Here is a 60,948-nt window from a genome sequence, read left to right on the forward strand (position 1 = left end):
ATGTACTATTTCAACTTCATTGCGTTGTTTTGATCAAATAGATCGCGTATAGACTGTATAATATTAGTATAGAAAACAATAGAAAAATTGCCGTTAATATTAGCGAAGTGATTCTCTCATGATCTATCTCCGCGTCAACTCTGGCCTGTGATTGGCCCGTTAAATGACTCTAACTTTATAAAGGTGAATTTGGAATAGTAAGATGGTAAATTTTGTAATTAGGTGTACTTATGTGTTTTACAATGTATCTGTGTATTAAAATTAAAAGGTCGCTTACTCTGCATATATGCGTTTTTATAAATATTCGAACTTTCTTTCCTATTAATCCTTATTTTCTACGAAACTTGCTCTTCGGCTTATGAATGTATTATAAAACAAACTAAAAACATAAAAAGTTATATTTGGTTGTATTAAAATTAAAAAATAAGTAAAATAAGGTTTCGCACGGGCCTATGCCTCCGTGCTTCCCGATTGGTCGTTTTGGGTCGCTGACTCCGGCCTTGTCTCCACCTGCGATCGGTCGATCGGCTCGTCGTCGTCGCCGTCGGGTGTCGCACCGCGTCCAGCGGGCTGTGTCGCCTCGCCGCCGGCTATGGCCTGAGCCACTCCCTCGGGAATCTGCTGCAGTAGCTCGCCGATCTCGACGCTCTCGAAGCTGGCGTCTTTGATTTCCTCGTTGGCTGCTACATTGTCTACTCGCGTCGTCTCCGTCATGTCCGTGTCCTTCTCGTCTGCTGGGCACTCGTCGATTGGTCGCTGGATGATTTCCGCGCTACGACCTGGACACGACGTTAAAACGATTGATTTGACATTCGATTTCAAGGTTAAGACCAGTTAAGGCATAAGTTCGTGCATACGACGATACGACCCATTCATGCCCCACCATGTTCCTAATCACTCCAACGCACTCCAAGAACTTATCTGCCATTTTATTATTCAGCTTAAAGGCCATTGCACGTTGGAATCGGATGTTAGATCATCCTTTCCATCGTCAAACCTGGACAACACCAGCGGCGGTTTCTGCCAATTAATCGGCGAGCCAGAGACGCGACTCGTGAGAAGAGGTATGGAGGACTCGACAACAGAGACAACCGTCGAGCAGGCCAATAAGGAGACGGTCGAACTAGACGACTGCAGCTTCGAAAGCCTGGAGAGTAACCAAATACTCGAATCGATTCCGGAAGCAGTGGCGCAAGCCATCATCTTGACAGAAAGACTGACACAGCCCGCTGGAGGAAGCAAGGCACGAGAGGACGACGTCGACCAATCGCGAGAGGCCGAACGAGCCATGGAGGAGACGCCGATTCCCAGCAGCCAATCGCGTGCGGCGGAACTATAGACATATCCGTGTGGCGCGTATTGAGATAATTATACGTTTATTTTCTTTTTATTTTACTTTAACAGGTTTTACACTAAAGATATAATAGAGTTTCAAGTTTTATGCAGCGAATGCAATTGAGTCGGAGAAATCTATTTTAGTTTATATAGAGTCATTATTATTTTGACAAAAACGACACGAAAGTCGAAACAAACGCGAGAGTAACGCGATAGCATGTAAGGCATGATAGCACTAACATATTTCGTTAAAAAAGACACTCAGTCAAAAACAAGGCTTGATAAATCCCAAACAACATATCCCAACAATCCTACACATCTCAAGGAATAGAGACTTTGATTTACTTAGAATATTTAGTAGAGTCAACAAAAGAGCCAATCAGAGGCCACTATTTCAATTATTAATTTCTAGCCATGGATTCGGATAAGTTCCGTATTCTTGTATTATCTTTTATCTTTATACTATTTGCCATATCAATTATTTGCATTTTGCTATTAGCGTATTCCAACGTGGCGGGAGCCAATCCCTATTACCTACCATAAAAAAGATCAAATATCATAAAATGAAGCTTAAGGAATACCTGGTATTCACCCTAATCATATTTGTTCCGATAATAATCAATTTCCCAGATGTACAAACCGTCACCATGATTTATATCCTTTACACACTCTACATTCTATTATTAAACCTCGAGATCGATCCGCGATTGGTTCCCGAGGAGCCTTGAGTCATTATGCATGCGTTGCGACAAAAAGTGCTCACGAGCACGAGCGAGGGCCAATGGCGTCCCGACATTATTATCTTACATTCATTTTATCGTTTATAACAAGTTTGACAGTTAAAGCGAAATGCCGAGTCACAGCGACCAATGGAGAGAGACCTGGTAAATGTTATCCAAGTTTGTATTAATTTTCATTCATTTGAGCGTTTCTAAGATTCTCAGCAGCATAAGAGCCAATAGGATTGATTCCTGGCAATTTAACATTATTTTACACAGTTTAAGATTTATTCTTCATTTCGAGAGGCCTTAAGTCAATCAGAGCGCAAAGCGCAACTTAGTATCGCAAAAACGTCTAAACGACCAATAAGAAACAAGCATGGCTCGTATAAGCGAGATTCGTTCGATAACGCGATTTTTGGATTATATTCATTAATTTTATGTTTTTCCCTGTCGAAACAATTTATATTATATTATTTTAGCACGTACGATGCTTAATTATATACTTACCGTTTGGATACTTACCGACGATGATTACCAATCTGTTGATTGGGCGAGACGATCCCGCGAAGAAACGGTACCTGAAAGAAAAGGGAGAATTAATAAAATGATTCTAGTCCAAAAATTACTTACCTGGTTGCAAAAGGGGAACGTCACAGAAACCATTTTCGCCGAGCCCTTGTCCGCCGTCCGCCGTCCAATCCCGTTTCAGTATCTCAGTCAGAATTGAGCTGAGCCAATGAGATCGGCTCAGCGCACGGGTGAGAATAACACGGATCGTGTCGCTCGTCACCAAGCGATGCGATTGGCCAATAGGAGAAAGGCGCGCGATTACATCATGTTCGCGCGTAAAAGCGAGGCACTACGTCTGCGCAAGCATCAAGAAGGGGGAACTCGACCCGTTCCTCCAAGACAGTCTACCGTAGAATTCCGAAACGTCAACACGTTGCGCGACAAAACTTGGTATAGTACGACTTATCCTGTAACCGCCTACGATAAGTGCGAGTAATTAGTGCGAGTGATTAACAAGCATTATATTGGAAATTCTACGGTTGAATTTCGAGGCGTGAGCCCATACGGCACAGACGTATTGCAGCAATGTTGCAGAAATATTTCTTTGCAAGATTGCAACATTGCAGAAATGTTGCAAAATGTTGCTGCAACGTTGCTGCAGTAATGCAGCAACGGTAAAATGTCTGCTTGTAAAAATATTGCAGTACAATATTGCAGCAATTTTGTAACAAAATTGTAACAATATCGAAATGTAATGTTGTGCGCGAATGGGCTTGGGATTTAGAGTTCAAAAGTCAATAAAGTTTATCCTTTTATAACAACGTCTATAATAGTCAATAATTACAAACTATATTTACAGCTATTTTACAATAGAGATTCGATATTCTTGCGGGCGAATGCGCGAAGCGTAAGCTGTCACTCGAAGCACGAGCTGATTCCCGAGAGCAGCGAAAAGGCGCTTTGAGACCGATCGAAGTTGAAAACGAGACGCGGAATCGCAATAGCTCGCTAATTCGGTATCGTCGTCGATAGCAATTCTCACTTTTCTCTCGATATGACTCGGAAAACGAATGTCCCTTTGCGCGCGGAGGGCCGGAGCTTTTATCAGCTCGCACTCCGCCTCCCCGTTCGCGCTCCGAAATTTCGCTGGACCAATCGGCAATCGACCCCTCGAGACGTACGTCACTCGACAATTTCAGCAGTCCTTGGGGCCGACGACCGATCAGCTGTTTTGGTATTTGTCTCTCCCTGTGTCCCGAGCGTTTACCTCTCGCTTAGAGGTTCTCGAGACAAAGGGAGCGTATCGGTACACGCGGAAACAGCGTGACACTGTTTATGATCTCTCGCAACTTCTCGGAGACACGGCACTTATTCTTCGAAACGAGAATACATTTAGCTTGAAATATTCGAAATAATCCGATTACGTTGCTCGAGAAATTCTGCTATTATTTTGGCAGCAGTTCGATTTCAAACATTCCGCCCGCCTCGTCTGGTGCAACCAACGAATTTACATTAGGCGGAACTTCTCACACGGATTTGACCAGCTGCGATAGGATATTCTACAACGCGTTTAGAGCTTCGCAACCGCGGCTAAAGGCGAGCGGAAACTATTGAAGGGTACCCGGGACGGTTAAAGGATTCGATTCGACCATTCTATAAATTGGCGCCTTAAACAATCGTGACCGCGTCTTAGATTATTGTTTAAGTCTTCCGCGGCGATTGATTCTCTCGACGAATATTCCTTATAGTTCGCTTGGACACGAGCTCCGATTAATTCGTACTTTAAGCGGCGAATTCCGCGGTGAATGTTACGCGCGCAGACAATTTAGTTCGACGCGCGCAAATCAGTTTTTTTTTTCTCCGAAGTTTCGAAATTTTTACATTTCATACACTTTTTGACAATTAATACGATACGTGTTACGCGTCGTCCTCGGACGCAGCGCTGTCGGGCAGGAGAATCAATTTGTTCACCGGCCGGGTAAACTTTGAGCTGGCGGTGCGGACCTCGACTACCCTTGTATGCCCGTCTCCTCCGGGATGCAACTTCTCGATCCTTGCGAGCGGCCACTTGGTAGGCGGCGTTGTCTCGCTTCGGATTAAACAGAGTCAAGTACTCTTTAGACCACCGATTCCAGAAATGATCTTTCATGCGCTGTAGCAACTGCCACCGGGAGAGGCGCGTGGTCGGCCCCTCAGCGAGAGACGGTTCGGGCACAGCGGTCAGAGCCGTGCCAATGAGAAAGTGGCCAGGGGTCAAGGCCGCCAAGTCTTCCGGATCGTCGGACATTGCCTGAATAGGACGCGAATTGAGACACGCCTCGACCTGTGTCAGAAAGGTGGCCATTTCCTCATAGGTCAGTTTAGCATCGCCCAGCACTCGACGCAAATGGTATTTTGTCGATTTCACGGCGGCCTCCCAGATTCCGCCAAAATTAGGGGCAGCCGGAGGATTGAAGCGCCAGTGGATTCGCTCCTCGGCAAGGCGCTTGACAATGCGTTGGCCTTCCTGGCCGCTCGCGGAGAAGAGATCTCGAAGTTGTTTGTCAGCACCGACGAAGTTAGTTCCGCAGTCGCTGTATAAGTTCTGACACAGGCCGCGACGGGAAACGAACCTGCGGAGTGCGGCCAGGAACGCGTCAGCGGTGTAGTCAGAGGCAACATCGAGATGGACAGCCCTAGAACTCAAACAGACAAACACAGTTATGAACGCCTTGCAGGCGCGATGGCCTTGGCCTCTCGTCGTCCTCAGCCACACTGGTCCGGCGTAATCGACCCCGGTATTCAAGAACGGCCGAGCTGGAATTACCCTCGACGGTGGCAGGTCTCCCATGATCGGCTGAGGTGTGGCCGCCCGCCATCGCAAACAAGTTACGCAGCGGTGTATTCGGCTTTTGACTAGCGCGCGACCTTTCGGCAGCCAATACTCTTGGCGGAGTGATCCTAGAGTCATCTGAACGCCGCCGTGTAGAGTCCTTCTGTGGTGCGCGTCAATGACCAGGCCCGTGAAGTGCGACCCGCTCGGCAGAATTACAGGGTGCTTCGCATCCAACGCGAGCAGGGAGTTTCTCAGGCGGCCACCGACACGCAGGAGGCCGTGTTCGTCCTGAAAAGGACTTAATTTGGCCAGGCAGCTCCGAGATGGCAGCGGTTCTCCTCTCCGTATGGTCGCGAGCTCCTCTTGAAAGTGAGTCGCCTGTACGACTCGCAGCCAACACCGGCGAGCTTCTTCGAGGTCCCCGGCTCTGAGTGTTAGCGGAATCGAAGCCTCTCGCCTCCTCACTCGACCAGTGCGAGCCAGCCAGCGACGGCACCAAGCGGTGACCCTCAGCAGGCGTAGGAGTGACGAGTGCGCCGTAAGAAGCGGAGACTCGTCGATCGCCTTGGCGGAAGTCGCAGCAGCGTGAGCCAACGTTCGGCGCTCCGGGAGGTCATCCTGCAGCTCGGTCATCGATGAAGGAGTTCCCCACGGTCCGGACTCCGTTCGAAGCCATGGGGGCCCTTGCCACCAGAGTAGGTGGTCAAGCAGCTCTTGTGGCGAAAGTCCTCGCGAGGCACAATCCGCCGGATTATCTCGTCCTGAAACGTGGTGCCACTGTGCGTTAGGTAGCGAGGTTTGGATCTCGCTCACTCGATTAGCCACGTACGTCTTCCAATTGGCGGGGTGGCCGCGGATCCAGCCCAACACCACCTTGGCATCGGTCCAGCAATGAAGCGGTGCTTCCCTCGCCTCGAGAGTGAGCTGAACGGGAGCTGCCAGCTGAACTAGGAGCTTGGCAGCGCTTAACTCGAGCCTCGGTAGCGTCACCTGCTTCAAAAGAGCGACTTTGGTTTTGGCGGCTACCATTCTTACCTCGACTCTCCCGCTCTCGTCTTCGGTCCGCACGTAAATAACGGCGGCGTAAGCTCGTTCAGAGGCGTCCGAAAAGCCGTGGATTTCAATTCGGCGTCCCTCGGGTCCGCACGTCAGCCATCGCGGGATGCGTATGGCCTCGAGGAGGGGCAGCTCGTCCTGCAACGCGTGCCATCGTCGAGAGTCGTCGTCGGGCAACGGCGTATCCCAGTCTATGCCAAGCAGCCACGTCGACTGGATCATAATCTTGGCGCGTACTGTGACCGAGGCGAGCCAGCCCAGCGGGTCAAACAGCCGCGCCGTAAGCGAGAGTGCCGCTCGCCTCGAGAACGTCTCGACTCGAGGTAGCAGAGTAGCAAAGGCGAAGCAGTCGTCCCGAGGATGCCAGCGCAGGCCCAGGGTGAGGTGGCTTTCGCCGGGTTGCCAGCCCCGGGGTTCCTGCTGTAATCGGTCTTCCACGGGTAGATCCTCGAGCAGCGCGTCATCGTTCGCAGACCATTTTTTGAGCGGGAAGCCGCCCGCCGTACAGATCTGCACGAGTTGTCGTTGGATGGCCTTGGCTGCCGGAATAGTAGCCGCTCCCGACAAGACGTCGTCCATGTACGTCTCGTCCTCCAAGACGGCCGCGCCGAGCGGCCACTTCTCTCGCTCGTCGGCTGCTAGCTGCCGCAGCGATTGAATGGCTAAGAAAGGAGAGCACGTCAGGCCGTAAGTGATCGTATTTAGCCAGTGATCCTGGATCTCCTCGCTAGGATCGTTCCGCCACACGATGACCTGCATGTCCCTGTCCTCAGGATCCACCACGACTTGTCGGTACATTTTCTCAATGTCGGTAGCGAAGACAAACCGATGTCGACGCCATTTTATGATAAGAATTATTAGCGGCGGCAACAGATTAGGACCGACCATTAAATGCTGGTTGAGGGACTCTCCGGAGGGAACGGTGGTCGACCCGTTGAAGACGACCCTCAATTTCGTTGTGGTGCTCGATTCTCGCATCACGCCGTGGTGCGGAAGGTAGCAACGCGGTTTGCTGTTCCCTTTCGCGTTCGGAGGAATCGGCGTCATGTGCCCCAGCTTGGCATACTGACGCATGAAATCGCGGTATAACGCATGGAAGGAAACGTCCCGCGCGAATCTTCCCTCCATGTGCTTTAACACCCGCACCGCTACGCGACGCGTGTCCGAGAGATCCGGCAACGGACTTTTTACGGGAAGACGCACGACGTACCGACCGGAGGCGTTGCGTCTATGCGTGCGAGCGAAATGCTCCGCGCACTCCCGATCTTCTTGGCTGAGGATCACGCTCGTAGACGGAATTTCGTCCTGCTCCCAGAAACGGCGAACCATGTCTGCTAGATCCTCCTCGACCCGGCATTGGAAGGCCTGTGCCGAATGGCCAGCGCTCGATTCCCCGACGGAGCCCGAGATTATCCAGCCCAGCGTCGTATTCTGGGCGACTGGTTCGCCATCGCCACCCCGACGGAGCCCTTGTCGGAGGATGGCGGCGTAGACGTCGGCTCCGAGTAGCACGTCTATAGAATCGGGCGCGGAGTAGTCCGGGTCTGCCAGACTCAAGCCACGAATGTGCGCCCAGGACATCGCGACGGCTGAGGTTCCACTCGCGTAAGCAGAGAGACGAGGGAGAATAATGGCCGAAATCGCCATGGCTGCTCCACCCGACCGCGGCGACACTGACAGCGAGACACGGCCTCGCGCCGTGCAAGTCTTTTGGCCGCCGATCCCGAAGACCGAAATCGACACGGGCGATCGCGGAAGTTTCAACTGCTGCGCGAGTCTTTCGGAAATCATCGAAATCTCTGATCCCTGGTCAACCAAAGCGCGCGCGGAATGCCAGGCGCCGAAGTGATCGGCGACGCGAACGCGAGCGGTGGCGAGGAGCACGGCCACCGGCTTAACAGGAGCTCCGCGTACCACATGCGACGTCTTCGCGACTTCGGTTTCGCGGCACGCGTCGTGGATCGAAGAATGGTGACGGGCATCGCACGCCGAGCAATTTTTCTTCACGACGCACTCGCTCACCTTGTGTCGACCGAGACAATTGAAACATAGGCTCTTTTCTTCGACAAACTGCCGTCGCTCTTGAGCCGTCTTCCTTTTATATTCGTCGCAGAACATTAAAATGTGCTCCTTAGTACAGAGCGGGCAGCGGCCACGCTTGCCCTCGGACTTACCCCCCTGTTTAGTCGCGAGATGACTCCGAGCCGATTTCGCCGTTCCGTTTCCCGACTTATTCGCGGCACTGTCCACTCTAACGGGTAGCATCGATTCCAACGCGTGCAAGCGGCGGTCGAGAAATTGTTCCAGTTCGAAATACGTCGGCGGCTCGTTGGTCTCACTAATTAAGGTTTCCCACTCGCGACGCGAACGCGGATCGAGGAGTTCGACGGCGAGGTACACGAACAAATCCTCGGAGCGACTCACGGGTCGGCCGATCCCGTCCAGCGAACTGACGGTTGCCTTCACGCCGTGGAATATCTTGCGCAATTCGACCGCGGACTCACTCTTCATTTTCGGTAAAGAGACGAAATTCGCGAGATATGCGCGCACTAGCAAGCGTTTATTCTCGTAATACGAACTAAGCAGGTTCCACGCGCGCTCGTAATTCTCACCGGTCGTCGTCACGTTCCGAATAAGCAATTCAGCCTCACCTTTTTAATAATGTAGTTTTTCTACTTGCGTCGCCGCCGTGTCTTTGCCGACGATGGACAGGAACAGGTCCCGGAACGCTGGCCAGTCCTCGTACTTCCCGGTAAACTCCGGCAGCTGAATGCGAGGCAGCGCTGTGCGAGAAGTCACCGTCGCTGTCTCCTGACCGGCCGTCGAGGCTGCGGCGTCTTCCTTCGCCTTCAATGACCGTATGAGGTCCAGGAAGATGCCCTTCTGTTGTAGATAAGCTTCCTCGGCGAGAGCGAACACGCTTTGCTTGACGTAGTCGAGCTCCTTAATTCTTTCCCAGGGCGAGGCGAATATCGACTCATGCTGGGCTTCGAATTTAGCCCAGTTTGACTCCAGTCCTTGGAGACGAGCCTCAGCCACTCCCAGGGTGACCTTGGTAGTTCCTGACTTTTTCAAGTTCTCATAAGCACGCGAAATGCGGCCGTGCAGCTCGGTTTGCGAGCGACTCAGAGTTTCGGCGTCGATAGGCATTGTTCTTCGGCGGTCACTCGAAGCACGAGAAGCTCACCGGAATTCCCACTCACACACTTCGCGGATACCGGTCACGGAAATCCGGCTCAAAGGACCAAAAAATGTGCGCGAATGGGCTTGGGATTTAGAGTTCAAAAGTCAATAAAGTTTATCCTTTTATAACAACGTCTATAATAGTCAATAATTACAAACTATATTTACAGCTATTTTACAATAGAGATTCGATATTCTTGCGGGCGAATGCGCGAAGCGTGAGCTGTCACTCGAAGCACGAGCTGAATCCCGAGAGCAGCGAAAAGGCGCTTTGAGACCGATCGAAGTTGAAAACGAGACGCGGAATCGCAATAGCTCGCTAATTCGGTATCGTCGTCGATAGCAATTCTCACTTTTCTCTCGATATGACTCGGAAAACGAATGTCCCTTTGCGCGCTGAGGGCCGGAGCTTTTATCAGCTCGCACTCCGCTTCCCCGTTCGCGCTCCGAAATTTCGCTGGACCAATCGGCAATCGACCCCTCGAGACGTACGTCACTCGACAATTTCAGCAGTCCTTGGGGCCGACGACCGATCAGCTGTTTTGGTATTTGTCTCTCCCTGTGTCCCGAGCGTTTACCTCTCGCTTAGAGGTTCTCGAGACAAAGGGAGCGTATCGGTACACGCGGAAACAGCGTGACACTGTTTATGATCTCTCGCAGCTTCTCGGAGACACGGCACTTATTCTTCGAAACGAGAATACATTTAGCTTAAAATATTCGAAATAATCCGATTACGTTGCTCGAGAAATTCTGCTATCATTTTGGCAGCAGTTCGATTTCGAACAAATGTACATATTCTAATGCTTTATAATGACATAATAATAATTGATATTTTACATCTGGCCATAGATTTCCGGCAATTACACAAAATAGATGTGATATCACGCATAACAGGGAACTTTCCTCTACAAATTTTTTGAAAATTAATTTCACATGCAGTATAAAAGAGATCTATTTCAGAAAAAATAACAGGATAATTATATATATATATTATATACATATATTTATATTTATTTATATATGTAAGTTACATATGAGATAAAAAATATGCAACATATATTTATATTAATATATTGCAATAAAAAAAACAAAGAAAATTACATAAAAACTGTATATACGAAATTTATATACGTTTTAATATATATAACGCATTAGTATATTTTATATATATTAAGCCTACTAGAGCACACGATGCTTTTTTAGCTGCTGGATTGTTGGCTCGTACCTGTGCTACGCGTCCTGATTGGTTTTTATTGGTTTTTACAATCATAAGAGCCAATCAGGACGCGTAGCACAAGCGCGAGCAAGCAATCCAGCAGGTAAAAAAGCATCGTGTGCTCTAGACTTTAATCTGTGTATATTATATATATTGTTGCGCCCGTGCCGAGACGCCCGGTAGAAGCCCGAAAAGCAGTCGCGAAGCGCTGCGTGACGTCGAGCCTTGACGACCAGCTGTTGCGTTTGTTTGTTTACTTCTGCCGTCTGTCAGATTCTCCGCCGGGCCTTCGAACCGTTCAGACGTGTTCATGAGCCATTGTTCTATTACATTACTGCATTAAACGAGTTCCTTTCTATTTGTGAGTGTTTATTCCCGGTAACGACATTGCGCGCCGCGTTCGCGAGTGAGTGCGTGAAGATGTGTGCTCCGAACGCGCGGTCGAGGGCAACCTTTTGGGGGCTCGTCCGGGATCGAACGGATCGATTGGACGAGCGAGGACTAGACGAGCGACGAGCGACGAGCGACGAGCTACGATTTCCTCATGGCTGAATGAAAACGACTCCGCAACAATATACATATATATACGTGTTACACATATGTAATCACTTTTTTATAAACCTAATGAAAACAAAAGTTCACTTAAATTGCACTTATATACTTTCAAAATACATGTGAGAACAAAAAATACATTTGAAAACGTAACTTTTTTCTATATTAACTTTCTTCTATAATCTATATATATGATGTGTAATAAAATATTTGTATTATTTTTTGGTAATGTCGTCCGCTTTTAATGCTTTTCCTTTTTCTTCCTGATTATGTTTAAAACATTAATAGAAAACTTAAAATTATAAATTTGATTTCAAATCATATCAATAATTATATTATATTTTAATTTAAGATATATATGTTTTATGTTTTTTTTGTCAAAGTATGAGAAATTATAACTAAATTCTAAAAATTTTATAAGAAAATATTCAGACAATATACAAAATTTTTCAGCATATTAAACAGAAAAAGTAACATCCGTTTGTTCAGGCTTAGTGTCGATGACAGTCCAATTAAGTATAATCTAATTTAATTAATATCAAATCAAGTAATCTGATTAATTATTTGCAAGCAATCATGACGTTCCTAACAAAGAAAATCAAAATTTACCTCTGCGAGAAAGAGAGAGAGAGAGAGAGAGAGAGAGAGAGAGATCGTTAGACGTGGCGGAATCGTTATTACATCGATTCCCCGCAGTCGAAATCGATGTGCGGACTTGATCACGTATCGCCGTGTGCGGCAAAACGTACGATTGACGTCATATTTTATGGCACGCGCGATAGACGATAGACCGGGTCTTCTAGCTGCTACTACTGCTGCTACCGCTGCTGCTGCTGTCTATCTGGAATAGCAAGCAGTCAATTAGCGTTAATTTCAAGCAGCGAGATGCTGCGGATCGCGAAAAGATTGGCGATGACTTTCTGAGTATGCCGGTCGTTAGAATAAAAGACCGTTTTAGTTCGATGACCTTATTCTTCTCACTAAGATCTTCAATTCAAGGTTATATATAGGTTAGGTTGTAACCGAACGGAGGAGTGATATTCCCCCCAATTTAGATTTAGGTGTCACCGACACGGTCGCCACTCGATTTTAACCCCCAAAACGAGAAAGGATAACGCTAGATATTAGGATTTTCCCAACCTTTCGACGCCTCGTTGATTCCTCTTTCCTTGTTTCTGTTTCAGGTCGCCCCGTTGCCGCTGGATCTTGGATCGTCGATGGACCAAGCACCTCGGACCTCTTCTGGACTGCAGCTGTGCACCGCTGACTGTGTCTCTGGATCTGCGCTGGACCGACTTAGGATCTCCCCGAACGGACTTGGGATCGCCCACAGGTAAGTATCAGGATCAGGTAAGTATGTCTTTTAGGTAGGTTACCCGCACACGAATAAATTTGAGTACTCTGATTTCTTTTAGCAAATAAAATATCATCTATTTTATTTTAATTCAGGTTGTACAAATTTCGCGTGACCGACTTAAGATTTAACGCGTCTACCGCGGGATATGTTACGCAGAGTCTAAGTGTTGATCGTAAGGTTCTCAAGACCGAATCGACTGTACTTGTTGAAGCTCTAGCGCGGAATCCTCGATGCTTGGGCTTCGCTTGGGCTCCCGACTTTGGAGCTGCCTCCCCACTTCGGCGTGGCTCCGCCTCTTCACATCTGTTGCACACCTGTTCGCCTTACAATGCCAGGTGCCACACATCGCTTCCGCGTTCCTTTGAGGCAGATGTTGCCTCGAACAAAAGGCCTATTGTGTCTTATTATTCGCCTTCCTATTATTCGGGATAATGGCTCTCGCAATAACAAGTTTTTCATCTTTCTCGAACATTCCTTCAAGAATCTACCCGGTGTCCCATTTCCATTAATTCGTAATTAATTATTTGTTCATCTGGATTTTATCCTTAATTTTCGCGGTAGAGATGGGACCTCGCGTTTACAATGGATTACTTATAGCTAACGCTTCGCTCGCTGTTTCGTGAAGCCTCGTGGTATGACCACTGGTCACTTGTCGCATACATTGGTCTATCGTTCTGTGTGGGCTCGTTTACTTAGCCCGCGACGGTTGTATTCTCGTTTCGATTTTACCGCTCCGGCTTTTCCTCCGTGAAATCCGTTTACCATTTTCCTTGGTAACTCGATTTCGCGAGTTCCATATTATTCCTATCGGTTGCCGATGTCCACGGTGTTTTCGCGGCCTACTTATCCCTATGTCGTTCTTAATTTGTCCTGCGACCTCGTGGTTCGCGTGGTTCTCTTACCATCCCGTATGGTAATGCGATCTCGATACCTATTATTTCGCTATGTTACCTATTCGCGGTAATCCTCTTTTCGAGGTGTTCTAATTACCCTCGCGTCATACCTTTATTGCTCGCGTCGTTTATTTACCCGATGTGCTTACCATCGCCCGTGGTAAGCCGATTTTCGTTTTCGCATACTTTGTCGGACTTTTGTTGGTGGCTTTACGTTATTATTCATCTCCGTGATTCGCTCGCGTTAATTTTATCCCGATTCGCTCGGTGGTTCTGCTTCTTTAGTTACCCCCTAGTACGTGTGAACGCACCTTTACCGCGCGTCAGTGGCTCTCCTTCCCTTCAGGGGTTATCTAGGTGAGTCTCCCCACGCTTTTTAATCTTTGTTCTTAACTTATTGTTTTAGTGTTCGCTGGGTACTCGGGATAAATTATATTTCGCATTTTATTCTATCAAGTCACACTCAATTCTTTTATTTGGTTCAAATAAACATTTTCCTCGTTCGGACGGGTTTCCATAAACTTAAACCATAATTGTTATAACGAAATTGTCGAACCGAAATTAACCAAATGCAAATTTGACGTACGTACAAAACGAAACATAACCTTTTATGCTTGGTTGTTCCATATGTTTTTCCTTAATTTTACTTTATTATTTTAACTGAACATATTCTATTAATATTATTCTTAATCTACTTAATCTAATCTGTACATTCGTTCACTCATGGCGTCTTAAATCGTCGCCCCGCGTCGCATGGCGCTCAGCCGCTCTGCCACTGTCGCCGCGTCTATCTTGGCCGCTCGTACTCGGCGCCATTGGGCCTTTACTGTTTCTGGGCTGGCCCGTTCATTATCGCTCCCCTCGGTGGCCTCGTCCCGTTCCGGCTTCCTTTTCATGGCAGGTGACACGACTGCAGCCGACGGCTGCAAGGTTAGGTTGTGACCGGAACAACGAATAATGTTATTAATATTGAATTATAGCCACTTACTACTTGGCTGTATTATACGGTCGCCATTGTATTTTAAAGCTCAAATACAGAAACCTTGCGTTGTTGCTGTGTCCCTTCCTTCCTTCCAGCTCGATGGCCGCCGTCTTCTACGCCGCGGACGTGTTCAAGGCCGTCAGCCACGCCCTGTTTATGCGTCGCGCAATATACGGATTTTTGGATAGAAACACTTCTTGGTATCGAGATATAATCACTCTCGTTTTATTATAAACAAATAATAATTTATTATTCTTTCACTTCTACAAACATCTCCCTGAACCGGGCTTGATCGTCCGTTCACGTGTGTATTCTTCTAAACGTCGACTTACACGAATGGATCGTTATCCCGTATCGCGTATCGAGTCGTTACTAATCACACTGTTCTTACAAAACACACTAATTACGCTAGCGGTCAACGGGATAAGCTACGCCGGCTTCGAATTGTTGCGCGATCACCGTAACGTGTTACCGCTTCGAAGTTTCACGACGAACTGTTGTAACCGAACGATGCTATATCTGGTCACCAGAGACGCTTATTTGTCCTAAAAGTCATCGGTCGCCACTTGGTTTTACCTATTTCTACCGAGAAGGTAAGTATGCTGACTGTGAACTATGATATGGTTCCTCGATTTGTCGTGTTCAAATTTCAATTCAAATTTCAGAATCTCGCCAGGTGGTCCTCTTCACCATCGCCGGTTATCAGGGATTGGATAGTGATCGCCTCCCGATATCGTCCCGGTTAAGAGAGTGGACGTCACCCGCTCACGCAGGTAAGTACGAGCACGATAATTCTCTAACTCTCCCTAAATCTTAATTTCCTGCCAGGTGGTCTCCATCTGGGGCGTCTCCTCTCGGATCTGTGCCGTCAGTCGCCAGGCTGGGTCAACGTGGGGCCAAGATGGCGCGACACCCGCTCAATCGGCTAACATAAGTCCCAACACCGAGGGTTCATTAACTAACTAATTCTCTTTTATTTCTAGGTTTTCTCGACACGGTCCTCATCCCCGTCACCGGCGCAATGGATCAACGTGATTTCCGATGTCCAAGATCACCGCGTATAGGAGATACCGCGTCACCCCGAGAACTGTCGCACGAACCCCCACTAATGATAAAAACTTTTAGTTTTTCGCGGTGCGGTCCTCATCAGTAGCATCCCCGGAAGTAGACCCGACGATTATTCACGATCCGGATGGACTCCTTCGCAAGATGGCGCGACACTCCGCTTGGTCAAGTGAGTAGGAAGTGAGCAATCGTTAAATTCGTATTTATGTTCGCAAATAATTCTTCCATTTATTTATCATTGTTGCTTCACACAGTTGGTTGTTAACAATTTTTGATTTCGCACAAAATGGCGGTCGCACGTCTCGTAAAGTGCGAAGTGTTCGTTTTACGGTACGTCCAAACCTTCCGCCTTTCGTATCGGCGGCTGTAACGCGTTTCGCGGGCGTTGCCGGTTGTTATGAGCGCTGAGGTTAATAATAATCGTAACCCGGTTCGTAATCGCGATTGTTATAACGATACTCCGTGATATACGCGCGAGACAATCGTGTTGTACCTACAAGCGTTCCCGACAGACTGCCACGAGCGGTCCGGCTCTCTCGGGCTCTCTACCTACGGCAAGTTTCCCCCACCATGGGATATCGGCCGCTTTCTCTTCGCAGTACTTTTCTACTCGCCGCGTTAACAATGGTTATTTACGAGTTTCGCACTGCCAAGTGTGCGCCAGATGTTCGTCGCTGCGCAGTTACAATAATTGTTATTCACACCTGGCTATGCCCTATGCTCGCGGTGGAAATTTCCACTCGGAGTACCACGTACTCGATACCCTGAGGCGGACCCCGGGTAGGGGTTTTCCATCTCCCGTAAATTTCATGCTAGGACGACGCCGACCCGCGCGCACGTCCTTTCCCAACATGTATAACGCGACACCGGGTCAATTCCCTGGAGAAGATCCCCGCGTCTCGCTCGCGACCTCCGCCGTTGACGGCGACCCCCTGGTCTCCCTTCCTCGGACCTTCCCGACCCTATTCCGGCCTGAGACCCCGTAGCTGACGTCCGGTTTAGGAGTTCCGGCGACATGTCGCCGGATCTTCCGTCCGGGTCGTCGGATTTCGGCGCCGACCCCCTCCCTGGGTGTACCAGGTCGGGTTTATCGAGATCCGCTGGTCTTTCCTCGTAGATGACGCTTGGTTCGTCATCTCGCTTCCTGGTGGTCGTATCGCACCCGGACTTGGCCGGTCATACTTCGCTCGGTCATGTCGTTCGCGTTTCGTCGCGACGCCCATCGCCATGTCCCCGCTCCTTTCACCCGCGCACCCTGTCGCGCTAACTCGCGACCCAGTGTGCGAATCACGTCGGAATTTCGTAAGCCACCCTATTTCCGCTCCGTTATACGGACCGTGCATTAACCGTTCGCGCGTCGCAACTCTTTTCGTGATTTTTCTGCCCTGTCGCGCTAACTTGCGACCCAGTGTGCGAATCACGTCTGATTTTTACGAGCCGTCCTATCTTTGCCCCGTTATATGGACCGCGTATCAATCGTTCGCGCGGCGTACCCTGTTTCTGGGCTTCGGTGCCCTGTCGCGCTAACTCGCGACCCTGTGTACGGATCGCGTCGGTTTTTCCACGATACCTTTTCTCGGCCCTCCGTCGTGCGAACCACGTCGAAAATTGTGTGTGGCTTGACCGCCGTATATGTTTTCGCGCGTCATCGCGATCCGTGCACGAAAATAAACTTAATTCCTCAGCGGCCGGGCCGTGTGCCTTTCGGCTAATAATGCAACAAAAATGATAAATTCGGATCGGAGAACTTAACTTATCTTATCCTACTTATTATCTACGTGGAGCCGCTGCTCCGCGACCATTGTCGCACGCTTAAACCTATTCGCGCCGGACGGACCTTGAAAATAAAATAAAATCAATCCACTTAAATTCTCTTACCCCCCTTTTCCCCGCGAATCTATCGGGTAACATTAGATCCTACCGGGTCAGGGTTCCCTACCGCGGTCCGTCCTCGGAACGCCATGGGGGGCTGGCCTTAGGCCGGGGCAGCGCTGTTCCTCTCCTCTTCTTCCCCGGATGAGCCGCTCCCGAACTCCTCGTCCACGGTTGCCGACGCCGCCTGTCGTGGCGCCATTGTCATCGTCATCGTTTCATGGACGGTGGTCCTCGCGAAGCGCATCTCGAAAGCGCATCCGAACGCTTCGGCCGCCCGCCGTATCTCCTCCATCACCGGGGAATCCATTCTTGGCGTGGGATACGCCATTGACCGCACCGCCACGCTCCCGTCTCTCGTCGAGGCGATGTTTCGCCCTGCTTGCTCGACAACCCCGATCTCCACTGGCATAGGTTCTCGCCCCTCGCGCCACATTTCCCGCTGGGGAAGCCGCTCTAACATTACTCGCGGCTGCGCGAGAAGCTGCGCCCGCATGGTCTTAGCGGACGGCTTCACTGTCCAGGAGGAACGGGTCGAGTCTCCCCACTTTGAGGCAACGCATGCGCTGGAATGCTTATTGAGGCGCGAAGTCCTCCTATTGGTTAGTCGTACCTACGGGTGTAACGCGGTACGATTCCTTTGACACTTTGAGTGTAACCGGCGCGTAGAGTCGGTTTTTCTGTCCTCGACATCTACACCCTCGGGAGGAACTCTCCTCCTAAAGTGCAACGTCGCGAATGGCTATCGCCGTAACGTGAACCGATTTGCGTCGCTGCACCGCGACGATTCGCACGAGCGAATCAAGAGTCACTCGAACGGTATCGAGTGACTCGGTAAAAGTCACATGAACGAATCCTATGGAAGCCAGGTAAGTACTAACGGTCGTTAGATCCGTCATTAATTATATTTTTCTTTTACAGGTACCCAGGTTTATCGAAGGAATCGTCCCAACGAAATGCATCGGCGATGCTCAAGCTTGCACCTTTCGGTGTAAATACGGTAAGTATATAAAGTAAATATCGCGTCGACTTAATTCTATCGCGCGCACACATAAGAATAATGGTAATCAAACTTAAAATTGACAGGGAATATCAAATTAATAATGAAATCATGCAAATAAAGCTAATTTGGCTCTAAGCCTGACAAAAGTGTAGAGAGAACACTAAAGTATAGAAAAGTGTAAGTTAATACATACGAAAATAACATTAAGTGTAATAAGTAATAAATTTTAGCCTGGAATATCTCCATTTTGGCCGTTCTCTCTCTGATTTACTGAAATTAATAAAGTTATGCTAAAATGTAAAGGTTCCACCTTGAAGTGTATAAAAATGTATCAAAAGTGTACTAAAAGTGTAGAGCTCACGCTGGCTCGTTCCGCAGACCTATAACTAAGTCGTTTGTACGGAAAGTATAGTAAAGTGTAAAAAGTGTAATAAAAGTGTAGAGCTCGCGCTGGCTCGTTCCGCAGACCTATAACTAAGTCGTTTGTACGGAAAGTAGTAAAGTGTAAAAAGTGTAGCACCCTTTTGTCGTAAGTAAGTTTGTCGGGTGTTTTAGTTCAAAAGTGTAAAAAGTGTAACGTTTCGAGTGTAGGTGCTTCAATTCCCTTCGGGATCCTCCGGATTGTTCAAGATTACAATGTAAAGTGTAAAAAAGATAAATAGTGTACATACTAAGTCCGGATCGGGGAAATTGAACATCGTAGGTAAAAATATTATTATGGAAACTATCGCGTATGTTGTAAACTTCATTGTGTACGTCTTATCTATTCTATGGCGTGTAATATGGTTCCGTAATTAATTTTTGTGAATAAACCAGTAACAATATGCAAATCAAAGATATGGCAAAAACTACAAATATAAATGCTAAAACTATTATGCAAAACTTGCCCGAATCCATCTTAGATCGATAAATCTTGTAATCGGGTAAGTCTGAAATGTCTTTTATTGAAAATTCCCTTTATTATTTGATGTTCTGTGTTTTTGTGTGTATTTAGTGTAAAAATTGTGCGTGTACTTATGTTATCCGGGGTGTAACGCATAGGCACTTTGCCTCGCCGCTATCCATTTATGGATACGTATTATAACCTTTGACAAGGTGTTGCACTTCGTGTGCCAAAACGCTAATAACTACTTTGAAATAAGGGATACATAATATAATTAACTTGCGGTCTATGCTCAAATGTACTTAAAATAAAATAAACTTAAAATCACTGACAATATAAAAAATAAAATATCTAATAGAATATATCAAGTATAAATCTCTTTCAAACGCGCACACATGCTATTGTAATACAGTGTAAGTTTGCGAGCACTGCACGTCATCGGTGTCTGCCATCTGGTTCTCGTCCACGGGCTCGGTCTCCTGTTGCACCTGCTGATGTCGTCTCTCGAATGGGCGTTATGCCCCCGGTCAGTAGTCTCGCTACCTCCTCGTCTGCCAAATGGTCGTAATTCGGTGGCACCCACTCTGCTCCCTGTGCTCTTTTTCGGCTCGTACGGGTTAGGTTACATGGGACATGGTGTTGTTCTCCACGGAAGATTCCCGACTCGCCTGGGGAACGGGCACTTTAGTGTACGGTCCCAAGGTTAGATTAAATTTATATCGTTACAGTTATGCCATAACCTAATTTTGTTAAAAATGTAATAATGCCATTTTATTCTTTTCCTTGTTTCTTATTACACTCTTTATATATACTTTCCTCTATTTTCCCAAAAATGTACAGCTACTGACACGTGTGCGCAATAGAGGTTCAAAGGCAACAGGCCGGCGCAAGGTTGCGCTTTCGTCTCACAGGACTCACACGTACGCGGACACACTCACGATACACTCATATACGTATACACGCGCGTACACGTCCTCAGCCTGCAATCTCTCCTCCCGTGCTCTCCTCCTCCTCAAGCCATCGGGTATCTTTGTGATTGCAATGCCATCTATAGGTATCTACAGGTACCATTACCAGCCCTCGGTTTTTGTCGCATGTCCGATACATACAGTTCGGCCTCCTTGGGCCGATATCACAGTCTCCGATTAACGTGATTTTCCTGATTAAACTCACTCTTTGTCTCTTTCTAGGGAGACAGTTAGAAAGAGATATGCAGAGAAGACATATTATATATATATAAAAATATAATAATTAATTAAATTAATAATTTGGAATTATATTATAATTAATAATTATTAATATTAATAAAATTTATAGCACTATATATATTATTAATAAAACTTATTGTAAAAATATATTAAGGTAAGGGGCGGGGTGAGTCCCGTTGGAGTACACGTGCTTGCAATCTAACGAACTATATTTATTGCGTATATTTCGCTGTACAAATACAAATACATACGTGTACATATATCTCGATATATATACCGCGAGGTACAACTTACAATCACTTCTATCGGTTCTCGCACGCGCGCAGCTGCATTGCTCAGTCACACATCACTCACACAGGATTCGATGTGCACACCGCGACGGTCGGTCGGGAAAAGGGAAGAGAGTTCTCTCCTTCCTGAGAAGAGGCCCTGCCACACGCACCGCAAAGAGAAAGCGACAGTGCAGCCAACCAGTACATAAATTAACTACCTAATCAGCAGATCCTATTTTCAACACTTATTCGTGTTTCATAATATAATAATTAAAATTTTAAGCTTGATAAATCATAATAAAAAATATCCAAATGCGTACACAAATTAATATTTTTACATATTTGGCAGTTTATTTTTACAATTTTGCTAAAATATTGCATTGCAATATGCAAGATTGCATTGTTGCTGCAATGTTGCTGCAAAGTCTTATGCCGTATGGGAGCAAGTCCCGCGATAAAATTCGATTCCGTATTCTTATCCCGTGGCCATATACGATAGTTACGTAAACAACAACCACGCGATAACGGTTATTAACCGCATAAAGCTCTTGACGACGGTACGTAAGAGTTCGTTAACAATTGACGCAGGTCAGTGCGCGATAGAACCTGTCCGTTCGTGTACGGAGATACTGTAACTTTGAAATTATTAAATTGTTATTCGTTTATAATAAACAAAAACTTATTATTTGCGACCCCAGTGTACATCCTCTCCGGATATCCGTATATTACGTGCGCTAAACCAGGGCGTGGCCGACGGCCTTGAACACGTCCGCGTCGTAAGAAACGGCAGGTATTACGCTGAAAGGAAGGACGGGGCAACGCACATCATCCAGGTTTCTGTATTCACCCAGGAAAATACAGTGGCGACCGTAATTACAGCCCAAGTAGTAAGTGGCTATTATTTAAATATTAACAACATTAATCGTTGATCCGGTCATTACGTAACAAAGTTTTAGTCATAATCGTAAGGCTGTAAGAAAATAGACCAATCACACTTGACTATTCTTCAAGCGCGAGGAGAATAATTGACTATGAATAATCTATTTTCTTACAGCCTTACGATTATGACTAAAACTTCGTTACGTGCAATGGCCTTAAGGCCATCGCACACAAAATGCATAGCTTAGCATAAGCGTATAAGCGTAAGACCGCTAAACCAATGAGCATCCAGCATAAAGTCGCCATATTAATTTACATAAGATGCTCATTGGTCCAGCGGTCTTATGCTATGCTTATGCAATCAATGGAATTTTGTGTGCGATGGCCATTATAAGCGGAGAGCACATACTTCTGCACAACGGATGATGCGTAAGCATAATAAAATTGATTAGTCTATTTTCTTATGCACATGTGTATGGACCAATCAATTTTCTTATTCTTACGCATTATGCGTTGTGCAGAAGTGTGTGCTTCCCGTTTTATTCTGCATTTTTGCTTGCTTTGCACGTCATTGTTGTGACAAATTGCCTAACCTCTCGTAAAATTATTGTGTTGTAAATACTGTGATATTACTTATATCTCAGTGGTTGTATGTACATGCATAATAATGTATATCCTTCCTCTCGCAGGATTTGGACAAAATCAATTATGGCCAGACTCTGTATAAAGGGTCATTATTGTAAACATGTTAAATTGACGGAATAAAATCATTGCATCGCAGTCGTTGTGACAATTTAATTAAACGCCCGTCACGCCGTAACGAAGCGTCGTTTACCCATGGTTCCTATACTTAAAGTTGGTGTATTTATTCCTTCCTTCATTACACAAATTTACAAAATTTAGTTTTTTTGCACTCTGTATATATATATCTCAGGAACTGCTTAATATTGTAACTCGGGCTCAATCGTGGTCAATCGGGACCGTGGTCAATCGAGACGGTGGTTAATCGAGACCGTGGCCAATCGGGACGGTGGTCAATCGGGATTGTAGTCAATCGAGACGGTGGTCAATCGGGACCGTGGTCAATCATGACGGTGGTCAATCGGGACGGTGGTCAATCGGTGCGACCGTGCGCAAGCGCGGTCCGCGTCGCGGAAATCCCCGAGTCTAAGGTGGTGCTACGGCGCCTTTCAGGGGAGGCAGTGCGGCTGTTGGCGAAGCGGACGGGCCCTGAAGACGTGGCCGTGCCGGTAGGGGAGACCCGGGAGCGGGTCCTAAGCCCGACAGACGAGTTCGGGGTGCCGAACGATATGAGCAGGCTTCTGAAGATCGTCGAGATGCTCGAGGCTGAGCTGCCCGAGATACTTGGGTCGGAGACGCAGGGGACCGTGGCGCCGGGAGAAGAAGAGACGACCGGGGGCGATCCCGCCATGGGCCACCACGAGCCCGTGGGGTTAGTTAGGAGCCCGCAGGGGAGCGGCGGCTCCAACATCGACGAGGCGGAGTCCCTTCGAGAGTAGCTATAAGATTTGCGATCGCGTTCCGAGGATGGGAACACGATGATCCAACGCTCTTAATGTTTCCTCGTCGTATACGGCGGGGTACAACGCTTTTGTTTATTTTCCATAGGATCACATTGCGAACAGTGGTCCCATCCGGCGCATTATTAATTATAAGTTTATTTTACCGCGCCAATAGCTTTCGTTTAATTTATCTTTCACGTTCAGTTTCGGTTGTTTTGGAAACGATGTAGATACGCGAGATTATTTTGTTCCCGTCGGCGCGGGTACGGGAAGTCACGCGGCGGCGTGACAGGGCGAAGGCCCAACCACACTTTCCAGAAACCGGTTCCCGTGCGGATAGCCGGGAGGTTGCCGTACACTGAGGAAGACAAGAGCGCGCGGATGCGGTATGGCGAACCGTCCGGGAACTTGCACTAGGTGCGTCATCCACGGGAATCGGTCACTCCCGACGTCTGGGGGCACGTCGCCGAGCCCACGAAACCGAATTCCGTCGAGATCGGTCGGCCGGGTGACGGAATGGCGGACCGTCCGGGAACTCGCACTAGGTGCGTCATCCACGGGAATTGGTCACTCCCGACGTCTAGGGGCACGTCGCCGAGCCCACGAAACCGGATTCCGTCGAGATCGGTCGGCCGGGTAACGGAATGGCGGACCGTCCGGGAACTCGCACTAGGTGCGTCATCCACGGGAATTGGTCACTCCCGACGTCTAGGGGCACGTCGCCGAGCCCACAAAACCAACTCCCGTCGAGATCCGTCAACCGGGTAGAAAATTAGCGGACCGTCCGGGAACTCGCACTAGGTGCGTCATCTACGGGAGGTAGACACTCCCGATGTCTAGGGGCACTTCGCCGAGGCCACGGAACCAAGTCCCGTCGAAATCCGTCAGCCGGTTGGCAAAATAGCGGACCGTCCGGGAACTCGCACTAGGTGCGTCATCTACGGGAGGTAGACACTCCCGACGTCTAGGGGCACTTCGCCGAGCCCGCGAAACCGGATCCCGTCCAGATCTGTCAGCCGGGTAGCAAAATGGCGGACCGTCCGGGAACTCGCACCAGGTGCGTCATCCACGAGAAAAGGACGTCCACGATTGTTGGGGACGTCCGTACGAACGTCCGAATCCGATCGCCGGCGAAATCCGACGATCGGGGACAAAGTTAGAAAACCGTCCGCCATCTCGCGACCTGGACATCGGCTGCGGGGAGAAACCGCGGGAAGCGTAATACCAGGTCCGGAATAAGCCCCGAGGGGGGTCGGCGTCGTCGGCGAACCTGTTGCTCTGCACCCGGACGTCTTCTTCAGGGAAGTCGTCCGGATGGGGATACTAGAGGGAGTAATAGACCTGGCGCACGGGTCGGCGTCAACGGCCGAGCGAAAGAAGAAATCTTGGAAAACGACTATCCTGTTGCCAGGACGGAGCGACCGCGAGAACGCGACGAGCATGGAAATTTCCACGGGGATCGGCGCAATCGGCGTAAACACCCGCGTGGAAAATTACCGGCGGCCGACGCGTAGACAACGGCGAGAGAAAGCGGGAGATCCGCCTAAGTGGGGGTATACGGTGCCAATAGTGGGGAGCCCAAGCGAGACGGGCAACTCGAGGCAGTCTCTCGGGGATGTTCGCGCGTATAACACGTAATAAGATTCGCTCCGTGTCGTCGCGCTAAGTCACCGCGATCGTCATACGAGTTCGAGAATTACGGCTCGCCAACATTCGTAACAACCGGGAACGCCCGCGGAACGCGTTAATTGTCGTCTTTACACTGACGAACGGCCTTTTTAGACCGAAATAACTTCGTGCGTCGTAGATAAACGGGGCGTGTGTGCCTACGTATACGAGCGTCCGACATTTTTTGTGACTTCAACTTCTGTGAACAACCAACACTCTGAAAATCAATAATATTGAATAAATTAAACAATATTTTCATAAAACATATCGAGAATTTATTAAATTGGACTTACCTTCTAACGGCCTGATCCATTGTCGTCGATCACTCGAAGTCCCTCGTTGATCCTGGATTACGGTGGCAGCGACGATCCTGATCGATGGCGGCGATGATCCGGCGGTGGCGGGAACCTGAAAAGAGAAGAGAATTAGTCTGATTAATTGTTCGAGATATCGTTCGTTACATACCTTCTCGGTGGTTCAAAGGTCAAACCGAGTGGCGACCGTTGATTTCAAGGGACACGTAGCGTTGATTCGTGCCTCCAATAGTACCGTCCGGTTACATCGGGACGGTGGTCAATCGGGACGGTGGTCAATCGGAACGGTGGTCAATCGGGACGGTGGTCAATCGAGACCGTGGTCAATCACAACGTGGTCAATCGCAACGTGGTCAATTGCAACGTGTTCAATATCAACGTGGTTAATCTAGACCGTGGTAAATATTAACGTGGTCAAACGGGACGCTCCCTAACTAAACTGATTTCATTTATAATTTTATGGTTTACATTTTTTTGCCATATTTATTACATGTATATGTTTAATTAATGTTCCACCACATTTACGTATTGTTTAACAGCCATTGTGGCATTTGCTCATTTGTATTACAAAATAAATTGAACGTTTAAAACACTTTGTAGACATTCGAACAGCCGTCTTTTTCTTGGACCTCGTGCTGATTACGACTTATTCAAGACGTGTACACACTCATTTTTTATCTCACACACACGCACATTTTGTTTTTTTATCTACTCACCGGCTTGTCCGCAGGTGCTTGCACAATATTTTTTGCACTAATGTTCATCATCATCACAATATTTCACCTTAAATTACAACACCACTTAATTCTACTGATGAAAAAATGGAAAGAATGGAATCACGCGACCAGCGACTGTTGCTCAAACCCGCGCGGTCTGCACGTCCGTAATTGGTGTGTTTCCGAGCAGTTCCAAATGCACACAATGTGTTCCGAACGCACACGACACATGCGCTCCTTTATTAGTTTATTACCATCCTTTCAGGAGCCCGCGCGTTCTCGTCAATTCAATTCTCGTTTGTTTTTAACACAAGGCTATAATTGACGCCGGCGACCCGACGCTCAATTCAAATTGTCGCGGACGTGCGTTGTCAGTAAAGCTCGGCGGCGGCAGGTAACGTTTGCGGTAGTAGAACTCGTACGACGGCGACGGCTGCGCTGCACGTTCTTCCTCATCATCGTCGCGGCAACACTCCATCTCGGAAATCCTGGATAACCAGGTACTTTGGGCGCACCAGCTCGGGGTGTTAGGAGCGGGATTGACGACCCCAGCGCAAAATGACCCGTCGATAGACGTCTAACCAACGTCTAATTGATGTCAATTAGTTGGTTAGACGTCTATAAACGGGTCATTTTTCGCTGGGTTCGTCAATCCCGCATGTCACAAACGAGGAAGCTTACGCTCGGGCACGTAGTTTGACCTCCGCAACGCGTATCATCAACTGGCGAGGTTATCTCGGCGAGAGAGAGAGGGGGAGAGGCGTCGCGTTGTTCGCGAGGCCTGGCAGCCGAGCGTGCCGCATCGAGACGCGACGCAATAGCGCTGATAGCGCACTTCCCGAACGCCTATGTTAATATGTTTATGTTTTTAATATAATGTTCTGTGGTTCTCGTGTTCTATCAACATCTACATAACTTTCGTATATTTTGATACTTTTTAAGGTGCAAAATTTGTGTAAAAAAGCTGGACCCCAGTTGATGGAGACACAGTGATAGAAATATGGGTGTGAGAAAAGTCTAGAAACGGTCAAATATCTTGAAAACGAAACGTTTCTGAGAAAAATGTTTCGAACCAAAGTTGTAGAACTTTTAAAATTTCTATTCAATGATCATATCCGTTTGACCTTGAGTGGAGGCGTCAAGGCAAGGTCAAGGCCAATATGATTTTTTTAAGTAGAACCCCATTTTTTATGATACAGTATTAAAAACGTAATTCACGCAATACTCACAAATACCTGCGATACAAAAAACTTAATAATATTTTAGACGTAATGCTCACGATTCTAAATAACTCGTCGACTTGACGATACGCAAACGAGCGTCCCCATTTCAGACGAGCGTCCTCGCTTCACATTACCCGAATCTAGGCGGTTGGCCTCGCCATGCCGAATCGTCGGCCGACGATTGTCTTCGCCCCGACACCAAACGACCTGAGTCGCATACGATTCCGCGACTTGCCGCGCGAATTCCGAAGTTTTCCGTTTTACTCGCTCCCGACTCATAACGAAACCCGGTGATTTCACGGCCCCGCGCCAATCCTACGGCTTGACGGTCTTACCCCAGGGTATTCTACAGAACGCAATATCCGACATTTATACAACATCCGCGACACGAAATTATCACGCATACCCCCACGAAAGACACAACATAACTCCCACACGAATCCGCGACCATTCACTCACGATTACACGAATACGACGCGTGACTGTCGGCCGCGACGGCACTCTCGGGGAGGGCTCAAGTGAATCTTACATGAAGATTTGCTCTCGGCGGGGCCCTTTTGAGATTTCCGATCCCGTCTTCGACCAGGCAGAGCGCCCGGTAATATATCGCAAGAAATCGTCGGACGGTATAAAAAAAGGTACCTTACTACGGGAGAGGGGCTGTCGCCTCGAGCAAACCCTCAATACCGCGGGAACGTCAGAGTGGTAACCTTACAAATTGTCGGTACTTTTCAGTTTAGCGGCTCGTTAGTCGAGCGATGCCTCCTCGTTCCTCGCCGGCACGACAGTGTCGGGACTATGGTCCGCCGGGATTGTGCCGGTTCCCCGCGCCTGCGTTTAGCGTGCAGCTCGACCGGATTGCCGATTCTAGTGCTCCCGGCGCCTAGGCTGCTTGTGCGCCACTCCTTCCGATGGCGCCACTCCGACTCTAGGGAGTTCTCATCGGCGCCTCGGCTTCTCACGCGCCTCTCCTTCCGGCGGCGCCACTCTAACTACCTCCGACTCGACGCGGGTTTTTTAAATCAATCGACTGTCTGGGCCGCGAAGATTGAGCCGGCGTTCGGGGTCAAGCTGGCCGGGCCTCGGCCCCGTCCGCCGGCAGCCTCTCGATTCCTTTCCTGCCGCTGTTGTGACCGAGTGTGGAGTGGCCTTCGGCCGGCGGCACTCAAATGCGCCTGCGGGGAGGTCCGGGCGACCCGACTGCCGACCATGTCCCCCGGCTGCTTCCTTAGCCCTGACAGCTCTTTCCCGTTGCGGCTCGCGGCCGTTACAGGCTGACTCCGGTCACCACCGGCGATCCCTTAAAACTTAAACGCTAATTAGACCAATTAATAGTACGCAACCGCCCCCCCTCGCTCCGACGAGAAAGCACCCCCGAATTCCTCTCGGCCGAGCCCGTCCGGGAAGTAGACGCGACTTGTCACGTCACAACACATAAGCGGGGGAGGGGCTACCGCACCTCCCACAGAGGCACACATAAGAGGCAGTCAAGCAAAATGCACATGCAATGGCAAGCAGAGCGAGGCACGGCGCGCGATGTTCGGTGAATCTGTTCCAGCAGCGAGTCGATCACTTCCAGAGTGTGTTAACACGACGACTTCCGGAGCGAGAGTGTAGGCTCGCGTCGCGCTCCTGTTGAAAACCGGCGCGAGCGAGTATTTGCTCCAATAATTGGGAATGCCACCCACGGGCGGGCAGCACGAGTCGGGTGAGTCGCGCGAATATTGACTTAGATCGCGATCCGCCAACGTTTTGCGCGAGTCCCCACGGGGGATCTAGTTATCGACGGCTCGACTTTACCGTCAAATCACGAACACGACAAGTTACCGTAACGCGAATGATTGCTAATACTATTGCGGACGAATTAACAAATTAACACTAATATGTACAGCTATGTACAGGGGCGAGCGCCAAACATACCCGCCCACCAAATTACGCGGTATTTTCTTTAAACCGGGCAATCGCCGGCGAAGCCGGGCCCATTGGCAAAAGGCACAACTTCACCTAGGGACGCACCAAGGAACCATCCGCTACCCGTATACGTCCGCGCCTCCAACGTAAGGGCGACAAGTTGGCGTCCTTGATAAGGACCAGCGAGCCAACAACGTTCGGATTAACCGAGGTCCACCACTTGGGACGCTGTTGTAAAGTAGAGAGATGCTTTTGGTGCCAGCGTTTCCAGAAGTCTTGGTAGATTCGTTGAACGAGCTGCCATCGACTCAAGCGTAATCGGCTGCGAAGTCACGTCGTGCGCGAGAACGGAGACCAGGGGGCTCCATCGCGAAAAAATGTCCCGGGGATAGGACTTCGAGATCCGAAGTGTTGGTGCTCACAGGGCAGAGGGGTCGAGAATTCAAACCGCTTTGATTTGGTCGGGAGCTCCGCGAGCCTATGTTTATTGGGTAATAGTGCGGGGTGTTTGTTCTCGAATGACAGTGCGGATTGCACGAGCCTACCGTCCACCCTGAGGACGCCCGAGGGATCGAGTAAGGGGGCGAGTTCGAGCGGCTTAGGGATCCCCTTTCCGATTCTAAGTCGGTCTATTTCTTCTCGAAATGTATCCGCTTGCACGACTTTCACTATGACTAGTAGTGCGGAATGCAACTCGAGTGGATCAATGGCCAAATCCCGTGAGTGGACTTGGCGCGGAATCTATTTACAAACTTAAGGCTATAAGCGATTATTCTATAAAATTTATCCAACGACGAAATTTTATCTAACAACGAATGTACCGCGTTGGGCGTGTCGAGCGCGACAAGAGATGTGACTCGTTCTTCCTCGATAGGAAGGACGTCTAGCCGAGGTGGGGGTTCGACCCGAGGTTCAAAGTGCATGAGCCACTCGGGGCCCGTCCACCACATCGAACTGGTCACCAGATCGCGGGGATAAAGTCCGCGGGAGCAATGATCCGCCGGATTGGTCTCCGTATCGACGTGGCCCCAGGATGAGACCTGCGAACAAACGTATAACGTATTCCACCTATGTGGAGACGAGCGAATCCAGGCAAGGGCCACCTCGGAATCCGACCACGCATACTCGGCGTCGATTCCGAGGTGTTCTTGCAGGACTTGACAAACGTAAGCGATACTCATTGGACCTCCGAATAAGGTCCGGCTGTTTGGCGACACCCGAATGGCGATACGCCAAGACGGCGGTAGTTTGTGACCTCCGAATGAAGTCCGGCCGTTTGGCGACGCCCAAAGCCCTCCGTGATAGCGGGAGGAACAATAGCGAGACGCCAAGACGACGTAGCATGTGACCTCCGAATGAGGTTCGGCCGTTTGGCGGCATCCGAAGCCCTCCGTGATAGCGGAAGGAACAATGGTGACACGCCACAATGGCGGTAGCCCAAGACACCGTGAGTGGGAGATGACTCGACGGCGCACGATAACGGGGTGAGTGGGTAGTAAACCGACCTCGTCCAAGCGAAACTATAATTACACGAATCTCTTCGCCGCGAACGTGTGTCGTAACCCGACCAGCCTTGGGAATAAGAACATGCTTAATAATCAATACGTGATCAAAATAAAAAATATTAATATAAGATGAGACAATTAAAATTATTAAATTAATAAAAAGGAACGTGACGAGAAGAAAGCGAGTCACAGTTCTGTTCCCAGAATGCTGAGACAACGACAGAGTCACACGAAACAGCGTACGTGCTCCGATCGAGGTCACCCTTCCTTCCGCCTTAACATAATTAATATATAAGTCAATCGCGACAGGAGCAGACAGATCGCTTCTAAGAGTAACCGCGCATCCTAAGTAACGCGTATCGAAATAAGTACTGTAAAGTGAGAAGCAAATATATCCTCTTTTACTGTAAAGTACGGAGTGTCGTTCATTAGTGCGTGGATCCTAATCCTTTGGGCGCCTACATCCCGACAAAAGTCCCTCCTTCACGGGTTCGGACACAACATTAATTGGTGGCAGCGGTGGGATACGCCAGCACTAGTGAGGCAGAAGAGTGAAAGAAAACGCTAATCACTATTCAAGAGAAAAACGTGGAAAGAATAAACCACGACGAAAGATAACGAAAAACGGCAGGCGACTAAACTGTCAGTAAACTAAATCGCAACCAAGGGGAAAAGACGTCAACGCAAGGACCGACGAGACATTCGGTACAGCCAGACGAAAGGACCGACGAGACATTCGGTACAGCCAGACGAAAGGATCGACGAGACATTCGGCACAACGAGACGGCGACGATAGTGCAGCTCGGGAAGACCTGAACCTACCTCAACGCACGAGACAACATCCGCAGTCAACGACCGACACCATTCAACGAGAACTACAACGTCAGCAACCGACATCGACATCACACTGCGAGGCGAACAGCGAGACGCGATGCAGATTCTCATCGTAATGTAAGTCGCAAGAAATATTGTAAAAACCGCGTGAATGTCGCTAGGTCGAAGTGCGAGTGCACAAAACGTTGCGAATGCGTCTTGGCTACATAGCAATTCAGCAAATCGAGACATACGCAATAGCCGTGTAAACCCCGCGATAATAGTTACCGAAGCGATCTCCGACATACGCGAAAACGTACGTCGTAACTTAGAAAATTACTATTCGAGCGAAAGTTCACCCGAACCGAGCGAGCGTGAAATAATAATTCTCGGCGAGACAACCGATGAATTAACCGTGAATAACGAGGAACAAATCCCCGACGCGGAATCCGATATAAGCACGCCTAGCAGAGTATCACATCGCCGCGAATACTCTTTGACATCCTACGATTCGAGCATTTTTGATCCCCAAGAATACTATACGAGCATGAGTCACTTAAGAGTAAACGAACAGCGAAATGTTCCCGCCGACGAAGTCGACAGAGAAATCGACCGTCTACGCGATGAATCCAGCCGGATAAACGCGAGCATGCAAGTACGAGGAAATGCAGCAAGCTCCCCAGCCCAACAACCTGACGATATTAGAGCAATGATACACGAAATGATGGACTTAATGCACGGTATGAGGTTAGAGATAGATAGCTTGCGCGAAAGGAGACAACCGTCAAGCCCACGAGACGACGAGCAAAACCGACGCGATGACAGATACGAGAGACACAACATTGCGTACGGGCGCACCTCAAATGATATCCGAAATCAAGCCGAACATGCGATAGGGTACTTGAAATTAAAAGAAGCTCGGGACATGATCCCAGAATTTGACGGAAATTCCAGTAAACTCCAAGAATTCTTAAGCGCACTATCATACGCGATAAAGAATATTAACCCTCTAGAGGAAGGAACATTATTAGAATCGGTTTTATGCACGAAACTGAAAGGAAGAGCGATGACAGACTTTCAAACGCGAGAAATTCAGGATTTCCAGCAATTAAAGAACGAATTAGAAATTTCTTATCTAAGTAGAAAAAGTACCACTCATCTCCAGTTAGAATTTAACACGTTGAAACAAAAACAAGGAGAGAGCGCGCGATCGTTCGGACTCAGAACAGACAAGTTAGCCATGGAATTGTACGAATCAATGATAGAAGGAAAAAATCATGCTCCTGAAGGAAAACGGATCATATTAGAAACCATACAGCAACAAGCATTGCAAAACTTTCAATTAGGGCTACGAGAAGATATCAAAATACTCGTACGATCCCAACATTACGCTACGCTGCAAGAGGCAATTGCAGGGGCAAACGCAGAAGAAAAAGTTAGCGGACCGAGCGGAAGTTTCCCGCGTCCCAAAAATAATTATACGCATTCCCCACAGGCACGAGATAATAAACCGATGGTACAGTGCCAGAAATGTGGAAAAAACGGACATTACGGTCGCGATTGCAGAACAAGTCGATACGCGAACCGATTCTCGTTACCAAAACCAGACAAATATTCCCGCGTGAATACAATTGAAAAATATTGTAAACATTGCAAAAAGGCAGGACACGTACACGAGGAATGTTGGTTATTACATGGACGACCTGGCAAGGAACAGGTACATCAAGCCAAGCAAAATAAAGGGCCACAAAAGGGCAATTACAAAGCCATGGATCCAAAAAAGAGGAATCCTAACCCCACGCAAAATAGCGATGAAGAGGACGAAGCGAAACAGCGACGACTAGCGATCGAATACCAAGTTTCACACTTGAACGGTACGACGCAGCGATCGCATACAGGGCTAGATATCGTTACGTTACCAATGAAAGAAGCTAAACAAGGTAAGGTAAATCTATTGTTTGATACCGGAGCGGCTATATCACTAGTTAAGGTGAAACACCTAAAAGGAGAAACGCCCATTGACACAGAAGAAATAACGCTCACCGGAGTAACCGGACACCAGGTACAGACTATTGGAAAGATCGAGGCAACCATTAAACTCAAGGATCACCAAATCCGACACGTAATGTACGTAGCTAACGATAATTTCCCAATAGAATATGACGGAATCTTGGGAGTAGACTTCTTAAAGAAGCAACAAGCCACTTGCAATTACAAGAATAAACAGTTGCAGATTGGACAGAATATATTAAAACTGTACCCTTACAGAAAACTAGTACTAAAACCTCGTAGCGAAACAATTATACAAGTTGTCACCGATAAAAATAAGAGAGGTATAATACAAGCGGAAGAAATCCTTCCCGGAGTAATAATAGGAAATGGCTTGGTAGAGCCTGAAAACTTCTTATGCAAGGCAAGTATTTTAAATACGACCGACAGCCCGGTCGAGATAGCAACACCGCATGTAACCATAGAGGAAATAGAACAGTGCGAAACAGAACAGATATATATTACTCAATTAAGTAGTACGGGAGAGAAAATCCCGCGGAGCGAACAGGTACTACGCCTACTACGTACCGACCATTTAAATACAGAGGAAAGAAAGGCCATCATGGAAATATGTAGAGACTTTAGTGATGTACTACATTTAGAAGGAGAACCACTGACGTGTACGGACACCATCTCACACGAAATTGCTACGCAATCAGATAGTGCACCGGTCAACGTACGACCGTATCGTTTGCCAGAGAAGCACAAGGCTGAGGTAAACCGACAAGTCGAAGAAATGCTAAAAAACGGAATTATTAGACCTAGCACGAGCCAGTGGAATGCACCATTATTAGTAGTTCCTAAAAAGGCCGATGCATCAGGAAAACCAAAATTTCGAGTAGTCGTAGATTTTAGAAAACTAAATGACTTAACTATAGGCGACTCGTTTCCTCTACCAAATATAACAGACATACTTGATCAATTGGGAAACGCTAAATATTTCACTACACTGGATTTAGCCTCTGGATACCACCAGATTCCAATGAAAGAAAGTGATAAATGTAAAACTGCTTTTTCAACACCGTATGGGCACTACGAGTACAATAGAATGCCTTTCGGATTGAAAAATGCACCTGCCACATTTCAACGCCTAATGAATTCAATACTTACTGGATTGCAAGGACTCAAATGCCTAGTGTATTTAGACGATATAGTAATATACGGAGCGAGCCTGCAAGAGCATAATCGGAGACTCATAGAAGTTTTACGGAGGTTACGAAAAAATAATCTCAAGTTACAACCAGATAAGTGTGAATTTCTGCGAAAAGAGGTAACATATCTCGGGCATGTAATTTCGGAAAATGGAATTTCGCCAGATCCAGCTAAGCTAGAAGCTGTAAAAAATTTTCCGACGCCTACAAAAGTAAAGGACGTACAGGCATTTATAGGACTGGCCGGATACTATAGACGGTTTATCGAGGGATTTTCGAAAATCGCAAAACCACTGACTAAGCTAACAAAGAAAGAAAATAAATTTGAATGGACACAAGAGCAACAACATGCTTTTAATATTCTAAAAGAAAAATTGACGACTGCTCCTGTACTGAAGTATCCCGATTTTACACAAGAATTTATTGTAACGACCGATGCTTCCGACTACGCAATCGGAGCAATACTATCGCAGGGAAAGATAGGTCAGGATCAACCGATAGCTTATGCTAGTCGCATACTATCGCGAGCAGAACAAAATTATAACACCACCGAGAAAGAATTATTAGCCATAGTATGGGCAGTTAAATATTTTCGACCATATTTATATGGAACCAAGTTTACTATCGTAACTGATCACAAATCTCTCGTATGGTTATTTAACGTATCCGATCCTGGATCACGCCTAATGCGATGGAGACTGAAACTTGAGGAATATGATTATGTAATTATACATAAAGCCGGACAAGCTAACAGAAACGCTGACGCATTAAGTCGGCACGTGGCTAATATAACTACGGACAAGGAAGATGAGACCAACGACACCGAACGAAAATATAGCGAGGAAGAAAAACAACGCATACTATATGAGTATCATGATGCACCCTTAGGAGGACACCAAGGGGTAGAACGAACAATAAATCGAATTCGATTAACACACAACTGGCGAGGTATAACTAAAGATGTAGAAGAATATATAGCAAAATGCGAATTATGTCAAAAAAATAAATTAACGCGAAGAAATAAAGCGCCTTTGGTAGTAACGGATACCGCGACTAAGCCATTCGAGAAGTGTGCATTAGATATCGTAGGGCCACTGACAATTACTAATAGCGGAAACAGGTATATATTAACATTTCAAGATAATCTGACAAAGTTTAGCAAAGCAATTCCGATCCCGAATCAAGAAGCTGCAACCATTGCAAAAGAATTTGTTACAAAAATAATATTTGAACACGGAATACCGGAAAAAGTTCTAACCGACCAAGGAACTAATTTTTTGAGCGAGTTATTTAAGAATACCTGCAAATTATTAAAAATCGCGAAAATACAGACAACGGCCTATCATCCAGAAAGTAATGGCGCACTAGAAAGATCTCATCGTACATTAGCAGAATATCTTCGCCATTATATTAATGCAGAACAAACAGATTGGGACGAGTGGATTCCCTATGCAATGTTCACATATAATACCACCCCCCACACGGCAACAGGATTTACACCGTTCGAGCTAATATACGGGCATCGGGCGACACTGCCTACAGCCCTAGCACAACCTCCAAGACCTACGTACACATACGATGATTACGCACAGGAATTAAGGGAAAGACTACGCGCCACTCAGCATATTGCAAGAGAGCACCTCAAAGAAGAAAAATTGAAGGCGAAGGACAACTACGACAAGAAGACGAGAAACAGCACATTTAAAGTAGGAGATAAAGTCCTTTTATACGACGAGACTGTCCGTCGGGGACGTTCGAAAAAACTAGACTCACTGTGGGTAGGACCCTACGCAATTATTGAAAAAAATTCAGATGTCAATTATACCATTAAGATGGGGAGAAAAACTCTACGCGTTCACATGAACCGATTAAAAGCGTTTGTAGAAAATTAAACCGCAGAAGGAAAGAACGGTAGCGGACAAAAGTAGGAAAATACGAAAAGGCGAAAAGGAATCGCAGAGAGCTCAGTTGCGTTCATCGAAAAATATGAATATAGCAACACAAAAGAAGCCGAAATAAAATACTAGGAAATGCTTTGTATTGCAGGATGCTAATGGCATGGAGCACCTGTACGAAGACCGAACCTGATACCCGAGAACCGTTTGAAGTGAAAAAATTCACACACGAGCCGGGCATATACTTTGAAAAAATTGGAGTAATGAACCAGGTCGAGTCAGCATGGAAAATGGTAATCAAACTGGACATCATAGCTATGGACCATCGATACCAACAATTACAAAACTACATGGCACAAACCAAAGCGCTGTGCTATGATAAACCATTAGAGGAAGAAATGAAACAAACCTGCCAAACTTTGCTGCAAATAATAGAAAAAGATAACGAGCAAGTAACAACAATATTAAGACGATTGAAAATCGCGTACCAAAATCCAAGGAAAACACGACGAGGATTAATCAATGGTTTAGGAACAATAGCCAAAACATTATTTGGAACAATGGATGCTGATGATGAAATAATTATAAAGGAACAACTAAAGCTGATGCAAGGAAACCAGCAAACAATACAACACGCCGTGAAACATCAAATAAAAATATTAAATGCAACTATTGCGCACGTGGATGATATGGAAAAGGTTCTACACAGAGAGAAATGTTTCTTTAGATTTAATAAATTTTCTTAAATCTAAAGAAATTTATGCATTGGAATAGTCCAACCGAATCAGTGTTTAAACTACACATTGCAATTGTTTGACTTTTCAAATAAAATGTATCTTTACCTTAAAATAAATCATCTCTCAAAAAGAGTTGAATATTTTTTTAACTTAAACAATTTTATTATTTTGGCTAAAGTATTGCACTATTGTACTTAAATTACATTTATGTTGAATGAAATAATTTCATTATTTCGACTAAAGTAATATACTATTTCACTTAAATTATAATTTTGTTGAATGAAACAATTTTATTGTTTCAGTTAAAGTATTGTACTATTTCACTTAAATTATAATTTTGTTGAATGAAACAATTTTATTGTTTCAGTTAAAGTATTGTACTATTTCACTTAAATCGTATTTTTGTTGCATTAAGGGCCGATATCACAGTCTTCGATTAACGTGATCCTCCGATTAAACTCACTCTTCGTCTCTTTCTAGGGGGACAGTTAGAAAGAGATGCAGAGTGAGTTTAATCGATGGATTACGTTAATCGGAGACTGTGATATCGGCCCTAAGGAACTCTCTTACAACTGCTAAAAAAAATAAATTTATTATATTGATTAAATAATTTAATTATTTTTCAATAAAAAATTCGTTCTTTTAATTAAATAATTAAATAATCTAATTCAGTAACAGAGAGAATTTCAGGGATTTATTTGAGAACTTATTTTATTTAAATACTTTCTAAGGTTGAGATAGCAGAGAATAAGACGTTAGGCGTTTACATCTATTGTAGTGGAAAGTAAGGCAGAGAAAAACGTAAGTTGTAACAGGCTGTTGTATACAATAGCCTCTTGTTCTCTGCCATCAGCCTTACTGTGTTAATTAATTTAATTGCAAATAAAACATTGATGCAGTTTGATAGATATGGCACAAATTGAAAAACAAATATATTGTTATTAGAAAAGTGTTGCTCTTAAAAAGTAATGTAAAAAAATATATAAACAAGACAAAATAAAGAGACAAAATATATTAAAATATAAATATTTTATTATACGAAAATATTTTTCAGTGTTTTTCAACTACTTTCAATATTGTATAAGATATTTAAATATCTTCAAATTAAAATATAAATTATATGTTGATATAAAAGTAACTGTGGCCATTTTTGTTATTTCAACATAATTACAATAAATGGTAATTTTTAGACTTTTACACATTATAACATAAATAAATGGCATTGGACAATGTTTTTAGAGATCTCACAACTGACAAATAAATGAACGAGAATATATGGTAAATCAAAAACATACTTTAAACATTTTGCAAAATGTTAGTCGCCAATGTTTCCTAAGATCTTCCAACTTACAAATTAATAAATGAGAACATATGGTAAACTAAATACATATACTTGAAGCATTTTAATCGTATAAGTATCAAACTTTAATCGTATAAGTATGTAATGGCTAGCGCGAAGGAAATATCCGTGAGAGTGCGATCGCACAGAAACGTCGGTCAGCCCCGTCAGAAACTCTCGATTCTTCTCAAACAATTTTCACGATCGCTTCTTTGTTTAACGGCACACGGCACACGGCACATGGCACACGTTTGGACACGTTCGCACACGTTTGCACCAGAGATGTTATGTTTGCGACGTTGCGTTTCTGTACGCTACTACAGCGCGTGGTGGGGGCTACGTGGGGGTAACGCACACGACTCGGCCTGCTCAGCCAGCTTCGGGCTGGTATAGAACTGTAGAACAGCTATCAGCCGGTAACCAGTAACGCGTGGTAACATGTATGCTATACTTACAGCACGGGAAAGAAAGAGACAGCAGATCATATGTCTGCGCTCTTCTATACGCAAACCTGGCTGAGTTTTCATCTTACATTCTTTGCCATTACTTCTGGATTTTTAATCAGATTTAACGGTTATTCCAAACAGAACATTAATTGTAAATAGTAACACTCTTATTTCGATCAAACATATTTTATATTATTTTTATGTAAAGAAATGTTTTATTTCATTGAGTAATATTTAGTGTAACCAAAGAAAATGTTTTTTCATCGAAACATATTCTTTCAAACAATCGTGTTTTTTCTATTAAACAAATGGTTTAATGTAATAAAATTACAAAATTTCTATTCAACAAAATAATGTTTTACTAAAAATAAATTTGTTTCTCTGAAATAAATATAATCCAAACAAATCGAAATCACGAATGTAAAGAAATATTTCTCTCTGTGTACAAGAAAACGAAGACCGATTCCTGAATATCACAGAAAAGATGAGAGAAACCTGGTTACGCGAAAAAGCCGGGTATGGACATCGAGAAGAACTCGACGAGCATTTTCTAATACTGAATGCAATTGTGAACGATTTAGCAAGAGATATGACAGACATTATAGAACATTTAACTAGCGCGAAAAATGGAATACTAAACATAAGGTTAGTCCCGATTGAGGATATAATAAATAATTTAAGAGAAATAACTTCACAGATACCTCAGGGAACACACTTTCCGTTTCAAATAACACCAGAAAACTGGGCAACGATAGAAAAATTCGCGAAAATTAGCGCCTACTGCGACGGCACAAATATATATACCATTATACAATTCCCACTGATCACATATCCAACGTATGAAATAATAAGACCGATATCTTTACCTATACATAAAAGCGAAGATATATTTATATTTGTAGAAATAAATCAACAAATTATAGCGATAGATACCGATACCCGAACATATTGTACAATTGCGGAAAACGAATTAAATAAATGTATTAAGGAAGGTAATTCATACGTATGCGAGCGGAACCGCCCCGTCTACCACGTAGACAACCGTGCGTTATGCGAAGTACAAGCGTACGCAGCTATAGATACACATTTAAACTATTGTAGTACTCGAAGTATACACGCCAACACAACAATATGGATAGCATTAAGTAATTCGAACTCATGGCTATATTCCACTCGAACTAAACAAGCCATAGAAATAACGTGCAGAAACAAAGCGATGCAAAAGATAGAAATCGAACGGACAGGTCAAATAACGTTAAAAGACAAATGTAAGATAATAACGCCTGACATGACGGCAAGAACAAACACATACGAAAGAACGACGTACGTGCAGACATACCTGCCCGACTATAACATAACATTCAAACATACACCACAGACGAACCGACAACTGAACACTGTCAAAACGTCAAAATTCCGGAAAATTATACAAAAACCCTCAGAACTTATGGAATTAAGCAAACAACTGACAGAAATCGACGGCAATTTAGATAAAAGCGAAATGGATATACATAAATACACTACATACCCGATACTTTCGAGTTTTACGGGAACTGTACTCATAATCATAGCAATAGCAATAATATATATAATAAAAAGGAATAAAAATAAACCAAACACATCAATGAATCTAAATTTAAATCCGATGAGCAAACCACGAATTATTCAAGAACATATATATCATACGGCAAGCGGCCGGGAAATATCTGACAATAACACAATACCCAAAAAAGAAGACGACACCGCAATATTGTATTAAATAATAAAGTTAAGAAACTCATGTAAAGTATGTAAGACGAAAACTCATGTAAATTATTCGTTTTCTTTTTTCAAAGGGGGAGGAATGTCGTAACCCGACCAGCCTTGGGAATAAGAACATGCTTAATAATCAATACGTGATCAAAATAAAAAATATTAATATAAGATGAGACAATTAAAATTATTAAATTAATAAAAAGGAACGTGACGAGAAGAAAGCGAGTCACAGTTCTGTTCCCAGAATGCTGAGACAACGACGGAGTCACACGAAACAGCGTACGTGCTCCGATCGAGGTCACCCTTCCTTCCGCCTTAACATAATTAATATATAAGTCAATCGCGACAGGAGCAGACAGATCGCTTCTAAGAGTAACCGCGCATCCTAAGTAACGCGTATCGAAATAAGTACTGTAAAGTGAGAAGCAAATATATCCTCTTTTACTGTAAAGTACGGAGTGTCGTTCATTAGTGCGTGGATCCTAATCCTTTGGGCGCCTACATCCCGACAAAAGTCCCTCCTTCACGGGTTCGGACACAACAACATTAAATAAAATAATAAGCTTCCTGTAATAATGAGGAAGCAATGTGCAAGTTTGTAATTTGCAACCTTTTTTATTATTAATCTCAGAATAATGCTTAAGTCTTTGTAGTCTTATAATTATCGAATTGTTTGCGTATGTTACACGTGCCGATATAAGTAATACTCGGTTTCCCAATCGCGATGTCGTGCATAATAAATGACAGTCTCCGTGCGGAGACGGTGACCTTCGTTATCCGGCGTAATTAATAAAACGACTAAACGGAGCAGCACTCCAGCGCCATTAATCACAGCGACGAGAGCTATTAGTAATGCCTTTTCGAGCCGGAAGTTGAGCGAATGCGCACTCTGCACTCGTGACGTTCTCTTTCATGAAAAGGGGGAAGGATGTGCAAGGATCGTGCGATTTCCCTCGGCTTGCCACATTAAATTTCCTGTCGTTTCCGTCTCAGGCTAACGCGGATGTAATGTCCTTAAGTTATTTTCGCAAATGTGCCGTGAAATATTTAAAGATTATTTTCAAGACGCGCCACGAATCAGTCCTCTAATTTTTCAAATTTTATTCACGTTCACTTGATAAAATTTCTTTCTACCATAAATTAGTAATGTGACAAAAAATTGTACAATCAAAAGTTACGTCGATTATATAGATATTTTTAAAAATCGCTCGAAGCTTATATGAATCCCAACGAACTTGGAAAGCGAGACACTTTATCTTCCGCGCGAGACGAACAAATCATTTCCCGCGAGCCGTACTTTTTCGTCTAAAAGAATGGAGAAGGCATTTTTTTTGGGCCGGCGACTCGTGAATCACGAAGCGACCGGAGGGGGGGGGGAGGAATCTTTGTTCCAAAGTATTCTGTGAGAGAGTTGAAACAAATTCCGCGAACTTGGTGGATTCGATTATTAGTTCGCGCCTTGAAAACTCGCCCGTCGTCCTCTTCCTCTTCTTCCGCTTCTTCCGCCATACGTTCGATACTGGGCTTTACCTATCGTCGACGGAATTGTGAGTGCAGGCGGCCGTGTAATTGCGAGTCTTCCCAAGGAAAACGGAAACTTTCTCCCCCTCCCCCCCCAAGTCAGAGGAGAAGGAAGAAGTGCCGACAACGTGCATTAACCGGATCCAAACTTTCGATAGAAATTTCCATTACGTAAGAATCTGGGAGACAATACCGCACCCCGAAGGAAACGTATCCCTCTCAGGATTGTCTGAAAATCACACTTTTCGGGACTCGATTGCGAGAATGCGACTCGAGATTTTAAGTTACTATTCTGCAAGCTGTTATCAAGTCTGCTGTTAATTTAACTATAAATTGCAGTAAATGTAGAGATGTGTAAATCAAGATTTTTTTTATAAATCGAATATAATCAAAGCAAATTGGTAAAATATAATTTTTAATTAACAATTTAATTATTGTTAGATTAAATTTTAACACGTTAATAATAAAAAAATATTTTGATATATAAAAATATAATATTAATTATATAATATAATTTTTCAAAGGGGCAAAAACATTTAAATATTTAATATAAAACTATAAAAATGTATTTTATTTTTAATGTCGTAATAACTGAAACAATTAGGCGAAAAATTGTAAATTACTAAAATGCTTTAATAGTTATAAGAAATCCAATAACATTATCCAACATACATAGAAATTAAAATCAAATAATATATTCAAATGCGAATAACTCGCACACATCGATTATTGCGAATCTTGCCTATTGTGAATTTTGATCAGCAAAGTTTCAGCTAATTTCGCCAAAATCCAATTTCCATAAAAAATGTGCGGAGGTCCTTTTTAAATTTTTGAAACATCCCTTCGACATTGCAAACAAATAAGGATCTAAAACTTACTTACTAAATACTAAGAAATTCCAGCAACTTCTTAAATTTTAAACGACAAGGACTACGAAGGATTTACAGATCTATTAGAGTTCACACTATATAATCTCTGCGAAACTTTCACGCAGTTCGTAATGGCGCGGAGATTTCAACAAGCAATTTTGTGCCACGTGTCAGTGGCGCGCGCGCGTCAGAAAAATGAGAAATATTTGATAAATCTCTCCGGTGTCATTTTCTTCAGTTTTCAGCCACGGAAGCAACGTCGAACATCGTGGCAGGTACGCGCAATATATTTCTTTGCCTGTTGTGCCTCTTTATCTTCAACCCTTTTTATTGCCGTCACCTAAGCTCTTTCCCGCCCTTATATCTCTTCGCCGAAAAACTTTCTCCTACGGCCTTTTCCTTAGCTTGAGGGAACCTTTTTATGTCCTCACGTATGTCGGCCAGAGTGAACGGTGTGTTTCAATAATCGTATATCATTGACATTTCTCGGGGCGAAATAGAAAATTTCGCTTTTCCCCGCGCGCTTGCAAGCTGTTTCGAGCGTCACAACATCTCAGAGCCGGAAATTGAACGGCAAATGTGATCACCTCGCGCGTCGTCTTCATCCAAAGAAAATATCTTTAACAACATACGTTCATAATTCTGCGCATATCGTGCATGTACGTGTGCGCATCGTGCGTATGTGTGTAATAGAGATAAAAATTACGGGAGATAATGAGACTCACAGAGAAGCAATGAGGGATCTCAAAAATTAAAGAAGAACCGCAGAATTCCGATGCTTCCCGGGTAAAAGAGATTTTTTCCAATTACGTCAATCATCCCGACTTTAGTAATTACACGTCACGTAGGCTCTAATCGCCGATCTATTTGGAATGTTCCGCGTGTCTTCTCGTCGGCCAGAGACGTCCAGAAACTCAATAACTTGCACAATCCCGGGGAAGTTCAGTTTCAGACCATCCGCGCCGCGCCGCTATATTGGGGATCGCGCGCGGAGAGGTCAATGACATCTATTCCCGGCCACCATAATTCACCGGGACCTTCCCCAACTCTCTGCGAAAAGTTCCTTCAAACTTAGATTAGCGATTCAATTTGGGCCGCCAGTGAATCATCTTAAAAATCGTTTTTTAATCGTGACACTCTGTAACGAACAAAACGTTCCCTGGCCTTGCCAGGAGCGGCTTTTCCTGCCTCGGGCTTTTCCCGCATTTCCCGCCCTTCCGTTTTACCCCTCCCCCTCCGTTTACCCCGACCACTCATAGATTTCCGCGCCATTCGTTCAACGCTGCACCGGCTCAACGGCCAGTGAGGATTACTTCATCTGCTAATGCCCATCTAAAATTCCGTTTTTTTTTTCGAGAGAGTTGACGGATTGGACTCATTATGTATATCCACGCGCGAAAATAATTTAGTCGCTAAAGAATCCATTTTTAACAATGCTAGAAACAGTAATTGTTAAGGTTTTTAATATTAGAAGTGAATGAAAGATAAGTTATTGTTTCATTCTCCAAGCAGTTCTTTTTGCATACAAGTAAACTTAAATCCTACAATCTCAAAGAAAGTTCCTAAATTTAAATCCTACAATTTCCTTCAAAAATTCATCAATTTTATTACTGGAGAATTCTGAATTAAGTCCGAGTGAAAAATTTTTAATTCTTTTTTATCACTATTCAAAAGTCTGAAAGAACTTAAGAGTTTATATACACGTTAGAAAAATGAAAAATTGACAAATGAACGTAATTTTGCAGAATGGCGTTACGAAGTTCTTCCCTCGAGATAGTGTCGAGAGCGTCGTTTCTGGTTGTGACTTCGAAGAGCATCAGAAAACGTGTATAAAGAAGTTTCGGTGCTTGATCGATCGATTTGACTACACTTCCTTTCCGTACAGTTCGATAACGTCTCAGTGCACGAAGAAGAGAGGACGTTTATAATACACATCTTAAGCTCAGCTCCAATCTATCTTTGAGATGACGTTACTTTTTGAGTTTGAAGAAGAGATTTAATTAGCCATCGAAAGAATAAACTTGTAAATGCGAAGAAGAGAGTTCAATGTTTTGTTATAAAAGTCGTAGATTCTTTTTTCGGGGAGAAAATTAGAAGTATATTTTCTACGGTATTTATCCTAAAATTTGGTAAATACATTATTTGAAATTCAAATATTCCCGATTTTAATTTATTAAAGAATTAACGTAATCGCGCGCGACGATTACAAAGTTGCTCGCGTGATTAAATCGCTGCTGGAGAGTTTGTACGACCACTCACCTATAGCAGGTGCGTAGATGTTCAGGTAGAGGCAATCCTCGCTCTGGTTACGCAGATGAGGCAGCAGTCTCTTCAGATACTCCAGTCTTCCCTTAGGCATTCGCTCGAGCGCTTCCTGCTCGTTTGCGATGTCCGGCAGCTTTTGGGGGCAGACTGGACCCATCGAGTCCGATAATCTGCGGAGGAAATCGGAAATCGTTCGTGCGTTACAACGAACCGAACGGTCAAAGTTTCGGCATGGAATACGCGTCGCCGTGTTCAATAAGGACGAACATCGGTGAGAATGCATTTCGGGGCGCATATATTATAGTATATTGAACCACCAGATGTCTTAACCATATATCATTATTACAATATTACACCTAAATTATTGATAAATTTAAAATGATATTTTCTTCGGTATTAATTTCTTTAATTAGTTGATTAATTATAATATTTTCAAACTGAGTCTAATAAATAAATTGATTAATAAATAATAATTGCAGTACAGTAATATTGATTGTAAAATAGTAATTAATAATGTGAATAGTAATTTACTGAAAAAATAAATTGATCGTCACTTTGTTGAAAAGTTCAAAATTTTTTGATAGTTATGTAATCATAAGCGGACGTGATAGCAATATAACATCGGCATTCGAAAGATTTTCCCAAGGAATATCTTGGCATAATTTTAGAATGTTGTATGTCCTAGCAATATTCCCAGACACTTTAAGTTATATAGAAAGACTGCTCGGCATCCGAAGTATTTCAAGAAGATCTTGCTTGTTATAAAATTGAAAAGAGTATCCACTTTCAACTGGAGGGATGAGATCGCGTAAATGTGATCGACTTTTCGCGTACAAAAATAAAAAGATTGATTAGTCTTGATGAAGTAACTTTCTGCATAGCTCACTGTAAACTCGATCGCGATGGAAGAAAAAACTTCGAAATTTCGATAAACAATATCCGCAGCAAATTACATTGTTTTCCAGAATGGAATATAAGTAGAATAAATAGAAGCCAAATATATTGTTATTGATCGTTTCGTTGTAATACTTCATCTCAAATCAAAGTGTCAGCAAATCTAACGCCGCGCGGGATATTAATGACGCGATAATTTACAGCGGTAGGGCCTGGGCCCTCGGGCGGTGTATGAATAAGGGTCGAGACCGCGGGCGGGAGCGCGATATGTCCAGGATGGCGGAGTCCCGGGGTACGGTCGCGAGAACCCTCGCTACGAGGCCGAACACGCTCGACCCCGCGGTGCCGTAGCCGTCGGGAGTAAATGCGATGGAGTTTCGGAGACACTCTGAGAACACTCAGTAGAGGCTCACACCCTAAACCTCGTTTTGCGTGTCGCCTAGGATATGGACGGTAGGCTTGGGTAGGCTTCGCCAGGAGCAGTGAAAAGCTGTAGCGTAAACGAAGTGTCTTTTCGTCGAGCGCGCCGGCTTTTTATATCGCTCGGCGCGGTGAGCTTGGCAGGAGGGAGGCCGATCGTCAGGCGATGACATGGTGGTGGGAGCGGCGCGATCCCGTGTGCTTGCTTCGGCGAGGATCGACTCGCTTCGGCGCTCGTCGGCGTCGTACGGAAGGCACCGGTGCGGCGGATTTCCCGCGCACACGGTGCGTTTAAAAATATTAAAAATTGTGGGCGTACCGCGCCCTGTCCTCGCCCGACGGAGGATCGGTCGGGCGGCATCCGGCGGGTGGTGGCCGAGGACGATGCCTTGGCGTAAGGGCGCATCGTTACAAGTGTAATAATTACCCTAAGTTGTTCATAGTGTAAATACATAACTGCCTTACATACATATACGAGTTATAATAAAATACGCGGACCTTCTCGGCCATATAGGCCAATAGTATCCCCCTTCGGGGGGAAATGCTACAGTGGTGACTATCCGACGTGAGTTTTTCCAAACGAAATGATTTTCATCGCGCAACACGTTTTTCGCCGGACGCGACGTGACTTTCGCCGGGCGCAGCGTGACTACATCCAGAAGGATCGAGATCACCGGAACACACGCAGATCCCGCGCGAATCGCGTGATATAGACGCACAAACAATAACGCTACGTGTCAAGACGGGTGATGCCCCTTACACGTTCACCGCGAAGGACGACGCAAACAGACGACAACGTGCCCCACCGGGGGGAAATGCTACACGCTTGGTGGACTCACCGCCTTCTTCCTGGATCGCCGCGAGGCCTCTTCTCACCGCCTCGGCTTGCTTCCTGGACTCTTTCCCGGCCCGTATAAACGGCTTGGCAAGTATCACGTTGTCCGTAATGATTGGCTGCTGCCGTTGCTCCACCGGGGCTACTCCGAACGCAGCCGACGGCTGCACCGTTCTAATTCGTTTTCTATTATTTTCTATATTACCGGCTTATATCTGCCCTTGTCTAACGAGAGGCATCTGTTCTTGTTTCGATTGCTGCGCCATCTCTCGCTATACGCCATACTGCTTTTCTTGTCATTCCGCATGTATTTGCACATATAAAAAGTTAAAAGAAGTAATTTTTTTTCCAAGCTTTCAATCTTAGTTTTAATTGCACGATATTGTTCTGAAATGTTTTCCCTAGGTCTGACCGTATTTCATTTTGTATATTTAACCTGTAAAATTTTTTTATAAGCAAATATTGTCGTCAGTGACAGTTGTATGTGCTCAAATTTTTAATTTTTTTTTGTTTTTGATGTGCCTCAAGGATGGGATGTGCCGGCACAAGGTTCTTTTGGGATTTCGGGTCGGAGAACAAATAAATCACTATGTATAAATGAGTAAAATATATTTCCCTTTTACAAATTCAATGCGGTTTCCTCTTTGCTAATCCCGGTACTCGCGTAACCGAAAATACTTTCATGTAAGACGCACGTTTCTCGTATCGTTACTAGCTGACGACTGACTGCCCGCCACTCGTCGGAAAGGCGGGCTCTTTATCCGCTCGGTGTTGCTGACTTTGTAGTCAGCGGTTTTGGCACCGTGGTCAAAGTCTAACGGGCGGGTGATGTCCGGGATGACCATATTTGGTCGTTCCCGAGACTTGGGCAGGTCTTCGCGTCAGCGGTCCTCGTCGCTAAGGTCAAGTTACCGATAGGAGGCAACTTGGAGTTGCCAAGTGCAATACTTAATCTATAAATCGTTGTGCGCTCACAACATTGATGTAAAGTCGACCAGACGGACCTACATTTTTGTACGTACTTCAATTCTGTAAAAGAATTTTGCAATTCCGTAAAACCAATTAAAAGTTTAGTTTATTTAACTAAATGTCGGTAACGACTGCCACTATAAGATTCTCTTAAGGAGTTCGCGAGTCTGGTGGCCAATAAGTTCGAACGTCCAATGAAGCTGCTGCGCGCAGACAATGGTCGTGAGTACTGCAATAAGGAGTTCAAGCGGTACTGCACTACTCATGGGATCCAACTGGAAAGTACCGCTCCTTACACACCCGAACAGAACGGGAAATCAGAGCGCGACAACCGAACGATTGTGGAGAGTACCCGATCTATGATACATTCGGCGAATCTACCTCTGATGCTATGGGCGGAAGCAATAAATGCTGCGGTTTAGATTTTAAATAGGACCACGTGCAGTCAAACGCTGGAAACGACACCATACGAGGTCTAGACTGGAAAGAAGCCTGGCCTCTCACACTTGAGGATCTTTGGGTCTGAAGCATTTGTGCACGTGCCCAAGCAATTCCGCAAGAAACTGGATCAAAAGGCGAAAAAAATGGTCTTGGTGGGCTACCAAGGAGATTCCGCCAACTACAGGTTGTTTGATCCAAGTACTAGGAGCGTCTCGGTGTCTAGGGACGTCACTTTCAATGGAAAATATATATGTAAGTCCCCATCGAAGATGGAATACACAAGGTTCAAGGCTACGCTACCTAAAGAAGAAGACGTTGTTGACATTGAAGAAGAGGATGCCGACGTGAAGAAAAAAACGGATGAGAATGAAGCAGTGGATGAGACTACCGATTCAGCCTCCAAAACCGGAGAAGAACGCCCATTGCCTGGTACCGGGCTTCAATTAAGGGATCGAGCGACCATTCGACCACCGGTCTGGTATAATGCCAATCTTGTTGAGATCAACATTCTGAACACGTACCAAAAGGCTATAACGGGGCCTGACTCAGCACAATAGACCAAGGCAATCAAAAACGAACTGCAAGCTCACAAAAAAATGGCACCTGGAAAATAATACCCAGAAGAAAGAATTGCAATGTTATTGACTCGAAGTGGGTCTTCAAGGAACAACGGACGACATCTGGAGAAGTTTACCGCTTCAAGGCGAGACTATGTGCTTGAGGGTTCAAACAGAAGGAGGGTCTTGACTACGTGGAAACTTTCTCGACTGTTGTGCGATACGACTCGCTGTGAGCACTGCTTGCCATAGTGGCTAAGATGGATTTAAAACTCGCACAGTTTGATGTAAGAACTGCTTTTCTATACGGCGAGCTCACGGAGGAAGTACACATGGAAATTCCTGAGGGTGTAGACATCAACAAAGACCAAGGACAAGGACAGATGATCTGCAAACTAGTAAAGTCTCTATATGGCCTCAAGGAGGGCCCCCAGGTGCTGGAACAAGAAATTCTCCAGCTTCCTGAAGAAACATAACCTAGTGGAGAATGAGGCAGATAGGTGCATCTTCTACGGCACCATCAAAGGCTCCCCTGTCTATCTGACCCTTTTCGTGGACGACGGACTGATCGCGGCGAAATCCCGGGTTGTCTTAAACTCCATAATTTACTCGTTGCAAGAATCCTTCATGATCACGCAGGGCGACACCAGCATCTTTGTCGGATTACAGCTGAACGAGACAGGCAAGGCAGGAGCATTTTCCACCACCAGAAGGCGTATACCGAGCAAATAATCAGGAAATTCTGCATGAGTGAAGCCAGGTCCGTGAGCGTGCCTGCAGACCTACACATCCTGGATTTGGCTGAGAAGGACCATACTTCTCAAACCGAAGTACCGTATCGCGAGGCGGTTGGGTCACTCATGTTTTTGGCGATGGTCTCGAAACCTGATATCGCGTTCGCGGTCAATGTAGCAAGTCGACATTTGAACTGTTATAACAACGAACATTGGCAAGCTGTAAAGCATATTTTTAGGTATTTAGTAGAAACGACTGGGCTAGGTATCCGTTATGGAGACGGCAGGAGCGAGCTTGAGCTCTCAGGTTTTTCAGACGTCGACCACGCCAGCGACGCTAGTACCAGAAGATCAACCACTGGTTACGTTTTTTGCTTAGCAGGCGGACTTGTGTCCTGGTCATCCCAGCGGCAGAAGCTGGTCACTCTAAGCACAACGAAAGCCGAATACGCTGCTGCTGCAGCTGCTGCCAGAGAGGCTATCTGGTTGAGGAAATTACTCAGTGACATCGGGTGTCAGTGCCAAGGTGCGACCGTTCCTTACATTGACAATTAGAGCGCAATACGCCTAGTCAAAAATCCAGAATTCCATAAACGCACCAAGCACATAGACATCCGGTATCACTTCATTCGAGAGAAGGTCGAGGATTTCGAACTACGTGTGGAATACATTCCAACTGATGCTCAGAAGTAGTGTATATAAGGGAGTTCCACCCCGGGAGCTCCGAAAGAGGGGGTGAAAAAGGGGGGTATCGGATTACGCGGAGGGGTAAGGGGGTGAAGGAGGGGTGTCGGATTACGAGGGGGGATGAGGGAGGGGGGTATTGGATTTCGCGGGAATGAGGGAAAAAGGGGGGTGTCGGGTTACACAGGGGTATTGGATTTTGCGTGGGTGAGGGAGAGGGGGGTATCGGGTTACACAGAAGTATCGGATTTTGTGGGGGTGAGGGGGAGGGGGGGTATTGGGTTACACAAGGGTATCAGATTTTGCGGGGGTGAGAGGGAGGGGGGTATCGGGTTACACAGGGGTATTGGATTACGAAAGGAAGAGGGAGGGGGAGGGGTGACCTTGGTATACCACCGGGATGATTCACCTGGATGGTTCACCGGGATGACTCACCGGAATGAATCACCCGCGCCACTGGTCCGCGCCGCTGGTCCTCCGCGCCGCTGGTCCGAGCCGCTGGTCCGCGCCGCTGGTCCTCTGCGCCGCTGGTCCGCGCCGCTGGTCCGCGCCGCTGGTCCGCGCCGCTGGTCCTCCGCGCCGCTGGTCCGCGCTGCTGGTCAGCGCGGGGCGGGGAAAAGGTCCGCGTTCGCGTTCGCGGTCGCGCCGCGGGTCCGCGTGAGGGTTCGCGGGGGTCCGCGGGGGCCGCGTGGAAGTCCGCGGTTGCGCCGCGGGGTCCGTCGGGTCGCGGGGGCCTCGTTCCCAACGACGCCGCTAGGCGGCGTACAATGAGTAAGACTAACTCGATAGCGCACTGCGTAGTTTGTCGATGCGAAATTCTCCGAGGTCTTGCAACATTCTTCGAAATAATCTTCGGGAATTATAGTCTTGTTACATTGCTACTCCACGTGCGTGGAGTACTACGTTTAGTAAGCGTTTCACCATAAACTTATACTCCTTAATAGGAGACGTTTTTATCTCTACAAACTCGCTACGTGGTTCGCGTAGGCAATCAGCGCCTCGTCCATGAGGGGAAATCGGCCTCTTGTCAGGCGGAACAGGTCCTTCCGCGCGCGGCCGGGCGCGGATAATGTGCCAAACGGAAGCCGGGGCGCGGGAGGAGCGCTACTCTCTCTCTCTCTCTCTCTCTCTCTCTCTTTCTTTCTCTCTCTTTCTCTCTTTTTCTTCAAACACCTCTACAGCGTCTTCAAACTGGGGAGCGTCGGGCCCCCCCAAAATTTCACTGTCTTTTATGTCTTTAGGCACAAAAGGTTCGCGCGGAGACATTACAAGAAACTTAGTTTAATCACCCAAACACAAAAAACACGTTCGTACACAAGAAACTCACAAAAAATATATACGTGTAACACTTTGCGCGGACTCGACTAGACTGAATTCAATGACGGTTACAGAAGTCGCCAGAGAAAAAAATATAATGGCGGTGTATAAAACTGATAGTCGCGATACGTCTCGCATTACACCTGTGAGCGCCGATGTTCGCCAGAACATCGGTGCCTCGTTTTTATGTTATGATATGCGATATGTGATTACAAATTCAAGCAGCCGGAGTTTTGGCGGACGTCGCATATACGGCTCGAATAAAAATGCGCGTGAAAAAAATATAGTATGATTTATATTTAAAAAACAATTTATCTACGCAGTACGTTAAAAACAAAGGAAGAAATGACGTCATCGGGACGATGATCGACCCGATAACGCATCGAACCTGTTGGAACATGTTCGTTGTAAACAACATTTTCGAGGAAAAGGGGGGTGTTATTGCGTAGACTAAACAATTTCACGCTATTTCTTACGACGCAGTACGCGAAACAAAAGAAAAAATCTTTCAAAAAATCAGTTGGAGCGAGAGAGAGAGCAAAGGGTATATAACGAGGAATGAAGCGCATCGAGCCGCAGTAGTCAGATTTGAGAGTGATACATCGATCGAAAAGTATCGCGGTTTCTTCGTTATTGTATGGTTGAACATTATCACGTACAAGTGCTCCGGAAAAGAGATTTTTTTATCGCTCAATCGCAAAGATGTTCGTCCTGCTGTCGAGACCTTCGGACATTCGCGATTTTAGCGCCGAACAGCTGCAATTTGTGCCGAAAACCGTTTTGTTGCAAATATGCGGCGATCACATTTACTACGTGTGGGACAAGCTTCCGGAGCATATAAAGGCGGATTCGGAGGTTGAGACCTATCGTCGCTGTGACGAACATTACAACCAACCGTGGCAGCGAACGCACATCGACGGTCCCGCTCCGATGATTAAGGATTGCGGCGAATGTCAACGAAACAAACATTAGTTTTCGCGACGTGAACGTTTTTTTATTTTTTCATAACAGTGAGCAAGAAGAAATGACGCTTGACAATAATTGCTCGTGGTTACCGGACTATGAAAGTGATGAAAGCGATGACTTTCCATACTATTGCGACCGTTTTTACTATGGTGACCATTTAATAGATGATATCGCCAATGCTTTGAGTGATAAAGATCAAGGACGAAAATCGACGGATGTGCAACGAATATCACTGGTCAGTTTGTTCGCGATCGCGAACTCGGGATACGCGGAACCGATAAACGCATCGTTAGACAAGGAGTTGTTATCAATACCGATAAGTATCCTTATTACTGTACGTCTAACACAAGACGAAAAATATACATACAGGTGCAGAACGAAGTAAAAGAATATGAAGCTCGTCTAGTTCGTGATGATCCTTTATACATTAAACTGTTTAAACATGACTTTAAGTCGCAGTATGAGGAGTATCGCTATTGAGCGACTACAGTTATTCGTGAGATAGAAAGACGCTTAATCGATCTGCTAGTTCAAATTCACACAGGCACTGGGAAGTGCGTTGAAGTGGTGGCGAGGTACAATCTGCGTCTGCAACACTATTACCGTTTCGTCGACAATAAGATGCAAAGAACTCTTGAACGTGAACTTATCGATTGTGATAATTGGCACTGTGATGTCCCTTCCTTCAGTCTTTTAAATTTATGTTGGAACACTATAACATTCAGTATACCTATCGACATTGTCCAGCGTGTCATCGATGCATGTGCAAGTGCCCCTTCGAAAAGTGTGACGTAATCGACAAGTCTATATTATGGAATGTGCGTCGAATTCGTGGTGATGAACAACCTGAATCTGAATAAATAAAACATGGAGCATTCGAGCAAACCGAACGCGATCTGTTGGAGCTGTCCGACCAAGTAACTACCTTGGGTGAATATTTCACATGGACGCTGCAATGCGCGGAATTCGTCGAGCAGCTCGAGACACGAGCTCGAGACTTTCGCAGTAGTGCCAAACGTCCGCTCTCGATCGGGCAGAGGCAATCGTTGGTTGCCAGAATAGCGCGACTCGAGGGTGTGAAGTTGCGATTGGAAAAACAATTTATCCATAGCGGTAGTGATTATGCGAACGCTGGTAACAGTGGCGACACGCGCGCGGCAGAACTCGTATGGCGAGAAATCAATGCCGCGTTCAAAACGCGAATAATGACCGGTGCGGTAATTAATATAGACCATATAGAGCCGCGACAATTTTTGGAAGACGCCTGCTGCGTAGTGTGCAAGCGAGTGCAAGACATTATAAAAAAACATAACTGTGTCAAAGTGAACACTGCTTTCAACGGGGAGTTTGTGGCGGGTGATAAACGTGACAATAAGAGTATATGTACAAATAACATGGAACTCTGTCGTACATCGCACTTGCGCGATTGGTACGGCGGCACGTTATCGAGCCCACATTAGCGAAATTCGAGGAGTTCCAGAAACGCGACAGTGGGTGAGCGTTGACTCGAATCCTCAATTTGACGGTAAACGTCAACAAGTACAATCCTTTGCGCGCGGGGTGTCACTTGAAATTGCCTAAAGACATGAAAGTGAAGAACGCGGTGATCAATGTGCTGTCTATGGACAATGCGTGTTTTGCATGGTCAGTGGTCGCCGCCTTACATCCAGCCGAAAAACATTCAAAACGGGAATCATCATACCCGCATTATTCAGGGTACTGGATTTACGAGACATTGAGTTCCCAATGACGTTGAGTCAAATTAAACAGTTCGAACGACTCAACAATATATCCGTCAACGTCTATACCATCGAGGGACAGAAGACGTCAAACGTTCTTCCAATACGGCTTACCGACCGCACAAGTGTTAAAAAACATGTAAATCTGCTGTACGTGCAGGATCCGCGATACAACAATGTTGGACATTTCGCGTGGATTAAAAATCTATCCCGTGTCGTGAGCTCACAATTGAGCAAGCATCATGGTCAGAAGTACATTTGTGATCGGTAAGTACTTATACTTTTTAATAATTTATATATTATTTTTATATTTTGTGTATAAAAAATTTATATTTATGATTTTTTTTGCAGATGTCTTCACTACTTTAGTTCGAGCGACAAGTTGCAGTCTCACACTGTGGACTGCCGAAAGGTAAACGACTGCGCTATCAAACTACCGAGTGAGGACAACAAGTGGCTGTTCTTCAAGAACCACAGCAGGAAAAAGCGACTTCCCTTTGTGGTATACGCCGATCTGGAGTGTGTGCTGCAGAAGACACAACCGGAGACGGAACACGCGTCATACGCCTATCAACATCATCGAGTATGTAGTATAGCATACTACGTACAGTGCTCGTACGATGAAACGTTATCAGCGTATCGATTTCGTCGCGATAATGACTGCGTCGCGTGGTTCGTCGAGGAACTCAAAGGATTGGCGCATTGCGTAAAAAACATATCGTTCGACATTGTATGCATGGTAGACCTAACGCAAGACGAGTGGGAGACATTTCACAGCGCGGCGCAATGTCACATATGTGAAAAACCGTTCGCGCCAAATGATAATCGTGTACGCGATCATTGCCACCTAATTGGGCGTTACAGAGGTCCAACACACTCGACGTGCAATCTGAATTATAAGGATTCTCACTTCATCCCAGTAATATTCTACAATCTGTCAGGCTATGACGCGCATTTCATTATCAAAGAGATAGCTGCCGCGTTCGAAGGCAAGATTGATGTACTGCCTATAACAAAGGAAAAGTACATCTCATTTACTAAACACGTGAAAGACACCACGGAAAGATCAGATTCGCAAAACGATATAAAATTAAGATTCATCGACTCGTACAAATTTCTGAGCGCAAGTCTCGCAAAATTGACATCCTTCCTAGATAATGATAAATTAAAAATTATACGTTCAAAATTTTCCGCGTTATCCGACGACGATTTCAAATTATTATTGTCGCGAAAAGGTGTCTTTCCATACGAATACGTGGACAGCGTCGAAAAGCTGGAGGATACGTGTTTACCGCCGCGCGATTCATTTTACAGTTCCTTGACCGGTGACACCGTATCCGAGAGAGATTACGCGCATGCCGCGAACGTATGGCAGCGATTCTCCGTTCAAACCCTGGGCGAATACAGCGATCTATACCTGAAAACCGATGTCTTGCTGTTGGCCGACGTGTTTGAAAATTTCCGCGACAGCTGCGTCGCGAGTTACGGGCTTGATCCCGCATATTACTACACTTTACCAGGTTTTACGTGGGACGCCATGTTGAAACATACGTGTGTCAATTTCGAACTGCTGACCGACATTGACATGGTTATGTTTATCGAACGTGGTATTCGCGGTGGTCTGAGTCAATGTTCCGGCAGATACGCGCAGGCCAACAACAAGTACATGCAGTCGTACGATTCATCGAAACCGTCGTCGTACCTAATGTACTTCGATGTCAACAACTTGTACGGCTGGGCGATGTGTAAACCACTGCCCTACGCGGAGTTTCGATGGGTCGAAGACGTTTCGAATTTCGACTTTAGCGCGATCGCTTTGGATTCGCCTACGGGCTATATTCTCGAGGTCGATCTCGAGTATCCGCAGGATAAACACGACGCGCACACTGACCTACCGTTCTGTCCGACGCGCGATAAACCGCCTGGCAAACGGCAGGACAAACTTCTCGCCACGTTGCATGATAAGAAGCGTTATGTTATTCATTATCGCAATCTTCAGCAGTGCACGGGCCATGGCCTTCACGTCACTAAAATACATCGCGTATTGCAATTCGCTCAATCTGAGTGGCTCCGTGCTTACATCGAACTCAATACAAAATTTAGAACATTGGCCAAAAATAAGTTCAAAAAAAATTTATTTAAATTAATGAATAACGCGCAGTTTTCGGAAAAACGATAGAAAATGTTTGCAACCACGTCGATGTAAAATTATTGACGAAATGGGACGAACGATATGACGCGGAGGCAATGATCGCGCGACCAAATTTTCATAGCAGGAGCGTGTTTTCGGAAAATTTGATAGCTGTCGAACTGCGCAAACTCGAGGTGAAGTTCGACAAACCGATCTACGTCGGCATGTGCATCCTTGACTTGTCGAAGGTGTGCCTATACGAATTTCACCACAAGTACATGTCTCCCCTGTACCGCGACTCGTGTAGAATTATGTATACCGACTCGGACAGTTTGATTTATCATACCAAGTGCGACGATGCGTATAAGAACATAAAACATGATATAGTCAGGTTCGACACGAGTGACTACGCGGTAGATAACGCTTACAGTATGCCTCTCGTCAATAAAAAAGTGCCGGGCCTGATGAAGGACGAAAACAACGGGGCCATTATGACCGAATTTGTTGGACTTAGGGCAAAAATGTACGCCTTGCGAATCGATGGCAAAAAAGACTGTAAAAAGGCGAAAGGTGTTAAAAGCAACGTCATCGCGCGTACCATCGCGTTCGACGACTACACGCGGTGTCTGAACGATGAGATCGAAATGACTCGACCGCAGTCGTGCATACGATCGAAAATGCACGAAGTGTACACTATTCGCGAGACGAAAATCGCTCTGAGTCCGTACGACGATAAGCGATATATCGTGCCGGATTCGACCGATACGTTGCCGTGGGGACATTATCGCATACCTTTATCATAGTAGTTATCATAATAAGGAACAGTGAAGATTCATGTATGTATGTAATATAATGTATGTATGCATGTATGTATGTAATGTATGCAATACATGTAATAAAATGTATGTACGTATGTACAAATGAATGTATGTACATATAAATATATATGTATGTAATGTATGTATGAATGTATGTATATATGTACGTATATGTACGTATATGTACGTATATGTATAATGGAAGGAATATTAATTAACCATACTATTATATTTTATATTATAAACATTTATATTCAATAAAAAAATTACGTTTACCCAGAACAACATGCCGTACTTTAAGAACAAAATGTTTAGGAAAGTAATAAATGGAAATATTGTATAAAAATTTTGAACGTATAATTTTTAATTTATCATTATCTAGGAAGGATGTCAATTTTGCGAGACTCGCGCTCAGAAATTTGTACGAGTCGATGAATCTTAATTTTATATCGTTTCGCGAATCTGATCTTTCCGTGGTGTCTTTCACGTGTTTAGTAAATGAGATGAACTTTTCCTTTGTTATATAGGCAGTACATCAATCTCGCCTTCGAATGCGGCAGCTATCTCCTTGATAATGAAATGCGCGTCACAGCCTGACAGATTGTAGAATATTACTGGGATGAAGTGAGAATCCTTATAATTCATATTGCACGTCGAGTGTGTTGGACCTCTGTAACGCACAGTTAGGTGGCAATAATCGCGTACACGATTATCATTTGGCGCGAACGGATTTTCACATATGTGACATTGCGCCGCGCTGTGAAATGTCTCCCACTCGTCTCGCGTTAGGTCTACCGTGCATACAATGTCGAACAATATGTTCTTTACGCGATGCGTCAATTATTAAAAAGTATAAGTACTTACCGATCACAAATGTCCTTCTGACCATGATGCTTGCTCAATTGTGAGCTCACGAGACGGGATAGATTTTTAATTCACGCGAAATGTCCAACATTGTTGTCTCGCGGATCCTGCACGTACAGCAGATTCACATGTTTTTTAACACTCGTGCGGTCGGTAAGCCGTATTGGAAAAACGTTTGACGTCTTCTGTCCCTCGATGGTATAAACGTTGACGGATATATTGTTGAGTCGTTCGAACTGTTTAATTTGACTCAACGTCATTGGGAACTCAATGTCTCGTAAATCCAGTACCCTTGAATAATGCGGGTATGATGATTCCCGTTCTGAATGTCTTTCGGCTGGATGTAAGACGGCGACCACTGACCATGCAAAACACGCATTGTCCATAGACAGCACATTGATCACCGCGTTCTTCACTTTAATGTCTATAGGCAATTCCAAGTGACACCCCGCGCGCAAAGGATTGTACTTGTTGACGTTCACCGTCAAATTGAGGATTCGAGTCAACGCTCACCCACTGTCGCGTTTCTGGAACTCCTCGAATTTCGCTAATGTGGGCTCGATAACGTGCCGCCGTACCAATCGCGCAAGTGCGATGTACGACCGAGTTCCATGTTATTTGTACATATACTCTTATTGTCACGTTTATCACCCGCCACAAACTCCCCGTTGAACGCAGTGCTCACTTTGACACAGTTATGTTTTTTTATAATGTCTCGCACTCGCTTGCACACTACGCTGCAGGCGTCTTCCAAAAATTGTCGCGGCTCTATATGGTTAATTACCGCACCGGTCATTATTCGCGTTTTGAACGCGGCATTGATTTCTTGCCATACGAGTTCTGCCGCGCGCGTGTCGCCACTGTTACCGGCGTACGCATAATCACCACCGCTATGGATAAATTGTTTTTCCAATCGCAACTTCACACCCTCGAGTCGCGCTATTTTGGCAACCAACGATTGCCTCTGCCCGATCGAGAGCGGACGTTTGGCACTACTGCGAAAGTCTCGAGCTCGTGTCTCGAGCTGCTCGACGAATTCCGCGCATTGCAGCGTCCATGTGAAATATTCACCCAAGGTAGTTACTTGGTCGGACTTTTCGATCGATGTATCACTCTCAAATCTGACTACTGCGGCTCGATGCGCTTCATCCCTCGTTATATACCCTTTGCTCTCTCTATCGCTCCAACTTATTTTTTGAAAGATCTTTTCCTTTGTTTCGCGTACTGCGTCGTAAAAAATAGCGTGAAATTGTTTAGTCTACGCGATAACACCCCCCCCCTTTTCCTCGAAAATGTTGTTTACAACAAACATGTTCCAACTGGTTCGATGCGTTATTGGGTCGATCATCGTCCCGCTGACGTCATTTTTTCCTTTGTCTTTAACGTACTGCGTAGATAGATTGTTTTTTAAGTATAAATCATACTATATTTTCTTCGCGCGCATTTCTATTCGAGCCGTATATGCGACGTCCGCCAAAACTCTGGCTGCTTGAATTTGCAATCAAATATCGCATATCATAACATAGAAGCGAGGCACCGATGTTTTGGCGGACATTGGCGCTCGCATGTAATGCGAGACGTATCGCGACTATCAGTTTTATACACCGCCATTATATTTTTTTCTCTGGCGACTTCTGTAACCGTCATTGAATTCAGTCTAGTCGAGTCCGCGCAAAGTGTTACACGTATATATTTTTTGTGAGTTTCTTGTGTACGAACGTGTTTTTTGTGTTTGGGTGATTAAACTAAGTTTCTTGTAATGTCTCCGCGCGAACCTTTTGTGCCTAAAGACATAAAAGACAGTGAAATTTTGGGGGGGCCCGACGCTCCCCAGTTTGAAGACGCTGTAGAGGTGTTTGAAGAGAGAGGCGCTCCTCCCGCGGCCCGGCTTCCGTTTGGGGGCACAATATCCGCGCCCAGCCGCGCGCGGGAGGACCTGTTCCGCCTGACGAGGGGTCGATTTCCCCTCATGAACGAGGCGCTGATTGCTTACGCGAACCGCGTAGCGAGTTTGTTGAGATAAAAACGTCTACTACTAAGGAGTATAAGTTTATGGTGAGACGCTTACTGAACGTA

At 45.6% G+C, this 60,948-nt stretch overlaps 5 protein-coding genes and 1 pseudogene across 5 annotated transcripts; 4 read left to right on the top strand and 2 right to left on the bottom strand.

Moving 5' to 3' along the window:
• Positions 1-4,484: 4,484 nt before the first annotated feature.
• On the bottom strand, positions 4,485-8,949 carry LOC143902121 (uncharacterized). Its single transcript, XM_077414824.1, has 2 exons — positions 4,772-8,949; positions 4,485-4,656 (listed from the first exon to the last, which is right to left on the bottom strand). Exons 1-2 carry the CDS (start codon positions 8,947-8,949, stop codon positions 4,485-4,487), a joined length of 4,350 nt encoding a protein of 1,449 aa, XP_077270950.1.
• Positions 8,950-9,093: 144 nt separating this feature from the next.
• LOC143902122 (uncharacterized) lies at positions 9,094-9,588 on the bottom strand. The gene has a single exon (XM_077414825.1). It carries the CDS (start codon positions 9,586-9,588, stop codon positions 9,094-9,096), a length of 495 nt encoding a protein of 164 aa, XP_077270951.1.
• Positions 9,589-36,723: 27,135 nt separating this feature from the next.
• LOC143902140 (uncharacterized) lies at positions 36,724-38,591 on the top strand. The gene has a single exon (XM_077414842.1). It carries the CDS (start codon positions 36,724-36,726, stop codon positions 37,315-37,317), a length of 594 nt encoding a protein of 197 aa, XP_077270968.1. The 3' UTR covers positions 37,318-38,591.
• Positions 38,592-39,542: 951 nt separating this feature from the next.
• Positions 39,543-41,369, top strand: LOC143902139 (uncharacterized). Its single transcript, XM_077414840.1, has one exon. The coding sequence runs from the start codon at positions 39,578-39,580 to the stop codon at positions 40,850-40,852; it is 1,275 nt and encodes a 424-aa protein (XP_077270966.1). The 5' UTR covers positions 39,543-39,577; the 3' UTR covers positions 40,853-41,369.
• Positions 41,370-50,365: 8,996 nt separating this feature from the next.
• Positions 50,366-50,908, top strand: LOC143902123 (uncharacterized; annotated as a pseudogene).
• Positions 50,909-54,905: 3,997 nt separating this feature from the next.
• LOC143902124 (uncharacterized) lies at positions 54,906-57,993 on the top strand. The gene is made up of 5 exons (XM_077414826.1): positions 54,906-54,964; positions 55,036-55,326; positions 55,411-56,082; positions 56,530-57,029; positions 57,221-57,993. The coding sequence occupies exons 1-5, from the start codon at positions 54,906-54,908 to the stop codon at positions 57,991-57,993; spliced, it is 2,295 nt and encodes a 764-aa protein (XP_077270952.1).
• Positions 57,994-60,948: the final 2,955 nt, after the last annotated feature.

Source organism: Temnothorax americanus, unplaced genomic scaffold (genome assembly GCF_048541705.1).
Source record: "Temnothorax americanus isolate GAGA-0224 unplaced genomic scaffold, ASM4854170v1 Scaffold38, whole genome shotgun sequence".
NCBI classification, from domain to species: Eukaryota; Metazoa; Arthropoda; class Insecta; order Hymenoptera; family Formicidae; genus Temnothorax; species Temnothorax americanus.

Coding starts and splice junctions, on each gene's coding strand:
- LOC143902121 (XM_077414824.1), bottom strand. CDS start 8,949: ATGAAGAGTGAGTCCGCGGTCGAATTGCGCAAGATATTCCACGGCGTG. Junction 4,657..4,771: donor CTGACCGCTGTGCCCGAACC/GTCTCTCGCTGA, acceptor TTTAATCCGAAG/CGAGACAACGCCGCCTACCA.
- LOC143902122 (XM_077414825.1), bottom strand. CDS start 9,588: ATGCCTATCGACGCCGAAACTCTGAGTCGCTCGCAAACCGAGCTGCAC.
- LOC143902139 (XM_077414840.1), top strand. CDS start 39,578: ATGAGAGAAACCTGGTTACGCGAAAAAGCCGGGTATGGACATCGAGAA.
- LOC143902124 (XM_077414826.1), top strand. CDS start 54,906: ATGAAAGTGAAGAACGCGGTGATCAATGTGCTGTCTATGGACAATGCG. Junction 54,965..55,035: donor GACAATGCGTGTTTTGCATG/GTCAGTGGTCGC, acceptor CGCATTATTCAG/GGTACTGGATTTACGAGACA. Junction 56,083..56,529: donor CTGCCTATAACAAAGGAAAA/GTACATCTCATT, acceptor TTTCCGCGACAG/CTGCGTCGCGAGTTACGGGC.
- LOC143902140 (XM_077414842.1), top strand. CDS start 36,724: ATGCTAATGGCATGGAGCACCTGTACGAAGACCGAACCTGATACCCGA.